Genomic DNA, 72,089 nt, shown 5'->3' on the forward strand with positions numbered 1-72,089 from the left:
GGTCCTGAGTGGCAGTGAGGCAGAGGTAATTGTTCTGAACATCCCAGTGAGGTGCTCTCAGTGTGTGCCAGCCAGTTTATACCAGTGTGTGTGTGTGTGTGTACTTGTACTACTATCTTTGTGAGGACCAATAATTTTTACCCATCAGAATGAGGACATCTTTGCAAATGTGAGGACATTTTGGCCGGTCCTCTCTTCTTTAAGGGTCTGTTTTAGGGTTAGCATTTGGGCTAGGGTTAGAATTAGGATTAGATTAAAGGTCAGGCATGTACTTTTGATGCTTAAAGTTGGGGTTAAGGGCTTGGAAGTGAATGTAGTCAATGAGGGGTCCTCACAAAGACAGAAGTACAAGAATGTGTGTGTGTGTGTGTGTGTGTGTGTGTGTGTGTGCACATTTGCATCTTTGATCATGCACACACAACTATGACTGATGGAAAGATGGTATAAAGCCTTATAAATTAATACTTGGATTTAATATGTATCAGTCAGATTTAACAAGATTACAGTAATAATGCGGCTTTCTTCAGATGAAAATCTCTCTTAGCAGCATGTGCAATGATTTTGGCCTTTGGTAAATGTCTCCAATAAAGACCTCACAGACGTGACTTCTAAAAATATACCAGTGACAGATGATTAAAAACAACACATGCAGAAACACCAGTGGAAAAGTCAGCGGCTCCGTCATTGGTCGTGACAAAGACCATTATTACATTTCAAAACTTTTTCACAACTTATAGTCGCATAATGACAGATAGAATATGTGTAACTTATTAAAGGAGCAGTATAAAAGTGTGTGAGTACTACCTCTTGGGTTCAATTGAAGATTTGCACTATTTTGGCATCACATAATCTAATAATCTATAATTGCAATCTGTGGTAGATAACGCATGATAAATGGCGGGTCAGTAAGTGGGCAAACAAAAGACCTGCTGTGAATAATATGAAGGTTAGGGTGCAGAGTTTGCTGGAGGGTGAGGCAGGGTGAATCCTTGTGCGGGATTATGTTCCCATCATGACTACAGTATGTATGTAAGAGGGATACATCCGCAATGTACACCGGTGAAAAAGCATCACTGTGTTTCCAACAACACACAGGTGTCTTTGCAGACAGCCGCCGAATGAGCAGTCTTCGCTGGGTGTGCGAGGAGACCTGGCAGTTAACCTTTAGATGGCCTAAATTAAAACTGCCCTGCCATTATATAACCCGTGATTAAATAAGACCTGCTCAACGAGGGCAATCGACTTTCAACAGGTTAGCACTCACTCTTTAAATGAGGCCAGAAAACATCCTACATGCAACTGATAAGAGGAGAGAGACTAAAACCCTCGACTGCAGCGTTTGTGCATGGAAAAACTGCAAAATTCACTTTGAGAGTGCGGGGTCAAAGAGCAAGTAGTGCATTATGATACTGATGCCACACCGTTTACTGTAAAACCAGTTTGTTCAAAGCACCAAGGGATAAGATAATGAATGAGCAATACCACGAGTTCCTCTAAAATAGTCAGGTCAAGATAATTAGCTAATCTACAGGTATCCAAATCATGAACGCTATTGTGGTTGCGCCCCCCCCCCTTTTCTCCCCAATTGTACTTGGTCCAATTACCCCACTCTTCTGAGCCATCCTGGTTGCTGCTCCACCCCCTCTGCCAATCCAGGGAGGGCTGCAGACTACCACTTGCTTCCTCCGATACATGTGGAGTTGCCAGCTACTTCTTTTCACCTGACAGGGAGGAGTTTCACCAGGGGGACGTAGCGCGTGAGAGGATCATACTATTCCCCCCAGTTCCCCCTCCCCCAAACAGGTACCCCGACCGACCAGAGGAGGCACTAGTGCAGTGACCAGGACACATACCCACATCCAGCTTCCCACCCGCAGACACGGCCAATTGTGTCTGTACGGACACCCGACCAAGCTGGAGGTAACACAGGGACTCAATCTGGTGATCCCCATGTTGGTAGGCAATGGAATAGACCACCACGCCACCCGGACGCCCCATGGTTGCTTATTTTAATGATAAATGTCAGGTAGGAATTTCCTGGCAAAAAAATGAATAAGGTGCACAAGGTTTAAAATTTTCACCATAGTAGTCAAATGTGCAAGGATAAGGCAGATAGGAGCGACTTTGAAGAGGAGGGAGACAACAGCTAGTAAGAAGACATTATCCCATAAAAGCTTATGAAAGACCTTCATTAACAGATACTACAACATCAATGGCTAAACCCCAGGTTCAACCATGGTCATTTGTTTGGTAGAGAAGTCATTGACATAACAGCACTTTAATACCCTGCTTCATTTGAAACACAACCTTTGCATCCAGAGTAGTCGAACACCAGTGGTGCCAGTAAGTTCAACAAAAACAATTACCTTCAAGCACTGCAGCATTAACTTTCAAAAGATAGCAATAGTATGTGAAATATTTATCTTTTTAACCTTTACCCAGGGTAGTATGCTGAGCACATGGGCTCTTTTCAGCAACGCCCTGCTACACGTTCACACCTGGGAGCTTCCCAGTACAACCACAGTTTTCGCTGGTGCAGTGGTGCAGTGCAGTGCCACTGGAGCAGTTGGTTGGAGGATTAAGTGCCTTGCTCAAGGGCACATCAGCCGTGGGTATTGAGGGAGGGGAGAGAGTCGTTCATTCACCTCCCCACCCACAGTTCCCTGCCAGTCCGGGGATTGAACTGGCAACCTGTCGGTCACAAGCCTGCTTCTCTAACCTTCCAGGGGTGGGCAACGTGATCCAGAAAGGGCCGGTGTGGGTGCAGGTGTTTGTTCCAACCAAGCAGTTACACACCTGATTCTATTAGTCAACCAATAGTCTTTGCTAAGGACCTTAATTTGTAGACTCAGGTGTGTAACTGCTTGGTTGGAACAAAGACCTGCATCCAAGGCTGGATTAATACCCCCAGGGGCCCCTGGGCACTGAAGCTCACCCCCCCCCACACACACACACACACCACGCCCACCCCATGCTCCAGCCATTAAACCCCACCTTAATTATTTTGAGATTCCAGTCAAGCTGGCATGTCAAATGCACCAGACCATAATCACACACCTATTGGTCAAAGGCTGAATAACCAGTCCAGCTGAGCAGGTATGCCTATACAGTTCAATAGACCAAGTACCACCATTTCACTCATAAATCACAAGACAAGGAAACAATGGATTAAATCATCCCAAGGCCCAAGCAGACAGCACACCAGTTATTACTGATACATAATAATGTGACTGACTAGGAATAGGCTTACAACAATGCCATCCTGAGGTAATCATACAGCACAGCTGAATGCAGGTTTCGAAATAACGCTCAGTAAGTGAGCTAGGCAACTTCATACAGAACTGCAAAAACCAACATATGATGACCTTGACAAACTGACTCCAATACGATATAACAGCATCACACCACAGTGATTCAATATACGTTTTGCAAACAGCATATCAAATAAACTCATCCACAAAATATACAGCAACACACAATCACAACAGATAATACTGCTCAGTGAACAGAAAACATAATCAAATGGTTCTTACCTTTAGAAGATCTTCATCCTTGAACTTTTTCTTTGCAAACTCTGCAATCAAGTCCTCAAAATCCAGCTACCTCGCAAATTCAGATTCGATGGCCATCAAAGAGAGTGCTGAAAGCCTTTTCTGACCCATGCCTGTTCTGAGTTCTTTTTTTTCCTGTTTCATTTGTGAAAATGTCCACTCGCACTCGCATTTGGGTACGGGCAGTGTGAGAAAAAGCCTGAGCGCAACAAAAATGTTGGGGAAGGTTGTCTGGGGTCCATTCCTCAGCACAACTTGCCATAGGTTTGCAGGAGTCTTATCTTGCTCGGTGCTCACAAAAGACCTAAACCGGCTCAGCTCATCAGCTAAGGCCTTGTTCAAGTCAGATGGATATGAAGAAGGATATGTCCGTTTCTTCTCCCGTTTCTTCGTCGTTTTCCCTATCTTGTTGTACCCCTAGCGGAGGCAGTGTGTCACTGCTGGTGCTAAAGACTTCCAGGCTAACGTTTCGTTGCTAGATAGCAGAGGCAGTGTGTCGCTGATGGAGCTAAAGGCTCCAGGCTAACGTTTTAGTTGCTAGCTAGCAGAGGCACCGTGTCGGCTGCTGGCGCTAAAGACTTCCAGGCTAACGTTTTCGTTGCTAGGCAGTGTGTCGCTGCTGGAGCTAAAAAAAAACTTCTGGGCTAACGTTTTCGTTGCTAGCTATCTGAGGCAGTGTGTCGCTGCTGGCGCTAAAGACGTCCAGGCTAGCGTTTTCGTTGCTAAGCAGTGTGTCACTGCTGGAGCTAAAGACTTCCGGGCTAACGTTTTCATTGCTAGCTAGCTGAGGCAGTGTGTCGCTGCTGGGGCTAAAAGACTTCCAGGCTAACGTTTTCGTTGCTAGCTAGCTGAGGCGGTGTGTCGTTGCTGGAGCTAAAGACTTCCGGGCTAACGTTTTCGTTGCTAGCTAGCTGAGGCGGTGTGTCGCTGCTGGAGCTAAAGACTTCCAGGCTAACGTTTTCGTTGCTAGCTAGCTGAGGCTGTGCATTGCTGCAAACTATGGTAGACGCTTCCAGGCTATCGTTACTACTTGCTAGCTCGACATCCTCCATCGGAATGCCCTCTTCTTCACATTGTTTAGCTTTTCTTTCTTTTTTTTAAACTACTTATTAGCGGGACATTTTTTATTGTGGCCGCTTCTTTCACATCCTTTTCCTTTCTTTTCTTTCTTTTGCAGCCCCGCTGGGCTTTTTGGTTAACGCCGTCCATTTTCTGCTGCTTGGCAAGTTTTCTCGCGCACTTCTCACTGATACAACCTAACTGATAGTGGGTCGGTTTAAAAATAACTCACCCGTTTTTAACCTTGACTAGGTTTATGAAAAGCTGATCTTGAATCTGTGCAAACTACCTGCTCTCTACGCCCACCCACCTTGACCGTTAGCCAATCTAATAAATGATAATGTAACCGAGCTATTTTCTCGCCCGGTGCGGGATTCGACACGGGGTGTACTGCGCCACAAGGCGACATCACTAACCGCTCGACTTAAAGGGTCACGCCCCCCAGTCAAGCGGTTAGTGATTTCGGCTTGTGGTGCAGTACACCTCGTGTCGAATCCCGCACCGGGCGAGAAAATAGCTCGGTTACAATAATAATAAGTTAAACTTCTATAGCGCTTTTCTAACACTCAAAGTCGCTTTACAATAAACGGGGTGAAACAAGACAACAGATAGACACAACACAAACATACTGTAACGTGCATGGATAAGAAGACACACTGGCCGTTGGCTCGCGGATCTGACTCTTTAGTCGAGCGGTTAACCATGTCTCCTGCGGTGCGGGCGATACGGGTTCGCCTCCCGGCCGCGGCAGTTCCTGTGGTTTCGTTGTCCCCCGAATTCGCTACAATACAGAAGTCGAAAGGAAAAGGGGTAGCTACAAACGACGCCAGCAGTACTCTCCAACTTTAACAGATACAAAAGTGCAAGAAAACCAACAAAAAAAACAACAGCACTGCAGCCGTTGATTTTCTGTAGGGGTTTACTCCCGTAGCCTATTCCTCTCCCGAGGTATCCACTAGGCAGTGGCACTATTTAACCCATAGCTGGGGGTATACATACAGTGATGCTGGGGGTATCTGTGTATTGCCACTTGCTCACCAGTCACCACTTGGCCAGCCATCTCATCAATGTAATAATCAGTCATGAGACTTAATTTTCTTGGAAACAATTTTTATTTCATTCTGATTGGATGATTATCAAGAGAATGGGTCACGCTTTATGTCATATCTGTGGAGCCCGACATAAAAATAATAAAAAAAACCTCATAAATGTTTTATTTCTCCCATCACGGAGGGCCCTTTTACGCTTAGGGGCCCGTTGCCCATGTGGTAGATCCGGCGTAGCCTGCACCCACACCGGCCCTTTCTGGACCATGTTGCCCATCCCTGCTAGGCCAAGGATGCCCAATTTGGTGAAGACTCATACTTTTCTCTTATCTTTCCTTGAAAGGACATAACAAAGTGGCTTTCATCCTCCTTTTTGGCATAGACAGTGCATTTTTAATGTGTTATAGGTAAAACAGTGTAATAGGCTTTACGGAGCCTCAGCGTCAGATGTACACTTTGTACTTTTCTTGTGCAAATAAACAAGTTGTTAGCTCCCATGACAGATGATTAAGTCTATGACAGCTGCCGAAGACTAACAATTAATTGTCTCGACGGATTAGATTTTCATTCTCCTCTGCTACATTTGCAGAGTGCTGCAGTTAAAACAGGTTGACGCGCCGTACATTATCATTTTCATATCAATATCAAGAGGCTAATGAGAAAAACTGGCAGCAGTTACATTAAACAACCTGTAAAGTAGCTCCGAAGAACAAAAACGGATTAAATGTACTTCCTCATTATCGCCTTTTGATGTAAATACAGTGTTTGCCTAGGGAAGGACTCGAGGAGTGAAGTAATTATAGAGGTACTTTCCACTGCAGCGGTTCTTAAGAACAAGAGGGTGCAGTGAAAATGAAGACAAGCACAATCAGAGCTTCTTCGCTGTGAAGCTTCATTTGTTTCTGCATCTCAGAGAGGGAGTGTGTGTAAATGACCCATATAATTTTGTCATAATATTTTTTATTATTATTGATTTGTATGGTTCTCATTATTGATTTGTATTTGGTGCCTAAAGTACAGTCCTGATTGATATTAACAGCGAATTACACTTCCTTTTGTTATGTGACCTTTATTTGAAAAACTCTGGTCTCCCATGATGCTGTGCACTGCTGCGAGAAAACGGCAGAACAAAACTGAAAGTTGGACACGATGGTCATGTTCGCTATGCACAGAACGAATTCACAACTTATAATTCATTGATCATCATCATTTATTTAGCACCTAGCTGGAAGGCGAACAGGTATGAGTGCCGATTGACTGTTTGATTCGAATTTCGTTATGTTTTTATTTACAGTGTGTTCTTTGTGATTTGGAGATCGCTAATGATAAGCTAATGCTAGCTAGTGCTATGCACCCCGTACTGGTGGCTAGCTATGGGGGAAACGTGGTTGCACATATAATTGAATGATTGTTTTATGTATATGCTTTCAGCTCTTACGGTGGTTCTATGGTGTGTCTACGGTGTGACTAGTAAAATGCTGCAATAAATGGTCTGATACTGCACCATGGACCCATCAGTCGTTATTGGAGTGCATCGTCTGAATAAAGTCCGGCTGGAATGCTACAGTAAGAGCTAGCCTCTTCATCAACCCCGCCACCACGCTGCCAGAGGAGGTCTATGAGGACGAGCCACGGAGCTAAGTTGCTACTAGTCTACAAGGGACAATTCATCGGGCGTCTTGGCGCCATTTCCTCGGGCAACTCGGCGCCATTTTACGGGTCTTCTAGACAAAGGAACTCTACTCTCATCAGGCAGCTGGCTTGAAGGTTTGGTGTGACGGTCAGACTCTAAAGGTATGGAACATTTCATTGATTGATAAGGAACAATTCATCTTCACTGGGAACATTGATAAACATATGGTTTGAGAAGAAAAGGTTTAAGAAGAAAAAGACATCAACAACAATGGACATTTATTGAATTTGATGTTTCTCAATGTGAAGCTGATGGGACTTTATAGAACAAATAAGTTCACACAAAGTAACAAGTGAATCAAGTGACTTTGTTTATTGACTGTTATTATTATTATTATCCATTTACTGATCATCCTTCCTGTTGACTGTAAAAAAGGGGAAAATGTTTAATGCATGATTTATACAGTCTGAATGGTAACTGAATGTTGTATTCAGTGGAGAGATTGATATTATAACCTTGCAGTCAGTAATATAACAGTCAGCCTACAGTAATAGGCTCTAGTCCTCTAAGCAGTCTGTAGCTATACCAGGTTCTCTGCTCCTCTCTTCGGGTAGTCTATGGGCTATAGTAAAGGCAAACAATTAATTACATCACATTTATCATGGCAGAATTTAATATGACCGAAACAGACAATCCTGCCCCACAGTCAGAGCTAGAGAATCAGATAAATAGACTACAGCTTAAAATTAGTAAGCTACAAGATGCTCTCAACGAAACGCTAGAGACTACCGAGATAGAACACTTAGAGAAGGAAATTCAAACTAAGGAAGAAACACTAAGTAGCCTCCAAAGTCAACTTGAAGAACAAAATGGGGATAGCCTCCGACGCTCGACTCGAGTGAAGATCTCGACTCCTAAAATGCTTGAACTGCAACAAGAGGAGGTGAGGAAGAAGGAGAGAAAGCTCCTCTCAGCGTACGAAAAATGGAAGAGTCGAGCTCGTGAGTCAAGAGAGCGGCTAAAGAAAGGCCTCAAGGAAACTGAGCTGGCATCTCTGCTTGATACTTTGGAGAAGGATAAAGAGGCTGTGTTGAACACCTATAATGACATACGAGGTCACTTCACACTCTCAGCCGAAATGAGAAGCCGTGTTGATGCATGTGAGGCAGCTACAATAGAGATTAAGAAAATCGCCTACGAGAGGATTGTAGACATCGATTTAGATTTTGATGCAGAACAAGCACAACGACGTCTCAAGGAGCTACTCAGGGCGGCTATGCGCGCTCAATCTATGGATCCACTGTCTCAAGAGTGTCAAAGTCAGTCCACAGCCACGAAGGCAGCACTTTAACAGTCAAACGTGTGGACGCGGCAGCAGAGATTGCAGCAAAGGAAGCGGAGTTAGAAGGGTTGCTTGAAAAAGATAAGCAAAGGGAGAAGATACAACGTTTGGAGGAGCAACAAAGGACACTAGAGGAGCAACGAAGGACGCTAGAGGAGCAACAAAGGTGGCAGCTTGAAGTTGAAAAACGCGCTCTTGAACGTCTACAGGCAGAAAAGGACTTAAGGGCTGCACGGGCCAGACTTCAAGTCTATAACCAGGGAACATCACAGGGCGGCAGTGTCCACTCTAATGAGCCTGAAAGAAATCTTCACGGCTCCCCAGCTACCAGCAACCAAACCCTCAATATAACGGCATCGTCACCTGACGTAAACGTGTCGTCCCTCGCCCGGGCCCTCCAAGATAGTATAGCCCTGAATAGACTTCCAGTGCCCCGAGCCATCGGTATTTAATGGCGACCCCATTCAGTTCACTGAGTGGAGAACTTCATTCATGTCACTCATTGACTCAAAGGCCATCTCCTCAGCAGACAAGCTTTACTACTTGAGGAAATATGTAGGCGGCCCAGCTCATAAGACACTGGAAGGGACCTTCTACAGAAACGACGGCGAGTCTTACAAGGACGCATGAAGCAAACTGAATCACCGATACGGACAGGCCTTCGTCATACAGAGAGCCTTCAGAGACAAAATCCAACCAAGGGATGCAGAGGGACTTAGAGACTTTTCCGACTTCTTGAACGCCTGCCAAGACGCAATGTCTCATGTGAAGAGCCTCGAAATATTGAACGACTGTGAAGAGAACATGAAGCTGGTCCACAAACTGCCAGACTGGGCAGCATCTCGATGGAACAGGAAGGCTACGGAAGCCTTGGACAGGAATCAAGAATTCCCCAGCTTCAAGGACTTCACCACCTTCATGGCAAAGGAGGCAGCGATCGCATGCAATCCGATCACCTCACCTTATGCCTTACGCAACTCCGAGTCTAGCACAGCGAAACCGAATAACAGGGACCCTAAGAGGAACAAGGCGAGTGTTCTGAGTACGCAAACTGAAACGGACAGTGACAAGCAAAAGCCAGCCAGCGGAAAGAAAAAAAACCCCCTGTGCGTTCTGCCAAGACAGTCAACACGGGCTACATGCATGTCCCAAGTTCATCGCCAAGACTCTGGAGGAGAGAAGAGAATTCGTGAAAGAGAACAAGCTCTGCTATGGCTGCACCAAACCCGGCCATAGCGCGAAGGACTGTCGACATAGACATACCTGCAACACCTGCAAAGGCAAACACCCCACCTGTCTTCACAATGACAACCACGTGAAAAGGGAACCGTCTGCAGCTCGGGAAAACACTCCCCCAAGCAACGCTAATGAATCAGAAGCTGCCGCGACTGCAATGTCACATGCCGTCACGATTGGACAGTCTACCAACACATCGATGATTGTGCCCGTATGGGTGTCGTCCAAGAACAACTCAGGAACAGAAAAACTTGTCTACGCCCTGCTGGATACACAGAGTGACACCACATTCGTCGACCAGGAAGTGAGCAGCGCTCTAAAGGCAGAGTCCTGTCCAGTGAAACTGAAGTTAACGACAATGATAGGACGTGACACCATCGTGAAAAGCCAACGAGTCTCGGGGCTTCATGTGCGCGGTTACAGATCTTCCCTCCACATCGACCTTCCTCCTGCCTACGCTAAGGACTGTATACCGGTGAACCGCGCCTATATTCCTACAAGTGAAACAGCCAGACAATGGAATCATCTCTCCGCAGTCATAGACGAGATTCCACCGCTGCAAGATTGTGATATCGGTCTTTTAATAGGATACAACTGTGCGAGGGCAATGGCACCAAGAGACGTAATAGCAGGAGGAAATGAAGAGCCTTACGCAATCCGAACCGACCTTGGATGGAGCATCGTGGGTTGCTCTTCACCGTGCCTTGACACTCCAAGCGTGGCGAGACAGTGTTTCCGGGTAGCTGTGAAGGAGCTCCCGCCAGTCACCCCTGCAGATGCTATTCGCATTCTGGAGTCCGACTTCAAAGATGCCAAGGAGGATGAAAAGACGGTGTCCCAGGAAGATATCTTGTTCCTGGACAAACTCAAAAACGGCATCCAGAAGAACAGTCAAGGTCACTACGAAATGCCCTTACCTTTTAAGGAGACACCCAACCTACCTGACAACAAACAGCTTGCCATCGTTCTTCTCAGCCATCTGAAGAGGAAGCTGTCAAAGGATGAAAGATACAAAGTACATCAAGTTCATGGAGGATGTCATAGAAAAGGGTGACGCAGAGGAAGTACATGATGATGGGAAGGAAGGAGGAAAATGGTACATACCTCATCATGGTGTCTACCACGCCAAGAAGCCAGACAAACTGCGCGTGGTATTCGACTGCTCTGCCAAATACAAGGGAACCAGTCTAAACGATCATCTGCTCCCCGGACCCGACTTGATGAACAATCTCAATGGTGTTCTCCTTCGCTTCCGACTGCATTCTACTGCGTTGATGTGCGACATAGAAAAGATGTTTCACCAATTCCACGTGAGCGAGACGGATCAGGATTACCTGCGCTTCCTGTGGTGGAAGAAAGGAGATCTCAGCACGCAACCTCAAGAGTACCGAATGAGGGTGCATATCTTCGGTGCTGCCTCATCGCCTGGTTGCGCAAACTACGGCTTGAAGTACCTGGCTACTGAGAACAGAGACCTATACCCCCTAGGTTCACAGTTCATTCTGAGAGACTTTTATGTCGATGACGGTGTCGCAAGTATGGACAGTACAGAGAAGGCTATTCTTCTCGCTCGAGAAGCCAGAGAACTTTGTGCCCTGGGTGGCCTTAGACTCCACAAATTTGTGTCCAACGACAGAGCTGTAATAGAAAGCATACCGTCATCTGAACGTGCATCAGAAATCAAAGATCTTAACCTTACCTTGGATGACCTGCCTTCAGAAAAAGCGTTGGGGATCCAATGGCACATCGAGTCAGACTGCTTGAAGTTCAACGTCAATCTCAAGGATCAACCTGCAACACGCCGAGGTATACTGTCTACGGTTGCCTCCTTGTATGAACCCCTAGGGTTTGTCGCCCCATTCTTGCTCATCGGAAAGGGAGTACTGCAGGAAATGTGCAGACATGGAACGGGTTGGGATGATCCTCTGACTGATGAACTTCGCCCAAGGTGGGAGAGATGGAAAAATGACCTTACCAACATGGAAAAGATAGACATTCCCCGGAGCTATGCACCTGCAAACTTTGGGAGGGTCACCAGAAAGGAGTTACACCACTTCTCCGATGCAAGCACGACTGGCTACGGACAGTGTTCATATCTGAGACTCAGAAATGAAGAAGGAGACGTTCACTGCGCCCTAGTCATGGCAAAATCACGAGTTGCTCCCACGAAGGTCACCACAATCCCAAGACTAGAGCTAACAGCTGCAGTCGTCTCAGTGAAAACCAGCAATGTGCTGAAAGAAGAACTTGGATACGCTGATGCCGAGGAGTACTTCTGGACCGATTCTAAAGTCGTTCTAGGATACATTAACAACGAGGCTCGACGACACACGTTTGTGGCCAACCGCATCCAGAAGATACACCTCAGCACAACTCCCCAGCAATGGAGATACGTCCGCACTCACCAGAATCCGGCGGATCACGCCTCCAGAGGCCTAACTATCGGTGAACTGATACCATCGGACTGGTTCAAAGGACCTGTGTTTTTATGGGAAAAGGAAATTGGCCTCTCGGAAGAGGTGATCCCAGAACTGCAATTAGGAGACCCGGAAGTGAAAGGAGCTCAGACACTGAGCACAGAAACTACAGAACAAGACTCCCTGGCAGCGGCTGTCAGGGCTCTCATCCTGGTCTCGAGCAGTTCGAGCAGTGGCGCGTATCCTTCGACGAATCGGCAATGATAAATCCAATGGACTCTCCACAGTGATGATGAAAGAAGATGATCTGCCTAGAAATGAATGGAGGTTGGGTAGAGTTTTAGAGACTGCAGTAGATAGAGATGGACTGGTTAGGAGGGTGAAGATCTGTCTAGGGGATAGAAACCTAGGCAAAAAAGGTGAACAGCTCACCAAGCACACAGTGCTTGAATGGCCAGTTCAAAAACTGGTCTTGTTACTAGATAGTGACTAGTTAGTTACTAACTAACACATGCCTTGCATCTCTTGAGATGCGTTTTTTATTTTGTTTTAAAATACTTGACACTCCTTTCCCACGATACTTATGGTTTATGGTCATTTTGAGTTGAGAAATCATTTGTTTTTGCTTATGCTTGATTATCTATATTCGAAACATTAATGATTTGGTGGGAGTGTAAATGACCCATATAATTTTGTCATAATATTTTTTATTATTACTGATTTGTATGGTGCTCATTATTGATTTGTATTTGGTGCCTAAAGTACAGTCCTGATTGATATTAACAGCGAATTACACTTCCTTTTGTTATGTGACCTTTATATGAAAAACTCTGGTCTCCCATGATGCTGTACGCTGCTGCGAGAAAACGGCAGAACAAAACTGAAAGTTGGACACGATGGTCATGTTCGCTATGCACAGAACGAATTCACAACTTATAATTCATTGATCATCATCATTTATTTAGCACCTAGCTGGAAGGCGAACAGGTATGAGTGCCGATTGACTGTTTGATTCGAATTTCGTTATGTTTTTATTTACAATGTGTTCTTTGTGATTTGGAGATCGCTAATGATGAGCTAATGCTAGCTAGTGCTATGCACCCCGTACTGGTGGCTAGCTATGGGGGAAACGTGGTTGCACATATAATTGAATGATTGTTTTATGTATATGCTTTCAGCTCTTACGGTGGTTCTATGGTGTGTCTACGGGGCTAGTATAATGCTGCAATAAATGATCTGATACCGCACCATGGACCCATCAGTCGTTATTGGAGTGCATCGTCTGAATAAAGTCCGGCTAGAATGCTACAGTGTGTGTCTTCCAGAGTGGATTAATACTGGAAGCTACTGCTCAATTGAACTGTTAGGCAAACGCATCGATCTAACCTCGCACAATGTGCCTTCGGAGCTAACCGTCAGTGGGAGAAAAATTGAAAACTGCTCAAAATGAGCACGTTTGTCGCAGATCTGGAACCGATCCTCCTTATTCCTCGGGGCCCAGTCTAAAAACCTAAACATGCCACTCTGCAAACTGTCTCAAAATGGTGTCGTGTGTGCGCGCGTGTGTCAGCCTGCTCAGTATTCACAGTGGATTTGGTTTTTTACGCAACCTTGCACCCCAACGTGGTGCCAATGCATGCAGATTTCTTATGTTCCCATTGTCTCCAAAATAATCAATTCTGGCTATAATTTCTGTGTTATGCTGGCTGCCTTTTATTTGAGGCAGCAGTGCGGCATGCTGGAAGCCACAGTGTTTCTGCTCATGAATGATAATGATTAAATCATTCCTCACACTCAGGCTTGCTTAATGTCAGCCAATACATTGGACCATGTTCATAAACCACATCCATCGCCTATTACCCTCCTATGCACATAGAGAGCCATCTTCCACGAGACAGAGCTCTATTTGACGTTAAGACGTTCAATCCACAGTTGAGAAGATACATAAGTTTACACCCCTGATGTAAATGTATTTGTTACGTAATGGAAATAATGTCGGGGGGGTTTTTACGCCAGTTTTGCAACGCTGTTATCAGGATTAGACTTGATTTTGTGACACCAAACCTGTTACCTAACTAATACTTACTTATATAAAGGATCATACGGGTGTCGAAGTATAACTAACGCAAACTTTCGCTCCGCGCATGCGCACTTCGCCTCTTATCCCCGCACACCCTGCACATGCAGTTCCCCTGCAAACAAAAAGACAAAGGAAACTTGGGAGTAGCTCCGCTGTGTTTACTCTGAAGGAAAAAAAGCAGATACGTGCAGGAGGACATTATGAACCATGCCTCAGTAACGGGAGCGCTCCGTCTCTCCTTCTCGGCGGTCATCTCCACTGACATTTAGCGCCACATGTGACATTCTCGGCATCTGTCCTCCCCTCCGCCAAGAGAGGATCGGGGCCAATTTTTACAAGCAGCAGTGAAAGCCACTTTGTTTTTCCTACCGAGGTACTTCTTTGCGCCGACAGCCTCCGTATGTTTGCAAGCCGGCGACTTGGTGTGCGAGGGAATTTTACAACATGGATACCACTCACACTTCTGATCACACTATGTTGTCATTTTTGTTTTATATTTTTCTGTCTTTCCACCCTGGACAGGCCGTTAGTCCATCACAGCCTGCCGCCCAATGACTGCTGGGATAGGGTCCAGAATCCCCGCGACCCTGAGCAGGATAAGCGGTTTGGATAATGGGCGGATTTTCTGTCTTTCCGTGCAGCTTCAATTGCGCTACCATTCTGTCATACTAAGTTCTACTGAGGCCACACACAGATTGCTCAGAGTTACTGTAATACTTGGTCTTCTCCTGGATCTCCACCTTGCCGTGGTGGAGAAGCTTGCATGTACCAACGATCCCAAGAGCTATGCTATCCGGAGCTTGACTACTGGTACGGTCGCCCAAGGCGGACAGGTCAAGGGGGGAGGTTCCAGACGAAGCGCGATCCAACAAAGACCTCAACGGCGGAACTGGTGGAAGATGTCTCCAGGTCACAACGGCAGTGAAGGTGGACGAAGGCTGCAACAGAGGTTGGTCCCCAATCGTCTTGGTTCTCCATGCCATTGGACTCTGGCCACCCCCTGCCAAGAACCGTGTGGTGGCTGCAGGTGCATCAGCCACTCCACGTAAAAAGCTGTCACGTGTAGGCATCCCCCCATATGTGGCTCCAGGATCGGCCTCTACACCCACCTGAAGACCCAAAGGGACCCAGAGGGAGGACGGTCATACTCGACCCTGAGTGACTGCCGATGATGATGATGATGATGATGATGATGATGATGATGACTACTTGGTATCACAGCTTGTAGAAATGAAATAACTGAAGAATATTGTGGAATTGGAGATCGTCTCCACACATGTCAACATGACATGAGGTGTAATAGCACTCCAGTGTATAATCATTACCACAGAGCAAAGTACTTATGGTAGAACGACTGAACTGATGACTCATACTGAATAAATGACCACTAAATAACATGACTCATGGGGAGATTTTTATAGTTTTTTGTGTCAAAAGACGAACAGTTCTTCGCATTGTTGTTTGTGTGCGACTAAAAAGCTTAATAAAAGAGGCATTAGCTCAGTACGGGGGGGGGGGCAGAACGCAATTGAGTTAACAAGTTAAGCAACAATTCTGGAGATTTGTCCATTTTGATACTTTATTTAATTCGCGCATATCCAGATAATGAGCACTTTGTGCAGTTTTTTCCCCTTTTGTTCAACAGTTAATGTATCTCAGTGCTGCACTGGAGAAAATGGTATGGCATAATGACAGTCTCGTAGTATCCAAACGCAGCAGTTTGAAGATGCAACGTGGTTTCAAGAGTTTGTAGGAGACTTTCATACACCGATAATACAACACGAATAGCTGAAACTCCGCTTCAGCCATGTTTTTTTTGCCGACTGTCCTCCACCAAACAAACGACCCCATAGGTCGTTTGTACAAGCAGCTTATTACGACCTAGAGCTACGTTTTAAAGTTAAGCGTACTCTAGCGGTCGTGCTTGTAGTTGGACTTTTAGTTCCTGTTGTGGCAGCGCCTTCCTCACACCAAAAAAAGTGTGACGGCGAGGAAGGTGCCGCCACAACAGGACCGGGATTCGGGGCTGGTCACACACAAATTCAGTTACCACCTATAGTGAATTCGGGAGGGGGGGGCAACCACAGGAACTGCCGCGGCGCGGGAGACATCGCTAACCGCTCGCGACTAAAGGCTCTGACCCGTCAGCCATCGGCCAACGTGTCTCCTGATCCATGCACGTTACACGTATCACCATACGCGTCATGGAAATCTAAAATTCAAGTGCTCTTCTGGAAACATACAGTGTATACAACTGGGCCGTGCTGGAGGAGCACCTTGGACTTCTTTTATTTTCCTTAGACAGATTCATTATGACCGAGGGGGGCCAATTTCACGCTCATGTGACGAGGGGGGCGCATCCTCCAGAGGGGTTACCGGCAGCGCCACGTAGTCTCGGAGACAACTTCTTGTGAATTCTCCTCACTTGTGTCACATCAGGTTGGGAATGAAGCCCCACGGGGAACAGACCTCTGTGGGGGCTAATTGTCCCCGCTCATCCCCATTTGCGCGACACGGTTTATCAGGCGGCTTTGTCGCATTTACCGTCGTCCAATAATGGGGATATTATAGCGCTCGGCAACAGGCAGGCGTGATGCTTGGCATGCCCCCCCGGTACCGAAACAGAGATACATGCAACCTTCACGTGGGCTTTGGTATGGACATCAATGTCATAAGTAGCTTGTGAATTTGCCCTTGTGTTTAAGTCGTCTGCTGCGGGTGATTTACTGGCCGTCTAACCGCAGTGACCAGACAGTGAAAATACATTTCCTTTTGAGGGAACATGAAGAATCCATCTCTCTATCTACCTGAATCTGTCTGTCTGTCTGTCTGTCTTTCTCCATCTGTCTGTCTGTCTGTCTGTCTACAGGCATTAGGCCTAATCTATTGACATTCGTTGCCTTATACAACTCCCGTTGTTCTTACGAGATCCGCTGCTTGCTCTACATGAGCGATCAAACCGACCCGTTGCGTAATGCGGATAGGTCTGACGGGGGCTAATAAGTGTAACACTACACTTCCATTCCACAGGTGGAGGGGGGAAAGTTGTTGAGTCGCGGGTACGGCGGCGTGCAGAGCAGCCTCGTCCACGGCTCAGTCACACGCGCTCCTATTGGACAGAGCCGGTCGCCTCCTGCGCTCGGCGCGCCGTCAATCTGCCACTCGGCGCTGCGCAAACGGACATGGACGCGGAGACGCCGCGTCTCTCCGGTGTCTGGCGCGGATGGGCTGCTCCCTGCGCCGCCTAAAGCCGTCCAAATGAACCGCCGCCCCGCAGGCTCCTCTGACGCGCAATGGCTTAACCGGAGAGCCATGAGCGCCCGGACGGAGGACAGCGTCAGCCTGTGCCAGAGGGCTCTGCAGATCATCACGGAGCTCTGCGTGACGGGCCACGTAGACCGGGAGAAATGCTCGGACATCTTCCCGCTGGAAAGCAACATACCAGGTAAAGGACGCGCAGGTAAATGGGGCAAAACCTTTTTCTTTTTTCTTTCTTTTTCCTTACTACTGAAATGACTGCACTTTTCGTTCCCTCCGCAGACTTTTTTTGCTGCAAGACCTGTGCGTAATAAGTTAGTCATGGAAAGGCAGCTCAACTTTTTCTTTTGTTTTGTTGCTTATCGCGCTTAATTCAACTTGATATGGGAACCGGCTTTTCTCTAATCGACGCGAAGTCGTTAACATGCGATGTGATCGGGAACACTTAAAGAGCTGCTCCTGACTGACGAAAGAGCAACAGGTGGAGCACAGCCACAGCCTGTATTTGCTGCGATCTCTTGCATGTTCCCGAGATGGATTCTCTCAGCGTTTTACTTTTTAAAATAAAAACTCGTTCAACGCAACATTCCCGGTTAACACGGGTATTTATCGGAATTCCCTTTGCAGGGAATAACGCCAATCGATTCCTTCACCTAACTATTGCATACAATACCTACACCCCAGTGAGCTCAGGGAATGTCTGATGCCGTAGAAATACATATAGATATGAGCACAAAGCGATTTTATCTGTCTTGATTTTGTCTTTCAACATGTGATTCTCTTGATACTGTGTGGTGTACTGAATGAGGCTGTGTGACTTCAGACTGCCTTGCCTTAAGATGCATATGCTGCCTCCTCTTCTCACAGCTTGCCTTCTCTCCTCTTTTTCTCTTCCTGTCTTGCATGTTTGTCCATCACACTGTCCCTCGCTCGCATGATGTCTCTCTCTGCCTGTTTTTGTGGTGTCTCCTCTCCCTGTCTTTTGCTATGATTCTCCTCCCGGTTACTCATAGATATCTCTATTAGTCTCCTTGCTGTGGTCGTGGGTTTCTGTGGCCTCGCCCTGTTGGTAGTCTCTCTCTTTGTCTTTTGGAAGCTGTGCTGGCCCATTTGGAGGAGAAAGGCTCTCTCAACCCACACTGAAAATGGCCTCCACATCGGTCTCCCCGAGGCACCGCCGGCCAATCCTCCACCCGAGGCCAAAGTGGTGGAGAAGAAACCACCGCCAGAGGTGAAGGTGAATGTACAGAGCTCTGTGAAGCTGCTGGAGGCGGCCATGAAGATCAGCCAGACGTCTCCAGACATCCCGGCCGAGGTCCAGATGACCCTGAGGGAGAAGCTCAGCCAGCAGGCCAAGATCCAGAGGCAGACCACCGAGCCGACTTCATCTTCTAGGTAGCCCCACCTGAGTACCTGCCGCCATTCTCCTCAGCAATGGTTGGCTTAGACCAACTAAACAACCCCCCCCCCATAGGGCCTATATATTTTTACGATATGTATTGCAGTATTAAAGAATAAAAAGGGGTTACGTAATTTTACCAGATATATACAGCTTTTAACTTTTTAAGCTCCATTTGCAAAGAATGTACCACTCTAGCAATGATAAGGGTGATCTTAGGTGGGAAACAAGGCCGTTGTCCAAGAAGTCGTTCGATCAGAATTAATTATATCCTTTTCAGATGCGCTAGAATACTTTTCTTTAAGAGTACTCGTAAAACAGTGGACCTAGCTAGATTTCGTTTTCTATCAAGCAGTAAAAGTTTTAACGTGATCGATGAGCTCACACTGCACCAGTTGCAATGTGACTGCTGCACATGTGTCAGCCCTGCCAAAGAAACAGCTTTTATAAGCCCACTGAATAAGTAACTCATACTTGGGTTTGGTTTTCATCTAACACAACTAGGCTATTTCCATAAAAATTTTCCTTGAGTAACACAGGAACTGTCATGGCAGTTAGTGACAATAAGTGGTCACTGGTCCAAAGGCAGTTTGGCACGTCATGTAAAGCATTAGGGGCTGGAAAATGACCTTGAAATGGCACGGAAAATGTCACACTATTGTGTGGAATGTCAGGGATGGCCTCGCTCCAACTGACCTGAAGGATCTCCTCCTGAAGGACCGCCGGCCATGGCAATGCCATTTCTCTGCACTCCATTTTAAGAGCTGTAATCACTCAGGGCCTAGCTTTGCGTTGGGTGTGCATGTGTGTCAAGCTCCTATGGTAACGCTGGGAAAGAACCCCGCAATTAAACCATAAGGTCTAGCTCTTCTTTGTTTTTCCCAGACTGCGTTTGAATGAGAGCATCCATAATTAGCCCTGCTTCGGGGCGGGATCTGTCAAGACTGAAGGTTCACTCCAGCCAGACACACTTAGCAGCTGTGCTCGGTTTTGCCGAGGATGCCTTTATTGACACTCGCATTAGCTTGTCATTAGACGCATTGATGCAATCACACTGAGTGAACGTTCATCACGATGTGGTACCCAGACCACGGGCATATTGCTACACCTACCCTCTCCATCACCCCAGTTATTCTTAAGCCACTGGCTGTTGATTTTCCTTTGACTTTGTCATTTACAACTGACAAAAGACAATATGAAAGGAAGGTTTAGAGTATCCACGAATTGCAATGAAGTTAAATCTCAAACAGGACTGATTACAATATCAGTTGGGGGCAAACCTTTCAGTTTAGTTTATTTAATCAACATGACTTAAAAGGCCACAGCTGTTTGTCTGATCATGAGTTCAATGTGTACCAATACCCATATTATGGGTGTGCTGATATCAGTTTTATGGAAATTGCAATGATGTTTTTTAATTAAAAATGTTTTTTTAATATCCACAATTATGAACTTGCAGGCATTATAAGAACAACAAAGAACATAAATGCCAGGGGGGTGAAAACTAGATACAATAAAATAAGTAAAGAACAGAAAAATAACCAAAAGAATATACCCAGCGAGGGTATCAATTCTGTTCCCAGAACAAAAAAGTCATTAAATAAAGTCATTGTTTTTACAGCCTTCTTATTGTAACTTAAAGATATTGTGTCCATGTAATGTTCGGAGTCCTTTTAGAAAACACCGTAAAGAGGAGTCCTTTTAGAAAACTTGCATTGATGAATGTGAAATTTGCCAGCAAGAGATTGAGGTTAATCACAAAAGCACCCCCCCCAAATTCTTATCCTGAGTATGAAAACCAAACAAAATATATGTATAAAATAACTCAAAGTTGTCCAATAGCTTCTCTCTAGTAAACATTGTCTGGCCAAGTTTTTCGTATGGGTTAGTCTCATATTACGTCACATATCACGTGACGGCAACACATCCGCCATGTTGGAGGACAACGGCTCCAAAGTGTTGCTCTCACTGCGCGATGCTAAACGTTTTCTAAACAGTCCGAGTGAAGAGAATTTGTTTCAAGGTTTGATTCACACAGAACAGCTGTCGTGGTTCCATATTTTACAATGGTTAATTTCTGCACTAAGAACGAGAACTTCAGCGTAAACAGTTGTTGCTAAGGTCTAGCTGTCCTCCAACATGGCGGAGCTGTTCGTTGGCAATAAAAAAAGTCACGTGATTGAGAACAACCCATACCGGCAGGTGTGGAAATTGTAACGATCATTTTTGTGACGCAATACTTCCGTTGCGCGGGAGTTCCGGTTTTATTTTTTGGTAATGGGTAGACGCTCGTGTGAACCGTCGTCACCAAGTTTTGTATTAAGCCCCTTTTCGGTGCTGAAACCATGACCTGTATCACAACAACGTCTGTCCTCAATAAAACCACAGCTGGGGTAGCAAAATGTTTTATCTGGTGTTCATCCATTCCACCCTCATGACTCCGCGGAGATCACTCTGATCTCTACAAAATGTAACAAAACTTACATATTTGCGATTTTGGTTTTGGGGTTAAACGTCATGAGAAGCAGGGGCGTGGCCACGTGGGGGCCAGGGGGGCCACGGCCCCCATTGGTCAGAGCACGGCCCCCTCGCCCCCCTTCCCGAGTGGGTAAAAAAAAATGCCTGCACAGAAACAGGAAGCTAAATTCATGCATTATTATCATTAGCCTATTATTATTAAGTCTTGTCCTTTGTCACTAAAGTTATGAGCCCAATGGGCTCATATTCGTGTAAATCCAAGTGTAAAAGCAAGAGTGTGTAAGTGCAGCATGGCAAGTCCAAGTGATGTAGTTTATTTAGTTGTGTGTGTTCAGGGGATGGAAATGTTGGCTTCATTGTGTACATTTTCCCTTCATGCAATTGAAATTGCAATTGAAATACTAAATGACATTTTTGTCTTTGGTCTTTACGCTTTACAACACTTAAACCATACCCATTGCATTAACACCATTGTATGGGACATGTACATTAGATGAATGATACCATTCCATACCCTTTGGCTATACACAATCCATGGCATTGTTAAAAGGGCTAACATAATCTTCGAAAGTAGTTTTAAAATGGTAGTTTTGACAAGTGCCACCCTAATTAAATGGCTGGCCCCAGCTGCCCCCCCCCCCAGTAAAAACGTCCTGGCTACGCCCCTGATGAGAAGGAGTAACAAGGACAGGTGATGTCATAGATGTGGAAAAACTGCTGTGTGACTTTGTTGTGAACAGAACGATACAGGATCATCGTCTTAAGTATAGGCTAGTGTTGACTGCACGTTTTTCAACCGATTAGCTAACGTTACACATTATTTATATTGTATCCTGGATGGTTGCTTAACATGGACATTGTAAAATAGAAGCTTTTGCAGCGGTTCAGCAGAGCTAAAGTTAGCTCGTCTGGATCATGTGTTATAGCTAACTCAACCCAGAAAAGCAAGCTGACACATCAGAAACACTTTAAAACTTTTATCGAAAGATTCATTTGTGTGAAAATGTTAAAGGTGACAGATCACGTCTTGCTTACATCTCTTTCGATGGCGTTTCTGTGAAATCCTACCTCGAATGAAACCACATGGGTGATACCAAGTGACAGAATAAGAGGGAGCGACTAAGACAGAATAGTAGTGGACGGGGCGGGGGGGGGCAGAAAAAATGTTTTTTGCCAATTTTCTCCTCAATGAGGGTTATGTCGATAAAAAAACATCTTACCAAAGCAGTTTTCAGTTGTATTCACAAACACATTTGGAGGCGTTGCAACCCCCTATTCTAAACAGGTAGTGCAGCTAAATGTCAGATTAAACATCACTTTGTGAGTTAGAAGCCAGGTTCATGTGGTGCTTTTCATCTGAAAAAAATTAAATGAAAGGAAATTTGCAAATGAAGTTACATGGCCTTCAAAATTAAGTCCATTACTGATGCATGCTTGAACACAGACTACTACTACTACCACTACTACTACTACTACTACTGCTACTACTACTTTCGGCTGCTCCCGTTAGGGGGCGCCACAGCGGATCATCCGTTTCCATCTCTTCCTGTCCTCTGCATCTTCCTCTGTCACACCAGCCACCTGCATGTCCTCCATCACCACATCCATAAACTTCCTCTTTGGCCTTCCTCTGTTCCTCTTCCCTGGCAGCTCCATATTCAGCATCCTTCTCCCAGTATACCCAACATAAAACTGAAGGTGGACACCAGTGAAGTAATCATTTTATCTTTGGTTTTGTTTTTTTGTTTTTGGACTCAGAAGAGCTTTTGGTGGCCTGAGCTTGCACTGCGGTTTGTGTTCAACATTCGACAAGACTAATAACACCTCCCTTACCCCCTCCATTCCCCTGAGCAAATTAACAACCCTTTCACACCTCTTTAGCTGCTGAAGGATCGTGAAAAGGGGTGAAAAGACTGAAGTAGAATATTAGTATTCAAATCAGAACCAGAAATTAATGTTGCATGTCAATCAGTGTTATATATTTAAAACAGGGGATGCAAAAACAAGAAGATTGTAAGACTGCCTTAATTTCAGTTTCATTTCGTATTCCTCTTTCATACTCCACTCTCTCAAATTACCTATGACAATAATCACATTTGCCACAACAGTTTCAGTACAAGCTGAACTCTGCAGTTAAATTTTATGAAGGTAGTAGTTCGGACACTGTTTCCTCAACAATACAATTCCCCTTTTAGCTATATTCTTTCCCCTAGTGCACTACATACATCTGTATGCTGTGTTTGATTGAGCTTCTTTTGCTTCTTTTTCCACATGACTTGTGCCATGTTTCAGATTGCTACAACTGTCTTGTCAGAAATAAGGAGTGCCAGTTGCTAGGTGACAACATGGTTGGACAAAGAACAGCCACGGTTTTCCTCAAAAGATGAAACTCCAAAGGGTGTCCGGGTATCATAGCGGTCTATTCCGTTGCCTACCTACACGGGGATCGCTGGTTTGAATCCCCATGTTACCACCGGCTTGGTCGGGCATCCCTACAGACACAATTGGCCGTGTCTGCGGGTAGGAAGCCGGATGTGGGTACGTATCCTAGTCGCTGCACTAACGCCTCCTCTGGTCAGTCGGGGAGCCTGTTCAGGGGGGAGGGGGAACTGGGGGGAATAGCGTGATCCTCCCACGCGCTATGTCCCCTGGTGAAACTCCTCACTGTCAGGTGAAAAGAAGCAGCTGGCGACTCCACATGTATTGGAGGAGGCATGTGGTCTGCAGCCCTCCCCAGATTGGCAGAGGGTGTGGAGCAGCGACCGGGACGGCTCGGAAGAGTGGGGTAATTGGCCAAGTACAATTGGGGGGGGCAGGTGAAACTCCAGCACTGAATCTAACTTGGCACCGGAAGTTCTAGAGAAAATTTAATTCCCGAGAAATTAAGGCCTACATTCAGATTATTTTTGGCAGGACTTCTGTTATGGAGGGTGAAGAGGTTTTCTTCCATTTAAAGCCAAGGTGCAGGTTTTCAAATACTTCAAATGCAAAACTTGCAGTCAGCTTTCCATTATGAACACTTTCAATCCATAAATCCATACCCACAGGCTTAATTCTACTATGCATACTGCAGATAAAACGAGAAGTGGTGTTAAATATAACCATTGTGTTGGGTTTTCTTTTAACTTATTTTAATATGAGTTACAGAGAATGAATGAGAATGAAACACGACATTCGCACAGTGTAAAACAACAGTAAAGCTGCTACGAGAAGTATGTCACTGATTATTCATCCATCTAATTTAATTTTGACGTCTCTATATGGGTGACATAAGCAAATGAGACCTTCAGCGAGAAGATTAGATAGATTAGAAGACTGCTAGAAAATAATTTCAACTGCTCGTCTCCGGGTCAGTTTCCCCCACAAGATGTGACAAAACGATTTATGGCACACCGACAGGTACACACCGACAGGATACATAGCCACACAGAGATACAGCACCTCATCACTGTATATTTTGCAAACAGCTTTTTTTTCCAGAACACCACTACTACTCCCACTCTTCTCTTGAAAACAAATGCTGAAGCAACAACGAAGTTGTTCTTCTGAGAAACCCTACCATTTTTGTCCACAGTGTTGCACAAAGTCAACAAAACTCACAAACTCCTCATTGCAGCTTTAAAATATCCAGTTTAGTGCTGTGCCAAACATATAAATGCTGGCACTGTGGCGTGTCACTGACACGGGGGACATTTATCGGTTTCCCCCTCTACCCTTTTCCACAGGCACAATTCATTCCGGCGCCACCTGCCCCGTCAGATGAACGTCACCAGCGTTGACTTCAGCATGGACTCGCTGCCTATCCGCCAGTCTTCTGCGGTGAACATCGGAAGAATTAAACCGGAACTTTACAAACAGAAGTCCGTAGACTCAGAGGACGGGGCCAAAGAGCCTGTGGAGACGTGCGGGAAGCTCAGCTTTGCCTTGCGCTACGACTACGAGGAGCAGGCCTTGGTGGTGAAGATCCTCAAGGCCTTAGACCTGCCCGCCAAGGACTTAACAGGCACCTCTGACCCGTATGTGAAGATCTACCTGCTACCGGAGAGGAAGAAGAAATTCCAGACACGTGTCCACTGCAAGAATTTAAATCCCACATTCGATGAGACCTTCTGTTTCCCCGTCACATACGATGAGCTGTGCAATCGCAAGTTACACTTCAGTGTGTACGACTTTGACCGCTTCACCAGCCACGACATGATAGGGGAGGTGGTGGTGGACAACCTCTTCGAGCTCTCTGACCTTTCCAGGGAGGCAGTGGTGTGGAAGGACATTCACGCAGCAATGACGGTGAGTAGGCTCTGACATAGACACACTGCTGGATGTATCATATCTCATGTACTGTCTCGCATTTGTGTCAGGTTAGACCATGGGGCGTACACGTAGCATAGTGGTCTATTCCATTGTCTACCAACACGGGGATCACCGCTTCAAGTCCCCATGTTACCTCCGGCTTGATCGGGCGTCCGTACAGACACAATTGGCTGTGTCTGCAGGTGGGAAGCCAGATGTGGGTGTGTGTCCTGGTTGCCGTACTAGCGCCTCCTCTGAGTGGTCGGGGCGCCTGTTCGGGGGGGGAGGGGGAATAGCGTTTTCCTCCCATGTGCTAAATCCCCCTGGTGAAACTCCTCACTGTCAGCTGAAAAGACGCAGATGGTGACTCCACATGTGTCGGAGGAGGCATGTGGTAGTCTGCAGCCCTCCCCGGATCAGCAGAGGGGGTGGAGCAGCGACCGGGATGGCTCTGAAGATAGGATAATTGGCCGAGTACTATTGGGGAGGAAAAAAAGGTGGGCGGGGTGTTAGACTGTAGTTATACATGGTCACTGATAAACAAAACGTCTTGAACATGTCCTTGAGTTTACCTGCACTGTTCTCCTCAGAAAGAGCCTTTTCATGAAATGTTCTCCTGAACCAATTTTTTTAAGGCTCGAAATCATCAACCGTCCTCGACAAAGAGTGGTAGGTGAAATACAGGCCTATTGCATAATACCAAACAATGGGAAGTGTAGTTCATCAGCCCACACAGTTTCCAAAAACTGGTATTGCATACTACAGATCTAAATATAGCCCATCCATCGATCCACAGAGTCAGTTGAGATTATTAAATTCTCAATTTCATCAATGCTTAACACATCAGCAGCGGAGGTGTGTGAAACACCATAGCAAAAATGTTCCCGCAAAATCAAGACAGGCAGGCAGAGCTACACAATTAGACGTTAGCTCCTTACACATGACCTATTTTGTTTCCACAAAAAGGTGGTAAGTGATGTTTGAATTTATTTAACTTATATATCAGTTCTGCTTATCAGGGTTTGCACAACAGGCCGAGGTTTGTTTATTAATGCTTCTGCTGTGAGTAGCACCGTCGTCATTACTGTTCAGAGCTGCAGCTTAGCTTTTCTGGCCTCTTGTCAGTTTCCAGGAAAGAAGTGTGTAATCATCATCAAAAAGAGTACAACCAACACTCCTTAACCTCAACATCCTTCATCTTCAATGACCCTTTAAGGCATTGGCCGGCTTTCTTCTCTCACCCAGAGAAACAAATCTATCATGGTGGACTCTCTCCCAAAGTTACTTGACAGAGGCATAATGAAATGAATTGAAACGAGGTTGGTGACTGCAGGTGCACTGTTGGTGGACGTCCATTCTTTGCCCTGTGATGGCCTGGCGGCCTGTCCAGGGTGTCTCCCTGCCTGCCGCCCAATGACTGCTGGGATAAGCTCCAGCATCCCCGTGACCCTGACAGCAGGATAAGCAGTTTGGATAATGGATGGACGGATGGATAGTTTGGATGATTCTTCATGTCTTAATGCTGGATGAACGTGACAAATCATTTTGCAAGGATAGGTTTCAGTTTCAGTTCAGTGTCTTACAAGAATAAGGCTAGTGTTAATGGGATATTGAGATGGTCCGAAAATAGAAGAGAGGTGCCGCTTTGTTCCCATGTTTTTAAACCATAGCCACAATAGGTTGCTGTCCATCAGCCCGAGTCACACGCTGTCGTATTTGAATTTCTATCTTTTCATTCCCAGTTGCCTTACAATTGAGAGCGAATGAGATATACCGCGCATCTGTGACCTTAGACGCAGGTTGTTTTTGGTTTTGCGCTCGGCATAATGCAGTGCATATATGACTTATCAGGTAAAATAAAGGCCTTAACATAGGCTCTACTGATGTTTCAAACTCCGTTGTAGAGATGAAAAATCATTTTCCACCTAAAAATGTCATGTTTTGTTGCTTAGCTGATGGTGGGGGAAACACCCCAGGATGTCCCATAAGTATGCCACCACTCTCATTAATTAGTAACACTAAAAAGCTTCATAAATGATTCAACATGGGATGAAAGCTATCATTCAGAATGACAGTCAGCCTGCTTATTTTGACATTAACCCCACTGAATTAACTATCCTCGCCTGTTTCCAAAACGCCGTGTCTCACATTTTCTCTGCTCTTTACTTTGTTTTAGGAGTCAGATGTATTATTGAGAGTGCTGTGCCAAAGCATTTCAAATGAATGACGTGTTCTCGGTCCTCTTTTTCTCTCCTGTTTTTCTCCAGGAGAGTGTGGACCTAGGAGAAATCATGTACTCGCTGTGCTACCTGCCCACAGCGGGGAGAATGACCCTAACAGTCATCAAATGCAGGAACCTCAAAGCCATGGACATCACAGGCTCTTCAGGTACGTAACCTGACAGCAAGTAAGGAGGCTCACATGGAAACCACGTCTGTGGGAGACCAGGCAACGTGTGGTCACTTAAAAAAAGCCATTTCATGCTCATTCTAGTTTTATTCTGGGGCTCCACTAGAGTAGTTTTGCATGATTCACATTTCAAAAATAATCCTTATCTATCTTATACTGGCCCTTTTTGCAGCCCCTCAGTTCATCCTGTGTCTCTGAAACGAGCGGTTTTAGCTTGTTGTAGCTGTCTCTTTAAGAGCCCCCTACCTAAAAGCCCACTGCTTTCTTCTGATTGGTCAGATTCCAGAGGCCTGCCGAGGAGAAGCACTCAGTCCATGTGAGCACCGTTTGATCCTCTTGCCGGTGTTGAGATGTTGAGGGCGGCCCAAACTAGCTGCTAGGCAGGGATTATGAAAATGTGTTACTTATTGACATAGACAAGTAACAGGAGAAGATGCTGGACTACAAACGAGGCGTTTCAGGCAGTGTTTTCAGTCAGAGATAATAACTCCCTTTGGCGTGGACTTTGGGCTTTGCAACTCCGCAGACATATTACATGCACCTCCCAGCTATATAACACCCTAAAGGAAAAGGAAAAAAAAACCCAAAAAGCATGACGGTACCTCTTTAAGAGTTGTATTTAAAGGAAGGGCACGAGGGAAGTTGGCAAGAAGTAATCGATGAAAGCTTCTGTCAGAATGAGATGACTATTACCTTGAATGTCCGCGTGTTTGGGATGGCAACTGTACTTGATTTTAGCAAAAATGTCACTGGTATTTTAGAATTTACATTTTTGCTAAAACTTGGGAGAGGTATACAAACAACTGTTCTGGTATGAATAACACTGAACTTGTATCTGACAGACCCCTATGTGAAGGTTTCTCTGATATGTGACGGACGGAGGTTAAAGAAGCGAAAAACAACCACCAAGAAAAGCACCCTCAACCCAGTGTACAATGAGGCCATCATCTTTGACATTCCTCCGGAGAATGTGGAGCAAGTCAGTCTTTCCATCATGGTGATGGACTATGACCGGTGGGTTAAGCAATTATGCATAATTCATACTGACGTGTTTTATAAAACAGCCACACTTAACCTTTTATTTAAATATCACGGGCACTGGTCACAAACGAGACCAATTACAACTTTTTAGGCTGCTCTTCGAGGCAGTTTTGTGGCTTAGAAGTATTTAGCCAAAAACACATTTAGCTTCTGGTTTCTTTTCAAGATATTTTACCATGTAGCCTCAGTAACATTGCAAAGGGAGTTATGTAACTGGGAGGTACACTCACCTGGTGGTCCCATGTGGCTCAGTTGATGGATCTCCTGGTGGTATGGGAGTCTATGCCTTGACTCTGAGCATTGTACTAATGCTGTCAGGATTAAGGGTGCGATTCCTACTGGGGAATTGCGGTCATTCATTTATCTTCACTTCCCTGTATCTACACAGCATCTTTATATACCAAGATCACGACTTTACACCAAAATGTGTACAAGATGCTTTTATCCAAAGTGACAAGAGAATCAGTAATAGCTGCATGCAGGTATTACTAACAGGCTTCAGAACGCAATCGTATCATAGCCGAGAATCCGTGTTATAACAACTGCATTTAGTGTAAGTGTTCCTGAGATCATCAAGAGGTGGTGAATAGGAGAATCGAGTTGCAAAGTAGATGGACAATGCCACATATCAGAATAACAGACATCTCATGGCCTCAAGTGCATATGATGTCAAGTTTAGCCTGCCAAGGACTTCACAGTCCTTAGAAGGTCACAGTAATAGACACCAGTAATACTGGTGGTTAAGAAAGTAGTGGCACAAGAGTGAGAGTAACTTTTAAACTAGACAGTTTAAGAGTCATATATAGCGACCAATATGGATTGGTTAAGGTAGGTCTTGAAAAGGAAAGTTTTTAGGTCTTTCTGGAAGAAGATAAGTGGGTCTGTAGCTCTGATGGAGACCAGCAGTTTGCTCCACTATGGTCGGGCCAGGTGTGAGAAAAGTCTGAACACAGACCTTGTAGTTTTTCGAGAGGGCATAAACATGGGCATAAGAGAGATAGAACAAAGTGGGGTGTACATTTTATCATGAGTTTGCAGGTAAGCCAGTACAGTTGCTTTAACTGCCAGGAGTGCCAACAGCAAGGGGCCAGTGCAACAACAAAGACGGGGAGACATGGGCATCAAGGCTGGTTGAAAACCAAGTGCACGGCATCATGTTTCTAAAAATCCTACTGGTCTCAGCAAACAATTTTTTTTGGGGGGGGGGGGCGTTTTCTCCCCAATTGTATCTGGCCAATTACACCATTCTTCTGAGCCATCCCAGTCGCTACACCATTCTCAGCTTGTTGTATAATTTCCTTGCATAGTTAAGCTTACGGTTTGCTGAGATGATTCATGAGTAGACGGTTTTGAAGCAGAATGGTGAGGCGTCCCTTTAGCCTCATGACTGCTGGTACAATTTGGTCTTTGGACTGCTGAGTGGGCTGTTGTATCTGTGACGAATCAGCCATCCCTTTATTTATTTTTAGCACAACTGAATTCAACAAGCTGAATTAAGTCTATTGTGTGCTGTCTGGGTAGCGTGGCGATGTATTCCGTTGCCTACCAACACGGGGCTCGCCGGATCGATTCCCCATGTTACCTCCGGCTTGGTCGGGAGTCCCTACAGACACAATTGGCCGTGTCTGCAGGTGGGAAGCTGGATGTGGGTATGTGTCCTGGTCACTGCACTAGCACCCCCTCTGGCCGGTCAGGGCGCCTGTTTAGGAGGAAGGGGGGACTGGGGGGAATAGCATGATTCTCTCACGCACTACGTCCCCCTGGCGAAACTCCTCACTGTCAAGTGAAAAGCGGCTGGTGACTCCACATGTATAGGAGGAGACATGTGGTAGTCAGCAGCCCGCCCCAGATCGGCAGAGGGGGTGGAGCAGTGACCGGGATGGCTCGGAAGAGTGGGGCAGTTGGCCAAGTACAATTGGGCAGAAAAAGAAGGAAAAACCCAAAAATAAATAAATAATAATAATAATTCATTAAGTTTTGTTCATGAGAGTAGTGACCTTATCCGACCAAGGTAAATTTCAACAGGCTATCTCTCAGTTCTTTGAGGTCAAGTCAATTTTATTTGTGTTGCCCATTATCACGAATTACGAATTTGCCTCAGGGAGCTTTACAGAAATACAACATCCTGTCCTTAGTCCCTCACATTAGATGAGGAACAACTCCCTAAATAAAAACCTTTAAAAGGGAGAAAAAATAGGAAGAAACCTCAGGGAGAGCAACAGAGGAGGGATCTCTCTCCCAAGACGGACAACGTGCAATGGATGTTGAGTTTACACAATTTACACAATACAACACTGAAACAGGATAACAGAATTACAATGGAATTATAAGATATATGAAGAATATGATGAGGAGGATACCAAGCAGTGTCCAGATGCCACCAGAACAGCCCAGGTCCTGAGCCACGTGACCACCATCACCATGTAGACCTGACAGGACAGACTACACATGCACACAGGGGAGACTCAAATCACACCATTCACATACACGGGAGAAGAGACAAGAAAAAACATTAGTCACACAGCTTACTGAGAGAAGGATATAACACTGAAACAGGATAATAAATGTATATGGATTTATAAAATATATAAAAAATGTGACGACGAGGATGCTAAGCAGTGTCCAGGTGGCGACCACCGTCACCATGGAGACCTGGGAGGAGGACAGACTGCACATCAAACATCACACCATTCACACACACACACACGGGAGAAGAGAAAGGAGAAGACATCATTCAGAGAGAGAGAAAAGATGCGAGAGAAGAGAACAGCTGCAGTAACTGAAAAAAAGAATGTATCCCCAATGCTGCAAGTCTGACTCTTGTTTATGACTTCACATTTAGTGACGCGTGTCAATATTTTCTGTTAGTAAGCAGTTAGACCATGTCAACCCTTAATTCTGAGTAACACAATACCAAATACCAAAAATAATACACTACGTAATTTTCCTCAAAGGATTACAATGTTTGCACCCACTGACAAATTACAACCATAATTATGTTCCCCCTTTATCTACAATGTTACACAAACAATATTGTATAAAATCATTTTTTTTCCATGTACAGTTAGAGAAAATATGCTTCACCTTCGGGAAAGGTGGTTAAATTCATCCTGCAGAACGCCACACGGGCTAATGCTAGCTACTAGGTCACAACATGCTGACATACTCTTGGTTTATCAGAGTCAAATAGGCTGATGTGTTGGACCCCTGTGTGATAAGATGCTGTTTTCTACATGCTAAATGGTCAACAGACCTGGGGCCTCATGTATCAGTCGTTACGATGAGCAAATTTGTTCTAACACACCCACGCAATTTTTTAGCCCTCAAGATGGTCTGACAGTCAGTTGCAAAGCCTGATGGTTATCTGTAATTCCTTCCTCCTAACATCTATTGTCTACCTCTTGCAATGAGCAATCACCCAGGCCTGCAAAGACATCAGTGTTAGCCAACTGGTGTCTAAATTCAGGGGTTAGCTAGGTTCTACATGGTCTGTCAGACAAACCTCAGGGCTAAAAAATCCCAGGGGTGTGTAGGAACAAATTTGCCCATAGTAACAATTGATACATGAGGCCCCTGGTGAGTGCCCACTTTTTCCCATATTTCGTTGGGTTCCAAGACTCAAGAGGAGGGCGAACCATTTTGATGAACATAAGAGCTGGTGCATTTTCTATTCTGAGTTGTTGTGCACAGTGGTGTGACAACGTTATTCATTTCTGAAAAAACCTCTTCCAGTCTCTGCACTGCTAACAACAACCGTTTCCACTGCATGTTTGAGTTTCTTCAGGGCTCCGTGTACTGACATATTTGGATTTTCCTTGAAATCCCTGTAGCTCTGTTTGACTCCAGAGAACCCTATCTTTAACTGACTGCAGAGATCTCTAACTTCCTCTTCACCATACAGTAATGGTAGTGGAATGGCCATGTGCTTTTTGATCCAACACATTCACTTTGTGGAAAAGGGCGTCTTCCTCATTTGTGACCATCCTACTTGTCATGCTTGTGCACAGTGCATCATAAAACTTGCCAGGATCAATTAACTTTGGTCAGTTGTCCTTCTGCAATGACACACCATTAAAGGAACCTGTCTGGATGGCCTAACATGAAGCTTTGTAGCATGGACCACTATCTCATGGCAGGCAGAGAATACATCTATCTGCCTTTTTTGTGGATTTTCCCCCCTTTTTCTCTCCAATTATACCTGGCCAATCACCCCACTCCCTGAGCCGTCCTGGTCGCTGCTCCACCCTCTGCTGAGCCGGGGAGGGCTGCAGACTACCACATGCCTCCTCCGATACATGTGGAGTCGCCAGCTGCTTCTTTTCACCTGACAGTGAGGAGTTTCACCAGGGGGATGTAGCGCGTGGGAGGATAACGCTATTCCCCCCAGTTCACCCCCCCCCCCCGAACAGGTGCCCCAACCAATCAGAGGAGGCACTAGTGCAGCGACCAGGACACATACCCACATCTGACTTCCCACCCACAGACATGGTCAATTGTGCCTGTAGGGACGCCCGACCAAGCCAGAGGTAACACGGGGATTCGAACCAGTGATGCTGGCGTTGGTAGGTAACGGAATAGACCACCATGCTGCCCGGACGCCCTTTCTAGCGGCCTTTTTATCAAATTGATTGACTGAGGCTCATCCATCTTAAGAGTCGAGTTTTTCACAAAAAGCCACTCTGCTCAACTTTGCTGCTAGACCTTCATACATGCATCTCTCACTTGAATTTCTTTCGCCATCTTCATTTGCAGCAGTGACGTGCTTGTACAGTGCACAATACATCATCCAAGCAGCATTCACTGTTCTATAGGATGAAGCAACCCGCCTAATCCCCAAGACACATCCAATCTGTCTCAAGTGGACACCTACTTCAGAGGCTGCAGCATCAAGCTCCCCCATATTTTTTGGTGACCGATAGTACAGACAATATAATTTGTCTGAAAAACTAGTAAAGTGGTTGGTCTCTGTGCAGCACTTCACTGGATCCCCAACAGAAAGCTCCAACCTGTGGTTAAGAAAATGCCTGTCTATGAGATTTGGAAATTTACTTTTCAGCTTCGAGTACACCCCCACCTTTATGGCTAACATTACAGAGGCACCATCTGAACAGACTCCAACCAGACGTTTTTTTAAGAGAGACATAATCAAGGCCTTATCTCAACAGACAGTTCAGCAGTCCGTCAGTAATTCCTACTGTGGTGGTATTCTTGAGCGCAATAAGATCTAAGAAAAAAGTCAATGGTTTTGGGCCTTTAACTGATGTTCTGGAGTACACAATTAGGCAAGATGTTTTACCGAGAGAGGTGACTTCATCCACAATAACAGTGACCTTAGGTCCAGTAGCTCTAATACTTGCCAATAATGCCTACCTTATTTCTGCAGACATGAAATGTGCGATTTCTGTACATGAGACATTTGTATGAAGTACTCGACCCACATTTACACCATTTGACCTCTGTAGTTCTATTAGTCCAGGTCCAGAATGATCAGTATGTGGTCTATTACTTTTAGCGGTGTAATATGCTGTTGTGAAGACATGCTGAGTTGAGGCTAGAAGCTCTTCTTGTGTTTTATGAAAGCTTGATTCCAAAGCTTTTTCGTCCTGTTTTTGGACTATTTCTTCTGCTAGTTTGTGAGACGCTGTGTTCTTGTATTTTATTCCTCAACAATTTCTTTGCTTCTCCCTGCTGTTGCCATGTGGGCCAAGTCTACAATTCTGCCACTCACTAGAGAATGAATATCTTAGTTTTGCTGTTCTGTGTACCCCAAGTTACACGGCATCTTTCCATGACTTACATCCAAGTTATTTTTATGAAGAGATTAAGATGTACTTTATTAATCCCCGTGGGGAAATTCAGTCTCTGCATTTAACGTACCCTAATTGTGTAGCTAGGAGCAGTAGGCAACCACAGTGCAGTGCCTGGGGACCAACTCCAGTTCTTCTTTTCATTACCTTGCTCAGGGGCACAGGCAGGAGTAATAACCCTAACACGCATGTCTTTTTGATGGTGGGAGGAAACCCACGCAGACACGGGGAGAACGTGCAAACTCCACAGAGAAAGGACCTGGGACGGCCTGCAGTCAAACCCAGGACCTTCTTGCTGTGAGGCAACAGCGCTAACCACTGGGCCACCGTGCTGCCCATTTTGTCATTAACTACAATAAATGGCAAGGTTTTTCTGAAATATTCAAATTGAGCATCACTCCAACAGTCTGCTATAGGCCCAGTGAACTGCTCTGTGGTGCTACTCTGTCCTTCTCCGTTCTGCCCTGACTGACCTTGTACTGCTCTGCCCTGCCCTGCTGCACTGTGTTCCTGGAGGATTCCCCTCTGCTGTCTGTGCTGCTCCACCTGCTTCTGCTGAACTGTGCGGCTCATTCAGTTTTCCCCACCATCAAAAAGACATGCATGTTAGGGTTAATACTCCTGTCTCAGGCCCTGACCGAGGCATGGCAAGACGAACTGGAGTTGGTCCCTGGGTGCTGCACGGTGGCTGCCCACTGCTCCTAGCTACACAGCTAGGATGGATTAAAATGCAGAACAGAATTTCCCTACAGGGATCAATAAAGTATATATTAAAAAAAAATTCTGTGCTGTTCTGCTCTGTCCTGCTGCACTCTTAGTTTCTCATTGTCATTATGACTCGCTACCGCTTGGTTGGATGACTCAATCCCATAAAATATAAAACTATAAATTTTACGGCAACAACAGCTTATGGAGGAGTGCCGAGGGAGCTCAAGCAAAGGAATATGTTGAACTGAAGTTGGAGCGCTACAGAGCTGGGGATGTGGCAGACATGAGACTGAACACGCTGAACTAAATAGGCTCAACCATGGTAGAGTGAACCCTGGTCAAATGATCTTGGGTCGCAGTCACCATAACAAGATAATTTCCCCTTTCCTTTCAAAGAAATCAGTTAATTTTGACCACGAGAGAAGGAGAAGAAAAAATAATTGTCTATATTGACTGAGTGGGATGCCACATACATACTGGCCTCCAGCCTAGCTTGGTTAACGGGACAGTTCATATCGATTTACAGTCACAAAATTAAGCCTAGCAAAATAGGCCTGACTGCAAATAGTAGAAGAGCAACCAAGCCAGTATGTTGATATTACTGCCATACATTGTCTCAGGTATGACTTTTTTGCTGTTACAGTCTTTCAAAGGAAAAAATATCAACTGTAAAACTATCGGCTTTACATCAACTCGGCTCAGCCGTCACTTTATTATGGCGTGTTGAAGTATGACAGTATGATACAAGTCAATATTTCAGGCCTACAGCCTACATGTCCTTCAGGTTTTAGATCATTTTTCAGACGGGTCATTACCTGTAGCCTACAGCCACGGTCACCTGCGCCCACTAGCGTTGGACACCTGTGCGGCCACCACGTCTGGACAAGTTTATCCAGCAATCTTTACAGTGACTTGTGAAATTCTTCCTTCTTTTTAGATTTTTTCCCCCTTTTCTCAGCACCCAACTCATGTTTACAGAGTCGGTCACGGTCTTGTGCAGCCGACAGTTTCCCCTCCTCCTCCTCCTCCTCCTTCGCAGTGGGCGGCAAGACAAGAGCACGCACTACGTAACAATGCAATATCTAAAATTTTAAAAAAATTGTTAAATTTTCTTCATGTGACCTTGGCTGTGCATAATGGAATCGACACACAGGAATTTCATTTTAGAAGTATGTTGGGTCAAGAAGTCATAAAAAATTATATATTTAAAAAAAGAGAGAACACTGCCGATTTGAAGGCCAAGCGCGAGGCCCTAGAGGCTCAAGGCCCATGCAATCTCACACTTTGCACAGTCCATGCGACAGTTCTGATTACTGCAATAATGGTATTAACTATAAACACCTTTTCATGGAATAGTTTGTTGCAGCTGTAAACCTTGCTGGGTTTTATACCTGATTTAATCAAGCAACTACAGTCGCAGTGGGCTAAGGAAGAGACACACTGGATACTGAAGTTTGATGAATCCCAGTCCTCTTCGACCCACTGGCGATGGGAGGACTAGCTTAGGGAGACACAACTATACATATGATCATGCATCAACAATAGCATGTGTTTACAATGCAAGATTGGTGGTGGCGGTGCGATGGTGTGGGGTGCATTTATTGAGACTCGTGCCTCCTGATAAAAGTGGAATTATGTTTAAATATCACAGGACATGTGAGCATCATTGCCCATCAGATGCATCCTTTCACAATAGCAACATTCATTCATCTGCAAATGGATTTACTCAACGGGATAATGGTCCAGGCAACAAGGCTGGGGTTGGTCAGGGAGGGATCTGCCAGCGTGACCCTGAATTTATCTCAATGCCGTGGCATCGACCCAACTGTACATCTGTGGGATGAGATGAAAGAGGGTAACTGAGGTCACCAGCCAACTTGAAAAAAAAGCACTAGGCCAGCAGCCACGTAGAACCTCGCCAACACCTCATTGACTCCCCAATAAATTCTGGATGCTCTGAGGGCTGAAATAAGTTTCAGCATTATTGAGATTGTGTTTTGTACACTTGGTGTAGGTTGCACCAACAGTAAACATAATCCCAATTGCCCTCATATTTCAAACTCCTTTGGTATCGAACCTTTTCCTGAGCACATTCTCATCCAGTGTTAACGGTGTTGCTGAAAAAATTTGGCACATATTTCCAGTACCTTCTAGCAAAGTATGTTTACATTATCACCTTATCAGACATTTAAACGTTTTGTCCATTTAAAAATGACTGTAAAAGATGGGCGTCCGGATAGCGTAGAGGTCTATTCCATTGTCTACCAACATATGGATCTCCGGTTCGAATCCCTGTGTTACCTTCGGCTCGGTAAGGTGTCCCTACAGACACAATTGACTGTGTCTGTGGGTGGGAAGCCAGATGTGGGTATGTGTCATGATTGCTGCACTAGCACCTCCTCTGGTCGGTCGGGGCACCTGTTCAGGGGGGAGGGGGAACTGGGGGGAATAACGTGATCCTCCCACGCACTACATCCCCCTGGCAAAACTCCTCACTGTCAGGTGAAAAGAAGCAGCTGGCGACTCCACATGTATTGGAGGAGGCATATGGTAGTCTGCAGCCCTCCCCAGATCGGCAGAGGGGGTGAAGTAGCGACCGGCACAGCTCGGAAGAGTGGGGTAATTGGCCGGATACAATTGGGGAGAAAAGGGGAAAAAATCCACACAAAAAAAAGATTGTAAACTATACACAAATGGAACTTTACATCTGTGTATGTGTGTGTGTGTGTGTGTGTGTGTGTGTGTGTGTGTGTGTGTGTGTGCGCGTGTGTGTGTGTGTACACAACCTTGTTGGTGTTTTAATGACAGCGTTGGACACAACGAGGTGATTGGCGTATGTCGCAGTGGGCCAGATGCCGAGGGTCTTGGACGAGATCACTGGAACGAAATGTTGGCTTACCCACGCAAGCCCATCACACACTGGCACGTTCTGGGAGAGGTAAAGACCGTTCATCTAAACTGTAGCTACGGCACACTTGTGCAGATTTCTGAGTTGAATCTGTCAAGTCTGAGTGGCAACAACACAATATTGCAACTGTTGAAGAACAGCTTCATAAAATATTCAAAATACTGTTTTTTTGCGAGCAGGGATGCTAGGTAATGATATGTAGAGACGATGAGGAGACATGCCATATATGTGAGATGCAAAAGTTGTGTGACTTTGTTGTGAACACAACAATACAGAATCATTATCCTAAGTTTGTAATTGGAAGTAGTTCTGGTATTGACTGCATGATTTCAAATGAGTAGGCAACTTTGCATAATTATATAACATCCAAATTGGATGCTTAACACTGACACTGTAAACTGTTTGCAGTGGGCCAACAGAGCTAAAGTTAGCTCGTCTGCATCATGTTTTTAGCACACCAATGACGCAGAGAAGTGAGCTGACGCATCAGGAACACTTTAAAATCTTTCCCTAAAGATCGATTTGTTTGAGCAGGTTAAAGGTGATGGATCACATCATGCGTCTCGGTTGACGGTGTTTCTGTGAAATCCTACCTCAGATGAAACCACATGGACAATACGAGGGGCGTAATGGCGGGGATGCTGAAACAATATATATGTTTTCTTACCAACTCCGATCATACTTTCATTATAATTGTCATTATAAGTCTGTTAGAATCATCGTTATTTTTCCTTTATTTTATTTGCGACAACAAAGACGGGAGTAAATTCAGATAGGGAGGTAGGAATGGACACAACATGTAGAATACAGATTAACAGTGGTTGTGCATGGAGATGATGTGTGGTAAGTGATTGCAGGGAAGCAGCTGTGTGGAGCGAGTTTACCCATAAACGCATTTGAATCATTAGTGATATTTGTAGCAGCAGTAATAGTAGAAAAAAACAAATGGACGGCTGGTAGAAAATTAAATGGAAAAAAATTAATGTATAAATCAGTGAATAAATGAAAATAAGGGAATTAATGAATGAATAAATAAAAATAAGGGGAGAAAAATGTTCAATAAATCATCATACAACAACAATAATGATGGCAGAAGCAAAAAAAAAAGTTTCAAACTTGTCTGAGTGTATTTCCACTTGTATGTCTGCCTCTTAAGAGTGTACATGTGTTTGCAAGAGTATGCGCGTGCATGATCCTATGTGTGTTTGCATATGTGAATGTGTTGTTTGTGTTTGTTGTGGCACTAGCTCACCGGCTACTCAAGAGATTTAAGAAGTTTTGAGTACTTTTCACTGAATTGTTCAGACTGGGGTTTTTTTTTTTGTAAGGCTGAGTTTTGTTCCAGCGTTACCTGTTCTGTTTAGATTTAAACACTGTGAGATGGTGAGTTGTTTTCTGTTTTTTAGGGCTACCGACAGAGGTGTTGTGATTTGTTTCTATGATGTGTCAAGTAAACCCAGGTCTGCTAGGATGCACAGTGACGGGGATTGGGGGGATGCTGCAGCCAAAGCACAGTGATAGTTTACTGGTCATTTCTTCCCAGTAGTGTTGTACTGCTGGACAGAGTGCATGGAAGTAGTGGTCAGTTGTGTTAAGGGTACAGTGTGTGCATATGTCTGATCCGGTAAGTCCCATACATGTGCATCTTGTGTTGTGTAATATGTATTCTGTGAATAACTCTGTATTGAATTAGTCTTGTGTTAGTGTTCTTGGACGAGTTGAAGGTGTTTTTGCATATTCGAGCCCAGAAGTCATTATTGGTGCTGATGTTGGAGTCTTTTCCCAATTTATTTATTGGAAGAGGTATGGCCAAGTCAGCAGAAGATAAAGGTTTGTAGAATTTAACAGTGTCTTTATGCATGTTCAATAATCCAGGTAAGAAAATCAAAGAGCTGAATCAGTTCATCTGGACACAACATTTACTGAAGAATCGTTTCATCACTCATCGAAGTGACCTCTTCAGTCTCAACTGACTGCAGGTATCCCCACCCTTATAAACAATACAGTGGCATAACGACCCAAACCAACGATCGGTTTCACATTAAATTACCATAACCATTAACTAGAGTTTCAATGGCCATGTGTACTATTCACAGAGGATTGGGGAATAGTTGTAATCACAAAACTGTAAGATGGTGACAGATGTACTCTTAGGACCCCCCTCGGTTCAGGGATTCATTCCCTCTTAACATAGATGGCCTCTTTGACTCCCCGTTCAAACCAGCACTCCTCCCTATCAAGGATGTGCACATCCTCATCCTTGAAGGAGTGGCTGCTGACCTGTAGATGGGTGTAGACTGCGGAGTCCTGGCCTGACATGTTAGTTCTCCTGTGTTGTACCATCCTCTTGGGCAGCATCTGTTTGGTTTCCCCAATGAAGAATCAGGAACACTTTATTTGTCATTTCATTTCATGTACCTGCGTACATGAAGTAAAATGAAATATCATTTCCTCTAGCCCACAGCAGTGCAACACAAAGCCAAAAACACATATCTAAAAATTACAAGAATGCATATATCAAACTACAAAAAAAATCGCTGTCCAAGAGAACAAACGCCAGGATGACTGTCGCAACTGCCGGTCCGCATGGGCTAGCAGTTAGCTTAGCCAGCCCTGCTTCCGTGTCCTGTCAGACCGCCCCCTGCATTTCCTCCTCACTCACAGCTGCAGGCTGGGCCGTGGTCCCTGGGCCCACCGGACGCAGCAGGCCAGGCTCCCCCAACAGATCCACAACAGCTCTCCCAGCCAGACACCTTTGACACACCTCCCCGCACGCCACACGACGACACCAAAAACACAGTCAACGCTAGGCGAGGCCGCCGCCAAACCACCCTCGGTGTTATCGGAACTGCCAGTCTGCATGGGCTAGCAGTTAGCTTAGCCTACCCCGCTTCCGTGTCCTGTCAGACCGCCCTCGGTGATGTACAAGTCATGGCAATCCTCCTGGCACTTAACAGCATACACTATATTAAATTATTTGTGCCGGGGGACCTGATCCTTGGGGTGGACTAATTTCTGGTGCAGCGTGTTTTGGGGTTTGGAAGCAACTGAGACACAGTGTTTGGAAAATATATATTGTGGCAGGAATGAGGAAAAACACAGGAGACCAAGGCGAGTTTGATGTTTATTCCTCAACTCCAAAAACCAACTGCAGCAGGAACAACCCTGCACCGGCGAGCCCGGGAACGTAAACCACGCCCCCAGCTCACAGTCCTGCTGGGTGAGAGGCATAGCCCCTAGTGTCTGCCACACAGCCCCCCCCCAAACACCCAGAAGGGACTCCTGGAAAAAAAATTAGTGTCTCACTGGAGGCTTAAGCAGCCTGCCATAACGGCTGCGCCGTCCCTCAGCCAAAACAGTAGGTGAAACACTGTCTAAAGCCGGCTGAGAAGCAGAACGCTGAACCCATGAAGACACTGCCGGGGTCCTGGAAGGAGGACGACCCCGACGGGGAACCTGGGCCGGAAACACAACTTCGCCTGCCACCCTGTGCGCCGGTTTAAGCCTATCACGCGTGACACGCTCCCTACGCCCACCCATATCTAGCACAAAACCCTTAGGACCCGTCTCAATAACCCGAAATGGGCCATCGTATGGGGGTTGGAGGGGCGAGCGGTGAGCATCATGCCATAATAAAACAAAACGAGCCGACATGAGCTCCGCAGGCACGAATGACCGCGGAAAACAGTGGTGAACGGGGCCTGGAACCCGAGTGCCGTTGGACAAAAAAGGATAAACGGCCGGACGGGGTCGAGGAGCGGAACTCCCAGGCAAAAATTCCCCAGGGACGCGGAGCGGCTGACCAAGCACCAGCTCAGCGGGTGACGCGTCGAGGTCCTCCTTAGGAGCCGAACGCAACCCGAGCATAACCCAAGGTAAACGATCCACCCAGTTACCATCTGAGAGCGCAGCGCTGCCTTGAACGACCGGTGAAAACGATCACACAACCTGTTAGCCTGAGGGTGGTACGCGGTAGTGCGGTGTACCTGCACACCCAAGGATCGCGCAAGTGCCGACCAGAGCTCTGACACGAACTGGGGGCCCCTGTCTGAGGTGATATCTGATGGAGTGCCGAAACGGGCGACCCAGGAGGAAAGAAAAGCGCGTGCAACATCCGAGGATGTTGTGGAGGATAGAGGGACAGCCTCTGGCCACCTGGTGGTCCGATCTACCATTGTGAGCAGGTGTGTAAAACCCTGTGAAGAAGGTAGAGGGCCCACCAGGTCCACATGCACGTGGTCGAAACGTCTGGCCGGGATCGGAAACGGTTTGAGGGGCGATTTAGTGTGCTGGTGGACCTTAGCGCGCTGGCACGCTACACACGCAGCTGCCTACCCCTTGACGTCCTTGCGGAGGCCAGGCCAGACGAACTTGGAACCGACCAACTTCACCGACGCCCGAACTCCAGGGTGCGAGAGGGAGTGAATCGAATCGAAAACTCGACGGCGCCAGGCCACTGGAACAACGGGGCGGGGACGGCCGGTGGAGACATCGCAGAGGAGGGCAGGACTGCCTTCCTGCATCACAGCGTCCTCTAGCTTGAGACCGGTACGCGTTGACCTAAGGGCAAGGATGTCTGGGTCGCTAGGCTGGTCGGCAGCCATAGCGGAGAAATCCACACCGAGGTGCACAGGACACACAAGCACACGCGACAGACAATCAGCAACAGGGTTGGACTTCCCGGCCACATGCTGAATGTCCGTTGTGAACTCGGAGATCGCCGCTAGGTGGCGCTGTTGACGAGCAGACCATGGCTCAGTCACCTTGGACATGGCAAAAGTCAGCGGCTTATGATCCACATAAGCCGTGAATGGGCGACCCTCCAGCAGGAAGCGGAAATGCCGGGTTACAAGGTGCAGTGCCAGCAACTCCCGGTCAAAAACGCTGTACTTGCGCTCGCTATCTCGCAGTTTGCGGCTAAAAAATGCGAGTGGCTGCCACGCATTCGCCACACGCTGTTCAACCACAGCCCCCACGGCTATGTCAGACGCATCAGTTGTTAAAGCTATGGACGCCGTGGGTGTGGGATGGGCGAGGAGGGCAGCGTTAGCCAGGGCGCACTTAGCTCCGTCAAAGGCCTGGACCTGTTCGGGAGTCCAGTCGACAGGGTCGTTAGCCTTCTTAAGCCGCAGGGCTTCGTAAAGTTGCTGAAGGAGGTGGGCAGCGCGAGGGAGGAAACGGTTATAGAAATTCACCATGCCCAAGAATTCCTGCAATGCCTTAACAGAGACTGGGCGGGGAAATTCCGCTACCGCTTGCACCTTAGAAGGCAACGGGACCGAAATGCGGTGACCCAAGAAGTCAATCACCGGCAGTCCAAACTGACACTTGGCCGGGTTGACTATCAGGCCGTGTTCGTCCAGACGACGGAAAACCTGTTTCAGGTGCGCCAGGTGCTCTTCAGCTGACGGACTGGCCACTAATATGTCGTCGAGATAAACGAACACGAAAGCAAGGTCACGCAACACCGAGTCCATCAGCCTCTGAAAGGTTTGCGCTGCCCCCTTCAAGCCAAAAGGCATGCGCATGAACTCAAAAAGCGCAAATGGGGTGATCGCTGCGGTCTTGGGCACGTCCTCTGCGCGCACGGGAACCTGATGATAGCCGCGCACCAGGTCCACCTTAGAGAAAATAGTGGTACCTGCCAGGCGTATGGAAAAGTCCTGTATGTGTGGGATGGGATAGCGGTCATTGGCGGTGACGTTGTTCAGGCGGCGAAAATCGCCGCAAGGCCGCCACGACCCATCCGCCTTGGGCACCATGTGAAGTGGCGAGGCCCACGGGCTGTTGGAACGCCTCACTATACCCAGACGCTCCATGATGACGAACTCCTCCTTGGCTATAGCCAATTTTACTGCGTTGAGGCGCCGCGCGCACGCAAAAACTGGCGGTCTCAGAGTGGGAATGAAATGTTCTACCCCGTGTTTAATAACCGCGGTGGAAAAGGCAGGCGTAGTCACCGATGTAAAATCCGCCAGCAAACGCTGAAAAACATCCCCTAATGCTAAAAAGTTAGCGTGTGTTAACGGCCCGGCTCCCCCTGTCTCGCACGGAACAGTGGCGAAAGACACAGCATCAATTAAACGACGGTTTGCAACATCAACCAGCAGACCATTAGCACACAGAAAATCTGCGCCGATAATAGGAACAGTAATGGCGGCGACTACAAAGTCCCACTCAAAATGGCGCCCGTGGAAGCAAACAGTCACCAACCTTGTGCCAAACGTCGCAATGGACGAACCGTTAGCTGCACTTAACTGTGGGCCGCCGCCTTCGGCCGACCTGTCTGTCTTAGCAGGAGGGAGTAGGCTCTTTTGCGAGCCTGAGTCCACCAGAAACCGTCTTCCTGACATCGTGTCCTTAATGAAGAGCAGCTCACTACGTCCGCCAGCGCCCACAGCTGCTACTGAGCGCTGGCCCTGGAGTTTCCCGGCGCCTCAAACGTGCACGGAGGGATGCAGCGCCTCGCTTTGCCACCAAACCGCCGCTGGAAGAAACAGAGGCCTCTCCCGCGCCGTCTCCGGGCAGTCACTTCAGCCACCACTGCCGGGTCCGCGTCCTCCGACGTCGGCTGCAGAGGCTCCGATGCCACACTCTGCACAGAGAACCGTCTGGTAGCCAGCAGGACCCGATCGGCCTCCTCAGCCAAACCTCGGCAGTCACCAGCGGCCAGACACGGGGAGTTAGCCAAAGCCGCGCGCACAGAAGACGGGAGCTGGCGCAGGAAAACGTGCAGGAAAAGTGTGGGGTACTTGGGATTTAGTAGCCCCCCATCTATTTTTCATTTTATATACTTACCTTCTATTTCATATACTTACCTTCATTGACCACTCACTACTAGTAAAGAGGAGAATTGTCTGCTGTGTTGTTGTGATAGCCGGTTCTCGCCACAGGAGGGCACTGCAGGTTAATTGCTTCTAGCCTGTGTGACGTAGTGCTGGCTCTCGCGGTGCACTCTGGGGCATTCGGGTAGAATCGTCAGATGAGTGTTGCCGTTCGTATAGTGAGCCATGCTCTGAAAACGTGTCCTCTGTAATGTCTATTTGACAGATGGAGTAAAACAACAAAAACACCAGCCCTTGTAAGTGTCATTCTTATCAAGTGTGCTACAAATATTGGTGCCGAAACCCGGGATCAGCGCCATTGCCACCATTGTCAGGAGAAAAAGTGGGAAGCAGAGTGAGAACACGTGACCAACAATGGAACTGGAGCTTGAGCAACTGCAAGACAGGCTGAGTGAGACCCTCCTGCAGTTAGGGCGGGACCAGTTAAAAGAGGTGTGTGTTATTGCTAAAGTCCCCACTGAAAACCAGACAACGAGGCATGCGCTGATCAGACTTATTAGTGAAACTGTGGATGAAGCAATTGAGAAGGAGGATGAAGAGGTAGCACGTCAGTTTCTGTCCAGACTAGTGGACCTCTCTAGTGAAATGAAGCAGAGAGGGGCGGAGTCACATACTGGTGCAGGTGCAGACAGTACTAGCAAGGATGCTGCCGAATTGGCAAGCTTACATGAACAATATCAGGCCTTACAGTCCAGCTTTACTGCATCCACAAAAGTGCTTGAGGAAGAGATATCACGCCTCAGGGACAAACTAAGTCTTAAAGAACCCACTAGACCTAGTCAACCTTCAAACCCAACCCCGTCAGTAATCCAACCCCCTGAAGTGACCATACGCAGAGACTTTAAGATAAATGGCCAAATAGGAGAACAGGGGCAGAAAGACAAGTTGTCTTATACAAATCTTACGCATCAGATTGATATGGGGGTGAGAAAAGGCCACAGCGAGTTGGAGATAATAGAGGCTGAAATCCGAGCCATCAGCCCTGGGCTGACTCTCCGTGACTTGTTAGAGATCAAAACTGAACTCACTCTCCCTCAGCTGAGGACCATTCTGAAAGGCCATTTCAAAGAGGATAGCTCTGTGGACCTATATCACCGACTAATCAACATCACACAGGACAGTCAGGAGTCACCACAGAACTTCCTGTTCCGAGCCATAGCACTTAAAGAGAGACTCTTAGCAGCAAAAAGAGAGCCTGGCTCTGATGAACAATACAGCCCTGAACTGATACAGAAGAAGTTCCTAAGAGCTGTGGGAACTGGGCTAGTGAGTGACCAGGTAAAATATCAGCTCAAGAGCTATCTCGATGATCAAGCAACTACTGATGATGTTCTCATTGTTAAGATGATAGAAGCCGCAAGTTTCGAGTCAGAGAGACAGCGGAAATTCAAGAAGAGCTCCCACAGTAAGGAAACCAGAGTGCAGGAAGTGCGAGCTGAGGCACATCAGTATCTAGGAGCGGAAGCTGCAGTGGTCGGGGGTCAGGAGTCGTCGCCATCAACATCCACGAGTGTGAAAGCCCTTAAGACACAGGCAGGGAACCAAAAGGAGTCTGCGTTCTACGAGATAATCCGACAGCTGAAAGGAGAAATGGAACAGATGAGAAAAGCCATGAACCACTCTGGCCAAAGACCCTCTCGTCAGCAGCAGCCTGTGAGGAAGCGCGGATGCAAAGCCTGTCAAGACAGTGAAAGGGGCGACCAGTGCAACCACTGTTTCAAATGCGGACAGAGTGGCCATCTTTCAAGAGGGTGTAGAGCTCAGAGGCCTGAAAAATCGGAGCAGGTAGACACATCTAGCTGTACTGTCACCAGCAAGCTCATCGACGACAGTATTCAGCTACTAGAAGCCAGAGTGTCTGCCCGACAGCGAGACGAGGCAGGGCGGGAACAGCAAGCACCCACAGTGAGTCATATCTCCTCAAAACGCCAGTCACAGCTGCTGAACCTAATTGGAAAGAAATACATGGTAAACTGTTACATTGATGGTGTAGCCACACAGGCATTGTGGGATACCGGGTCGCAGGTCTGCCTAATCAGTGAAGAATGGAGGAGACAACATCTCCCACACACCAAGGTGAGAAGCACAGAAGAGATCCTTGGCCCTGGCACCCTGACTGGTAAAGCAGCAAACCAGACAACCATTCCTTTCTCTGGATGGGTGGAAGTGACTGTCCAGTTAGCACCGAATAGCACCACTCAGACCCCACCAATGGAACTCACTGTGCCAATACTAGTAACCACACACCAGGGCACAGCAGAAGAACCGATCATCGGTTACAATGTAATTGAACACCTGTTAGAGTCTGGAGCTGGACAGCCATCAAGTGTAATCACAAAGGCACTAAGCATTGCGTTCGCGGTTGACTACAAGAAGGCTGAAGTCCTCGTGAAGCTTATAAAGAGCCGAGATGATATGGAAGGTGAGGGGATGGTTAAAGTGGGCCGAGAAAGCATGACTATTCCGGCGGGCCAGACAAAGACTGTTAAGTGTGGTGTTAGAGCAGGGCCCCTCCAAGCAGACCAGAACGTCCTCTTTGAGCCTAATGTGAACCCAAAGTGGCCAGAGGGCCTGAAGGTGGATGAAAACATTGTATGTTTACAGAAGGGAACCTGGTCATGCATCGCTGTCCCAGTGACTAACGTCACAGCTCATGACATCACACTGCCGCCACGGACTCCCCTGGGGCAGACCCAAAGAACTAGAGCCATCTACCCTGCCGCCGTGAAGCCGTTGGATGTGGATGGGACTAGTACAGTGAACCCAGTCATCCCAGGGACCTCCACAACAGGTACAGAACGAAGACCTGTGATTAGAGACACAACAAAGCTGAAAGGGCCAGGTGATGTCAAGACGGAACACCAGGAGGAAGATCTATGGGACCCGCCTGTCCCTCTGAACCACCTGACACCTGAACAACAACTGCAGGTGAGAGAGCTACTGCGGGAGGAGAGTAGTGTGTTTGCACGCGATGACCATGATGTGGGGACTATTCCATCACTCCAGCTCAAGATCCGCCTGAGTGACACCACACCGGTGAAGCGGACATACACATCAGTCCCAAAGCCTCTTCATAAAGAAGTGAAGGAATACCTCGAGGATTTACTGAACAGAAGCTGGATAACTAAGTCAAAATCACCCTACTCAAGCCCAATCGTGTGTGTGCGGAAAAAGGATGGGAGCCTCCGCCTCTGCTGTGACTACCGTGAGTTGAACAAGAGGTCCATCCCAGACCGCCATCCAATACCACGCATCCAGGATATGCTCGACAGCCTGGAGGGAGTGCCGGGTTTTCTGTCTTGGATCAGGGGAAGGCATATCACCAGGGGTTTCTTGAGGAGTCCAGCCGCCCACTGACTGCATTCATCACCCCGTGGGGATTATATGAATGGGTGAGAATTCCCTTCGGACTGTCCTCAGCACCAGCAGAGTTCCAGAGGTCCATGGAGGAATGTTTGATTGGGCTGAGGGACGACATTTGTCAGCCGTATTTAGATGACAACCTGGTCCACTCAACCACATTCGACGAACACCTCCAGCACCTGAGAAGAGTACTGCACCGCTACAGAAGCCATGGAATCAAGCTGACGGCAAGAAAATGTGAACTCTTCAAAAACCAAGTAAGGTTCCTGGGAAGGCTTGTGACCAAGGATGGATACACAATGGACCCCGCTGATGTGGCCCCGGTCCCACTGAAGGAGAGAGAACCTACGACCATCGGAGAGCTCAGGAAGATGCTGGGATTCATCTCGTATTACCGGCCCTACATACCTAACTTCTCCCGAATCGCAAGGCCTCTCTATGACCTCCTCACCCCAGAGAAGACAGCAGCGGGGAAGCTCAAACAAAAGAGAAAGGACAAGGGGAGGAAGGGCTCCCAAGACCATCTGCCCTCCTCTCACCCAGTTAAGTGGACAGCTGAACACCAACAGGTCCTCTGTCAGTTGATTGAATTCCTCATCCAGCCACCAGTGTTGGGCTACCCAGACTTTGAACAGCCCTTTATCCTTCACTGCGACGCATCACGAGAGGGCCTCGGGGCAGTATTGTATCAAAGACAGTCACAGGGTGGGCTGGCAGTCATCGCGTACGGGTCGAGGACACTGACAACTCCTGAGAAGAACTACCATCTCCACTCAGGGAAGTTGGAGTTCCTCGCGATGAAATGGGCCATATGTGAGAGATTTAGAGATTACCTCTACCACGCTCCATCATTCACTGTCTACACAGACAATAATCCCCTCACCTATGTGCTCATGACAGCCAAACTGAATGCGACCACCCACAGGTGGGTAGCAGAGCTAGCCGATTTCCAGTTCTCTATCAAGTACCAGCCTGGACGAGCCAATGGGGACGCAGATGGCCTCTCACGCATGCCGATGGAGCAGTACATGCAGACCTGTTCACAAGAAGTACACCCCGAGGCCATGAACAGTGTGACCCAGGCGCTGTCAGTACAGCTGGAGAGAGCTGAGCCTTGGATGTGTCCGGTAACCATAGCCACAGCACTAGCCGAGTTTGAGAAGGAACATACATCACCTGTGGCAGAGATACCCAGTCAGACGGTGAGAGACGCCCAGAGGGAGGATGCTGTCATTGGTGAGGTGCTGAAGTACATAACCTCCAATCAGTGGCCTCGGGGAAAAACACAGTGTGCGAGCAGGGGTGTTGCGACACTCGTGAGAGAGAAGCATCGGCTGTGCCTTGATGATGATGGCATCCTGCGCCGGAAAACAGCTACCCGAACTCAGCTAGTCCTGCCGAAAAAGTTCCATGAGCTGGTGTATAAAGAACTGCCCAGAGACCTGGGCCATCTAGGCGTGGAGAGGGTTTTGCACCTGTTGAGGGACCGTTTCTATTGGCCTCACATGCAGAAAGATGTGGAACATTACATCACACAGGTGTGTAGCTGCCTGAAGACCAAGCGCCCCAACAAACCAACCAGAGCCCCTCTCACCAACATCGTGACCACACACCCATTTGAGATGGTCTCCATTGACTTCTTACACTTAGAGAAGTGTAAGGGAGGGTACGAGTATATACTGGTGGTTATGGACCACTTTACCCGTTTCGTTCAAGCCTATGCATGCAGAAACAAAGCTGCCAAAACCGCCGCAGAGAAGGTATTCGGGGACTTTGTGCTGAGATTTTGTTTCCCGGCGACGCTGCACCATGACCAAGGGAAGGAGTTTGACAATAAGCTCTTCGCCAAGCTGCAGGAGTACAGTGGAGTCAGGGGTTCTCACACAACACCGTATCACCCGCAAGGAAATGGTCAGGTCGAGCGTTTCAACAGAACGGTTCTGGCGATGCTGAGAAACCTGCCAGTGGTTGCGAAAACGGATTGGAAAGCGTCACTCCCAAAGGTGATACATGCATACAACTGCACCCGAAATGAAGCAACCGGATTTGCACCTTACTATCTGTTGTTCGGCAGAAATCCAAGACTTCCCATAGACCTGATGTTTGGCCTTAGAGCAAAGGACCAGGCACTATCCCATCAAGAATATGCAGAGAAGTGGAAGGCCCGCATGAATGACGCCTATCGCCTAGCATCAGAGACAGCACGGAAGGAGGGGGCCAGAAACAAAACACTATACGACAAAAAGGCCCACGGGACAGAGCTGTATCCCGGATGCAGGGTTCTCATCCGCAACCTGAACGAGAAAGGAGGACCGGGGAAATTAAGACCATTCTGGGAGGACCAGGTGCATGTAGTAACACAGAGGAAGCACGCCGACAGCCCTGTGTATGAGCTGAAGCCGGAGAATGGAAAAGGACGAACCAGAATCATGCATAGGAACCTTCTTCTGCCATGCGACTTCCTGCCGGTGGAACCAAGAGAAGAGGACTTACCTGTGAAACAGAGACAGAGACCTGTGGACCCAAGAGGAGAGAACTTACCTGTGAAACCTAGACGGGAGAGAAAGAAGACAGACAGACAAATGCAGTGGAACCAGGAACAGGACAGTGACTCAGATGATGAGGATAACTGGAGATGCATCGTGGGACGACCAACAGTCAGAGCCAGTGAGCAGATCCAGAGTCAGCTGAGCCCAGACGCCTTGGAGTTCTATCCGGAGGAAAGAGACGGTCAAGATGAAGAGGATTTTGCGGAGCAGCCTGCAACAATAGAGGACAATGGGACAGTGTCAGAGAATGGCGAGACATCTGGAGCTGAAGAAGAGGATGAGCCCGATGACGACAAGAGCCCAGAAGATGCCTTGCAGCCTCCACCAGGAGATGCCTTGCAGCCTCCTCCAGGGGAAGCTGTGCAGCCTGCCAGAGAAAAAGCATATCCTTTGAGAAATAGAAAACCTACACCTATGTTTACTTATCACAGACTAGGGCAGCCTAGTGTGTCTGGTAGATAAGCAAATCAGACAAGTCAGTATAAATAAATAAATGTAATTTTTTTTTTTTAAAAAACACCAAAAAAAAAAAAACTTTTGACATGTTACAATTGTTATAGCTATTGTGATTTTAGTTGTCCTGTGATCACCAGACATAGAGTTACTGTAGCATTAGTGTTTTAGAACACACCTGTTACCACCAGGGATATTACTATTACAAAGTTATTTGCTTTTAGTCGGATACTATAGCTCCCCGGCCTCAAGACGGAAGAAGCAGTGGATTCAAGTGCACATTATTTACTGAAAACATATACCATTAATAGGAGATGTGTGTTATATGTTATGACTGATTACAGTACAGTATCCAGATTGACTCCTGCTTAGTAATAACCTATCTTTTCAATGAATGTCGGGACGCCATTATCTTTTTGAGGGGAGAGTGTGGGGTACTTGGGATTTAGTAGCCCCCCATCTATTTTTCATTTTATATACTTACCTTCTATTTCATATACTTACCTTCATTGACCACTCACTACTAGTAAAGAGGAGAATTGTCTGCTGTGTTGTTGTGATAGCCGGTTCTCGCCACAGGAGGACACTGCAGGTTAATTGCTTCTAGCCTGTGTGACGTAGTGCTGGCTCTCGCGGTGCACTCTGGGGCATTCGGGTAGAATCGTCAGATGAGTGTTGCCGTTCGTATAGTGAGCCATGCTCTGAAAACGTGTCCTCTGTAATGTCTATTTGACAGATGGAGTAAAACAACAAAAACACCAGCCCTTGTAAGTGTCATTCTTATCAAGTGTGCTACAAAAGGAACCCACCTTCGTCTGAGCCTAGCAGCGACAGCATATTGTCCATGAGATCCACAGCCGTCCCGTCGCCCAAACCGGATAGGGAAAGGATTCTATCTGCCCTCTCTGCGGTAGATAGGCTGTACCTCCGGAGCAGAAGATGTTTGAGGGCGACGTATTTATCGTGTTGCGGAGGGGCGCGCAACAGCTGCATGGCCCGGCATGTGGACTGCTGGTCCAGCGCAGCGATGACCAAATAGTATCTGGAGTCGTCCGCGGAGATTCCACGCAGGTGGAACAGCGCCTCGACATGCTGGAACCACGAGGCCGGGTCGCTCTGCCAGAACTCTGGGAGTTTCACAGCCGCGGCGAGAACGGCCGGCTGTGAGAGTTGGGGCGGCGTGGCCGAAGTGGATTCACACTCCTCTTCTGCTCCAAACATGTTCAATTCGGGGTCACCAATGTGGCAGGAATGAGGAAAAACACAGGAGACCAAGGCGAGTTTGATGTTTATTCCTCAACTCCAAAAACCAACTGCAGCAGGAACAACCCTGCACCGGCGAGCCCGGGAACGTAAACCACGCCCCCAGCTCACAGTCCTGCTGGGTGAGAGGCATAGCCCCTAGTGTCCGCCACAATATCTCAATTGTTCCAACACTCCCACCACATACAGAATCAGCACTGGTGTATGCTTAGGCAGCTGTTGTCCTTCTCCTCTCTTCGATCGGCTGGTGCACTGTTTGGGCGTCTTCCTGGCAAAAAACCACCAGATGAACTGATTCAACTTTCTGTCATTTTAACAGAGGTTGATTTGTATTAGCAATTTTATTGACGTTGTCTAATAGGGGTGGTGGTTGAAGGTTGTTATTGGATGTGCTGCTTTTTGTCTTGATTGCAGGCTTTAATTGTGTATATGCTAAGTATTGCCCCTTCCAAGGACCATACTTTTGCATGGATTGTTGGAATTTAACGAAAGTATTACTGTCGAAGATGTGGTGTAGATGTGTTGTGCCTTTTTCCTTCCATTTGGGTGATTTGTTAATGAGAAAATCTGGATTGTTCCAAATGGGTGTGTGTGTGAACTAGGTGGCATTGTGAAGTTTTGCCATTTTACTGACTTTCCAGAATCATCATTATGATGATGGTTATCATTAATCTTCATATAATTGTGACAATCATCATAATTATGGCCCATGCGCAAACAATTGTATGCAGATGATGCAGCTAAATGCGAGCCTAAATGTCAGTTTGTGAGTGAGTTTGAAGCCAGGTTCATGAGGTGCTCTGCATCTACAACAAAATGCCATTGTCAACATAAAAACTTGTCTCAGCATTTAGAACTTTTGCCTCCAACCATGTGACATTGAGAGCCACGTGTAAACCCACTTCAACTTTACCAAACTCTGCAGAGGCTGGCTTCATAACTAGTCCAGGCCTATCTTGTTGGAAGTGCTGTAATTAGAAAATGTTTTGGGTGTATTGCTTGTTTGCATTCTTTTTATCTTATTAGGGGTAATAATGCGATGGAACGTCATGTTTTAGATGTTACAAGTATTCCAAGTCACAAAAACAGACAAACAGCGACCTCTTCATGCAACCATATTAACAATATTTCCCTCTCATTCTCCTCTCACATCCACACAGCCTTCTTGCTCACACACACACACACACACACACACACACACACACACACACACACACACACACACACACACACAATTTTAATCCAAGTCTTTGCAAGTGAAATAATTAAATGCAGGCACATTCTACTGATAAACAAAGTCTGGGGTTTTGTGTTGTGTTTACTTGCAGTGGCCCGGAAGAGCGGCGAGTTTTGAGAGTCAAGGGTCCTGTCCTTCACCCAAACCCCCGCAGACTCCCTGAGAACCTCACACGGAGCGCCAGCATACACCCCTGAAAGAAATGTCAAGAGGTTCGTTTGGATTTGATCAGAAGTTGAGCTGCTAGACGGCCTCTCAGAAACACATCATGTGAAAGTGGACGTCATTGTATCATGTATTTCCTAATCAACTCATGAGATCAAGCTGTTTTTTCGAAACAGGAGTTCATTTCCTTTTTTTCCCCCTCTTGTTACTTGAGATTTCTCACAGGCTCGGCAGAGCTGGCTATGCACAGCACTTATTGTCAGTGTGTATGAATCCAGGTCATTCTAAACTCATTTTAATCTAGTCTTCTCTAATCACACAGTCATGTTTGTTTTAATACATCGTACTGTGAAATTACATCCCAAATCCATATTAGACAAATGTTACTGGTGAATGTGACATACTAGTATATCCTGTATTTGCCAAACTTTTATACAGGCCTCATGAAGTGGAGGACTCAATGCCGGGTTGCCCTTTGTGATACGCTTTTCAATAACAAATAATTCAACTTTACTGATATTTAGAATTACACTTTCTGGCCCAGTGCAGCCCCCTTTGTCAGCCACCATTTTCATTTTGGCATAGCACAATGATGAAGGGCTAAGATGCTCAACACCAAGACAACATTCGCTTTAGAGCATTAGATAGACAAATAGATAATTCAGTGAGTTTGAAATTATTTTTTTTTGCCGTAGAAAAAAACAAACAAAATTGAATGCCTCAAAGGGCTGGGTACACGCCTTAGAAAAATGACCAATCACAGCAGACACATATTATATGTATACCAGAAGCCATGGTTACCTGCAGTCACTCCAGTCCTTCGCAGGATGCTCAGATAAACAGCAAACACAGCCAACACATGTAGCAAGACACCATGCTGGACAGGCAGCTGTCAGTCAACACAGAGAACCACGAGCATCAGCAGTTCTGAATTTGGTTTTTCTGAAACCAAAAAAAAAAAAAGAATCCAAGAAGAACAACAAAAGAAATGAGCGAACAAATAAGAACGTAATGATGCTAACAAAGCTATTATAGGGAATAATTTCATGATTACCTTTCTAAACTCAGTGGCCTAAATCTTGCAAATGAACAAATAAACAGGACCGACGTCTAATGTGCAACAGCTCACCAGTCCAAATTCAGGGAATCGGATTTGATAAGAAAAACAAAAAACGCTCTGAGAAGACACTTTTATGGGATATCAGAGTCCTAAACATGTCCACTCCTACTCAACGTCAACAGACCCGTTTACAGCTGGTAAACAATGATCACAGGGTCCGCGGTGGTGTAGTGGTCTAAGCATCGGCTTTGTGTCGACGCAGTTGCCCACTGGGGACCGGGGTTAGAGCCTCGGTCTCGTCAGATCCGACTATGGCCGGACACGATGAAGCAGCAATAATTGGCAACGCTGCCTTCGGGAGGGGGGCGGAGTCGGCTTGTGTTCGTCACATGAATGCGTCTCTGTTAGCCCTTTTCCACCAACAGGGAACGGGTTCGGTGTCGGTTCGCAAACCCCTTTTTTTTAACGGTTCAGAGCATTTCGACCAAAAATAAATTGGTTGCGAACCCGAACATTTAGTTCCGAACCGGCACCCAAAAAAATAGCAGGTTTTTCAGCGCGAACCGTGACGACATAAATGGGCGTGTGACATTACAGAGGGGGAAGAGAGGAGATAGCCTGACGGTGGATAATGGCGGAATCGGCAGATAAGAAGGGTGCGCAGTGGTCAGCTGAGGAAACTCGGTGTTTGGTTGTTATCTGGGCATCTCCCGAGTTTCAGGAAAAACTAGAGTAGAATGACAAAGAGTAAGCTGTATGGCGAATCAGTAGAAGAGATGGCCAAGAATGGGTTCACTCGAACGCAAGAACAAATTATCAACAAGTTTAAAAAAAACTTAAGAACTACCGAGACGATAAAAAAAGTTGTCCAAAAGTGGAGCTGGACGACGTAATAATATGATGCCATATTGCTAGCTAGTGGGTTTCAGTGGGATGTAGCTAATGTTTACATCCGGTGTGCAACGCACAAAGTCCCCCGCTGATGACGTCCAACGGTTCCGCTTAAAAACTGGTCGAAACGCGGACCCGTTCGCCACACTAACACCAGGGTTCTCAGAATCCTGAACGGAACGTGTGCCTGAACCAGCTCTACTTTGGTCGGAAAGGGCTCTTGTGTGTGTCGGAATAAGCAGTGGTTCGGCCTGGATTCGCCTTGTCCCGGAAGTGGCGAGGCGTCTCCTTCGAGACTGCCGGCCGGAGAGATGCAGCTGGCGAACGCACGCAGTACGAGTTGAATTAGAATAGGGAGCGATTGGCCACTAAATTGGGAGAAAAGGGGAAAAATCAGAAATACATTTTAGGGGGAGGGAAATACAAACAGTGATCACGTGATTTTGCTGCCAAAATGCGCGCGCATACTATGCGTGACGTGGGTCATAAAAGGGTCTATAAACCCCATGATTTGCACCACGCTCAGATCTCAAATCTTTACCGGCCATTTTATATATAGTATATTTTTACATTGCATAAAGACACACGACATTACATTAAATGCATCTCAGAATACATCGAGTAATCTTCTGTTTACATGTGAGTAATAAAATAGCTAATAAGAAATTAACATAGCAAATACATGAAGGCTATGAACTGTTAAACTAACTTGCACACGAGAAGGACGACGCTGTCCCCCTGCGCTGCCGCCGATGTTGAAAACGTGACTATTTTTACTTGGAGCATGCCTGTCACGAGCCTGAAGTATTAACCGGAAGAGGGAGACTGTAAGTCATAAATATAAAGAAATCATAAGTTTCTAACTTTGTGTCTATATTTATACACATACTTGTCCATTGGCAATGTTTGTATATATTTAAAAGTGAAGTAAAAAAAAGTCGTCGTAAACTTCTGGAGACGTCAAGATATTGCTGAGTAAACATATTGTTTGGTGGCGAGTTGCACAGCTCAGGCTTTGTATTCAAGTGCATTTATACACGTTCTGTGACGGTTGTGAAGATTTTCGTCCTATTGAAACCCTATTCAGTCCGACGCTAAGGTATTCCATGTGTACAAGTGTAGTGCTTCAGCTGGGGTCGTCTGCATATTGGTTTAATTCTATAAAGTGAGCAAAATCAGCAACTGCTAACTACTGTCATGACATGTACAGTTTGTGATAACTTTTGTAAGAATTAACAGTCAAGATGTAAGATATGATTTATGGTATCTGTTTCTTATGTATTTTAACTAAATAAAGAAATTATAGACGCAAATCTGTCCGTTTTGTATCCTTTATATTGGCTTCATTCTGCAGCGTTCAACGCCGTAAAGATCAGACTCACCCAACGTCATCTTTATTCTCGGCTGTTGTCGGCCACAGCCACGCCCCCAAACTAAAAAAAAACGGAACCAATCAGTAACCAGCAGGCCAGCACCGCCCCCCCCTCTCCACCAACCACAGGCACGCACACTGACCGACTTAACATGCATTCCCGTGATTGGCAGAGAGAAGGACGATAGACTGACTCCGCTAATCAGAACTCCCAGCAGTAGAGGGTCGCTAGTACTGCAGCAACAAAGACTAGCCGTGGCTTTCTGATAGCGTGATAAATTGTTTTCTTGAAGGCTTACGCCGGTAATGAATCCATATTCTTAATATGGACCTGCAGATCGTGCTCTTTCAGGCAAGAAATAGTTTCATTTTTTGTGGATTTTTCTCCCCAATTGTATCTGGTCAATTCCCACTCTTTCCGAGCCGTCCCGATCGCTGCTCCAGCCCCTCTGCCGATCCGGGGAGCGCTACAGACTACCACATGCCTCCTCCGATACATGTGGAGTCAGTCGCCAGCCGCTTCTTTTCACCTGACAGTGAGGAGTTTCACAAGGGGGACGTAGTGTGTGGGAGGATCACGATATCCCCCCCCAGCCCCCCCCGCCCTGAACAGGCGCCCGATATGCTAAGTGGTCAACAGACCTGGTAAGTACCCACTTTTTCCACATATTTTGTTGGGTTCCAAGACTCAAGAGGAGGGCGAACAATTTTGACGAATATAAGAGCTGATGTATTTCTTATTCTGAGTTGTTGTGCACAGTGGTGTGACAACGTTATTAATTTCTGAAAAACCTCTTCCAGTCTCTGCACTGCTAACAACAACCGTTTCCACTGCATGTTTGAGTTTCTTCAGGGCTCCGTGTACTGACATATTTGGATTTTCCTTGAAATCCCTGTAGCTCTGTTTGACTCCAGAGAACCCTATCTTTAACTGACTGCAGAGATCTCTAACTTCCTCTTCACCATACAGTAATGGTAGTGGGATGGCCATGTGCTTTTTGATCCAACACATTCACTTTGTGTAAGAGGGAGTCTTCCTCATTTGTGACCATCCTACTTGTCATGCTTGTGCACAGTGCATCATAAAACTTGCCAGGATCAATTAACTTTGGTCAGTTGTCCTTCTGCAATGACACACCATTAAAGGAACCTGTCTGGATGGCCTAACATGAGGCTTTGTAGCATGGATCACTATCTCATGGCAGGCAGAGAATACATCTGCCCTCCCCCCCCCCTTTCTCCCCCAATTATACCTGGCCAATCACCCCACTCTCTGAGCCATCCCGGTCGCTGCTCCACCCCCCTCTGCCAATCCGGGGAGGGCTGCAGACTACCACATGCCTCCCCCGATACATGTGGAGTCGCCAGCTGCTTCTTTTCCCCTGACAGTGAGGAGTTTCACCAGGGGGACGTAGCGCGTGGGAGTATCACACTATTCCCCCCAGTCCCCCCCCCCCGAACAGGCGCCCCGAGCAACCAGAGGAGGCACTGGTGCAGTGACCAGGACACATATCCCCACCTGGCTTCCCACCCGCAGACACGGCCAATTGTGTCGGGCAAGAAACAGACAAGAAATAAATTATCAGTTTAATCCTAATAGTATTAGATTAATAAAACATCATACCATGGTGTTAGTGTATTTCTAGTAGGGGTTCAGGGTGGGTGCAACAACCTCTTTGTCAAGCATTTTTCCATGTGCAATACACAGTAGCTACATGGGTACATCAGAGTCACGAGCTGAAATAGGACTCGTATAATTGTTTCTCTCTTTTGTAGTCTTTTGTGTAGAACAGTTATAAAGGACAGGGTGGGTTTAAACTGCAGGAGACGGTCTTTTACAATCCAGAAAAACACTATTGGGTTTTGTATTGGGGCAACAATGAAGGAAATTAATAGATCAGAATTTCATTTGTCACCATTTTGACCTATTCAGAGATGTTTAGGCTGGCTAAGGTGCAAACCTAGAATAATTATTAATTAATTAAGTTTCCTTTATCAATCCCCTTGGGGGAATTCAGTTGCTGCAAATTAACCCATCGTATAGTATACTTTAAAGACAGACATTATTGTAAAATTGTAAATATGTGCGTTAATGTGATCCCTGGCAATAATAAAATGTATGTTATTTGAAATGCTATTCTGCCACACTTTTAAAGGATGCTCTCATAAAGCAGTACTAACACTTCCTGGCGGGGGGGGGGGGTCTGAAGTTCTTCATATTTGGAAGGCATTGTGGCACCTCTTTTTCTCAACCTGTGTTTCACAACAGGGTTATTATCGTGTCTCTTTGGCTAACAAGACATAAAGACAACAGAAACGGTGGAGGAGATTATTTTTCTCACTTCTGTACAGGTCCATAATGCAGCGGTGTGAAAGGCACAGTGCAGTGGAGGGCCTGACTCAGAGTTGAACATTTATACATGTACAGGGGACTGAATACCGCCATCGACATTATTTCAAACAGCTATTCAGTTCAATTCAGTTTTTCAATTCAAAACTTTACTTCAGACTCAGGGTCCATAACAGACAAAGGCAAACAGGTAAAAGACAAGCTCTGGGCAATACATAAAGTAAACACAATAAAATAACATAAAAGGAACAAATTGGTGTCTTATAAGAAGGCAGTTATACCAGTGGGCCCACTGCTGGGGTTGGTAGTGTGTGGCACTGAATCTTATATTAGTTAAACTGTTGATGCTTACATTATCAGAGTCATTGAGCCGGCAAATAAATTTATACATGAGATTTCTTAGAAGATCCTGAAAGGTACTGACTCCTGCAGCCATAAGCATTTCACTTGCACTCTAGGTCTTTTTAGTAGTATTCTAATAGCATCATTATAAGCTACTCAAAGCCTCTGTAAGCTTGCTTTTTTGTAGTTTGACCACAGGTGTGCAGTATAAAGTGGGGTACAATATGTAGTTTGACCACAGGTGTGCAGTATAAAGTGGGGTACAATATGTAGTTTCACCACAGGTGTGCAGTATAAAGTTGGGTACAATATGTAGTTTGACCACCGGTGTGCAGTATAAAGTGGGGTACAATATGTAGTTTGACCACAGGTGTGCAGTATAAAGTGGGGTACAATATGTAGTTTGACCACCGGTGTGCAGTATAAAGTGGGGTACAATATGTAGTTTGACCACAGGTGTGCAGCATAAAGTGGAGTACAATATGTAGTTTGACCACCGGTGTGCAGTATAAAGTGGGGTACAATATGTAGTTTGACCAGTCCGACCCGTTAGCCCAGGGCTAGCGAGTCTAGTCATCCATGATCGTTACAATACTATATACATTTTGTCTCATCAACAAAATGTTAAGTTCAATGGGGAAAACAGGATGTCTGGTTAATTTATGTGTCATTACATTTTGGTATGTTTTTAAATGTGGTGGCTTAAATGTTAGTATAATTATTTCAGGTCGATTTTTGAAAGGGATGACGTACTCTCAACAAGAGTACAACAGAGACTGGTGTTTATAATCGGTTTTTGAGGGTGACCTTTTAACCAATAATGGACGGCTGTTGACACTGTTGCAAGGACTTACAATAAAACGAAAGAAGAAAACTATCTGAAATGAAATACCCACCACGGTGCAAGGGACCAGCCCTACTGACCCTGAGGCCCTGAGATGCTTTCCACTCTGTTCAAGTAAAAAAGGGAGAAGGGGAAAAAAAGCTGGTGAGAGAGCTTACTCGTCTCCGCCTCCGTTTGATGAGCCTATCCAAAGAGAATACTTTGAGCTCTTGTCGTATGTACAAAAAACAACTCAACTCTTTTGATCCACAGTATGGGTAGCAAGGGACAAAAGGGGGCTGTTGCATTAGTTTCCTTGGTAATGAAAGCCACCCACTCCCTGAGTACCAAACCCATATTTAGCCTCTAGTTGTATCTTTATTCGGTGCAGGCTAATAGCGCCATGTGCTGATGCATGCAATTAAAGCTTTGTCATTTCCTGCTTTGAGGACCTAGGAAGATACTGGACTGGCACCATGGCTTACATCAACACTGCACCTGCAAGGATTGAAGGGATAATTCTATCCCACCGACTGAAGCTCAACAAAATGTGCTTTGTGACTGTAAACTTGGAAAACAGATGAAACATGAAGGCTGTGAAATGATCAGCTTAATGGTGCTATGCACGACATTCAGACCCAGCATCTCAGACCAAACCAAAACAAACCTCCCCTCTCCCTTCACGTTCTTAGCTATTTGGCTATTTACCACGCTTGGCTATTGTTTCGTTGATTGGACCCAGATAGCAAAATTGCTGTGGCCCGGACCCATCTCACACCAACACTTTCATCCGGTTCACATACTGCATGGAATGATGGCACTTGGGCAGTCCGCTCCTGTTTGCCAGATCTGGACCAGAATCAAGCCATAGCAATGCCGTATGTAATGTCCGTAGACGCCTTGTCTTACTGACATAAGAACAATTCAAGAACGAGCCGACTTCGTAGGTTCTTAACTGTGTAGCTTTTACTAGCGTTCATCCGACATACAACCTTCATAACATGCGCTTCTCACTTCCTGTATACGTCACACGCACTGCACGTACACCCGTGAGTAGGTCAAGTTAAACACGTGACCTTTCATTCATTACATCTCCCCCTCTAAGATGATTTTCTAACCTGTATATCACCCCCCTTTTCACAAAAAAAATAAAAAATCCCCCACAGTACACAAGTCCATACGCCTCACAAATCCAGCCGGATTGCAGGCTTGCTCACCCTGCCAGAGCGAGTAACATATGGTGTGGAAGTTGGCATTTCTGCTGCTCGGGACTCATCCATGTTTCCACTCTCCCCTGGAGTGACATGGTCAGGATCCCTGCTGACAAAGGTGAGTGTTTTGGGTGTGGCCAACAGGTGGCGCCTGTTCCTTCTGTAATGTTCACCTTGAGCTGTCTCCACTATGTAGGATCTGGGAGTGGAGCTCTGACTGTGAACAACTGCTGGCATTGTCCATGTTTTCTGTCCATCAAGTTTGGTGAGTACTGCGTCACCCGAGTTCAGTGGGCGCAGTGTCCGCACGCCGTTCCTGCGGTTGTAGTAGAAAGCCTGCCTCGATTTGGCTGCGGCGTCAGCGGTTTTGATCAGTTCCTCTTTAGGCCAGGCCGGTTTCAGGTTATGCTGCAATGTGGGTAAGGTGGTTCTGAGTCTCCTACCCATGAGCAATTCCGCTGGACTGGCTCCAGTGGAAGAAGAGGGTGTAGCTCTGTATGTCAACAGGGCGAGGAGAGGGTCTTCCTGCCTTAATATGCTTTTGGCTATCTGAACAGCCCTCTCTGCCTGTCCATTACTCTGGGGGTAGTGTGGGCTTGAAGTCACATGGATGAAATCATAATCCTCACTGAACCTCCTCATCTCTTCTGAAACTAGCTGTGGCCCATTATCACTAACTACAATTTCAGGGATACCAAAACGTGCAAATGTAGCCTTCAGCCTAGCTACAACCTGACTGCTAGTAGTTGTTGGTAGATTTAGAATCTCCAAAAACCTGGAATAATAGTCAGACACTATCAAGTAGTTTTGCTTTTTGTACTCACACAGGTCTATGCCAACTTTCTGCCATGGTCTGGATGGGAGCTCACTTGACATTAAAGGCTCTTTTCTCTGTGTGTTCTTGTGTTCTCTGCAGAATTGACATTGCTGTATCTTTGTTGTAATGTGCTCTGTCATTTTGGGCCACCACACTGACTGGCTAGCTCTCTCTCTGCACTTAACTATCCCCTGGTGCCCGTCGTGTATTCTGTCTAAGATCACCTCCCTCATCTCTGTGGGAATGACGATACGACTGCCTCTGATGACTAAACCATCTACCTCAGATAACTCCCCTCTCACCTGATAAAAGTCTCTGACTGTCTCCGGCACTTTATCGACATACTCAGGCCAGCCGTGTCTGATGAAGCCCAACACTGTCTGGAGCTGCAGATCCCCATCCGTGCTCTGTTTTATCTCCTGCATCCTTTGAGGTGTGGCAGGCACCTGGCACACGATGGCATCAATGTGCGCTGCAACATCATCATGAGAAGCACCATCTCCGTAGCGCTGCTCTGGGCCTCTGGAGAGTGCATCAGCCACAGCTAAAGTTTTGCCTGGTGCGTATTCAGCCACTGCATTGAAACGCATCAGCCTCATTAACAGTCTCTGGCACCTAATGGGCACATTATCCAAGTCTTTGCTGTTCATGAGAGGCACTAGTGGTTTATGATCGGTGACAAGTCTGAAATTGTCGAGCCCAAACAAGTACTTCTCGAACCTTTCACATGCCCAGACGCTGGCTAAGCACTCTTTCTCGATCTGTGCGTACCTTGTCTCTGCGTCACTCAGCCGTCGGGAGCAGTAGGCCACGGGCTTCCAGTGTTCCCCGTGCTGCTGGAGCAGAACGCCTCCCAGCCCGTAGCTGCTGGCATCTGATGACACCACCGTAGCCTTAGTGACGTCGTAAAAGGTGAGTACCGGGGCGGTGGCGAGTGCTGCTTTAAGGTCTTGGAATGCTGTGTTCTGTGCAGGTCCCCACAGCCACTCTGTCGTTGCTTTAAGCAGTCCATAAAGCGGCTGACCTACAGTGGACAGCTCTGGGACGTATTTTGCCAAATAGTTCACCATCCCGAGGAACCTCTTGAGCTCCGTCACGTTCTGGGGCTGAGGAAAGTTCTCTATTCCGGCCACTTTGTCCGGGTCAGGTCTGATGCCTGCCTCGTTGATGATATGACCAAGGAAGCGGACTTGTTTCTGTTTGAACTTGCATTTCGCTTGGTTCAGTTTGAGACCTGCTGTTTCAATGACCCCCAGCGCCTCTGCTAGGCGCCGGTCATGGATTTCCTCAGTCTCTCCATGTATAAGGATGTCATCCATGTACACCTCTGTGCCCTCTAGCCCGGTCAGAGTTTCCGCCATCTTTCTCTGGAAAATCTCTGGAGCACTCGTTATACCAAATGGAAGGCGGCAGAAAGCATACCTCCCAAATGGCGTGATGAAAGTGGTGAGCCCCCTGCTGTCTTCATGCAAGGGGATCTGGTAAAACCCACTTGCTGCATCCAACGTTGTGAAGAACTTTGACCCTGCGAGCCTTGGCATTATTTCCTCCATAGTGGGCAGCACGTATTTCTCACGTTTCACCGCTCGATTCAGCCTCCTGAGGTCAGCGCAGCAGCGAACCTCTTTCTTGTTCGGTTTCAGCACCGGCACCATAGCGGCGCACCATTCTGTGGGCTGAGTCACTTTTTCAATAATGCCCTCATTTTCCATGCGCTGCAGTTCTTTCTTAACCAGTGGTACAAGTGGCAGCGGTATCCGTCTGGCTGTATGCACCGCGTATGGCTGGGCACCCTCCACCAGAGCTATTTTCACTGGGTCTGTTTTCAGCAGTCCACTTGAACCGAAAACTCCACTGACCTCATTCATCCGCTTCACTAGACCCATCTCCACTGCCTCTGGACGACTCAGCAGACAGCTGCCTCTCCCCTTGATCACATACACTGGAAAGGAGTATTGTTTCTCCTTGTAGTTGGTTGTGGCTTGAAACTGTCCTATGCAGCTGATGTTTCCACCTGGGCTTATGAAGCATGTGTCAGGAGGTCCCAGTTTTATGTTTGGCTTCAGCTTTTTAAATGTCCCTTGGTTGATAACAGTAGCGTCAGCCCCCGTGTCAATTTTAAAGGTTATTGGTACATCACTTATTGTTAAACTAACAGTCCAATCTTCCTGACTGCTCTCTTTGCCAACTTCTCCCAGAAAGTACAGCTGTTTAACCTCTTCAGTGACTTCTCTCACCGCTTTAGAGTGACATACACGCTCCCAATGTCCCTTTTTATGACACTTGTTGCACTTACTCTTCGTTGCAGGACACTTCCGCTCATCGGTGTGCTGCGTCTTGCCGCACCTCCCGCATTCCTCTACTTTGTTGGTTGCCGGACTGCTGCCACCATGACGCTGTCCGCCCTTTTTGTTTTGGCGTCCGTCCCGCCGTCGGACAACATTGACGTTAGCCAGCTGGGCCTCTGGTTGGTTAGCTTGGAGGCTGAGCTGCTTTGTTATTGCCTCCGCCTGGCGCACTTGTTCAATGACGTTCACCAGAGTAAGGTCCGCTGTGAGCTGGAACTGACGGGAGAGCACCTTATCTTTTGTGCCCACTACCAGACGATCTCTGATATGTTCATCCCTCTTGTCCCCAAAATCACAGTGTTCAGACAGCTCATACAATGTCCGGATGTACATCTCCGCTGTCTCTCCTGGCTGCTGGCTACGTTGATAGAAGCACGCCCTCTCATGTATGATGTTACGGCGGGGAATAAAGTAGTCGTCGAACCTTTTCAGTACGATATCATAGTCCACTTTATCATCCTCCGCCGCGAAGTCAAACGAGCTGAATATCTTTTCAGCCTCGCTTCCCATTGCATAAATCAGCGAACTCACTTGAATCTCCTCGTCGTCTTTATCCAGCTTTGTCGCGAGCCTGAAGTGCGAAAACCGTTGTCTCCACTCCGGCCATTCAACGGGGCAGTCAAACTTGAATTCACTCGGCGGATTAAACTTCGGCATGACCGCTCGTGTTCCGATACACAGACTATTCTGACACCATGTAATGTCCGTAGACGCCTTGTCTTACTGACATAAGAACAATTCAAGAACGAGCCGACTTCGTAGGTTCTTAACTGTGTAGCTTTTACTAGCGTTCATCCGACATACAACCTTCATAACATGCGCTTCTCACTTCCTGTATACGTCACACGCACTGCACGTACACCCGTGAGTAGGTCAAGTTAAACACGTGACCTTTCATTCATTACACCGTATGTGCCACATATTTGCCAAAGGTGGTCCATATTTGTTTTGTGATATTTGGGTCATATTCTCCATTTACCACACGGCCACTTTAGGGTCACATCCAGATGATATGTTGCCGAGAGCGCCGCATCTTTGCCAAAAAAGGCCCAAATTTGATTTGGCATATTTGGGCCATATTTGCTATTATACACATGGGCCACTTCAAGCTCACATCCATTTTGTCAGGGCCAGAAGAAGACCATCAGTGCCGCATCATTACCTGAAGTGGCCCACATCCGGGTGCTATCTGGGGAATGTTGATTTCTACAGAATAGTTATCTTATTAACCTTCATCTTGGTAAGGAGCTATTTCTTCGATGTGCCAAGTGACCTAAATCATTGTGACGTAATTATTAGCTTGCTCACTATCCTGCTAACGCTAGCTAGCTCACAAGCACAAACGTGCGCGTGGCCAGACCGGCTTCCAAAAACAAAGAACAGAGAAACTCAGATTTTTTCCCTCCCTTTTTTTCCCCAGTTGTGTCCGGCCAATTACCCCACTCTTCCGAGCCGTCCCGGTCGCTGCTCCACCCCCTCTGCTGATCCGGGGAGGGCTGCCGACTACCACGTGCCTCATCCGATACGTGTGGAGTCGCCAGTCGCTTCTTTTCACCTGACAGTGAGGAGTTTCACCAGGGGGACATAGCGCGTGGGAGGATCACGCTATTCCCCCCAGTTCCCCCTCCCCCCTGAACAGGCTTCCCGACTGACCAGAGGAGGCGTTAGTGCAGCGACCAGGATACGTACCCACATCCGGCTTCCTACCCGCAGACATGGCCAATTGTGTCTGTAGGGATGCCCAACCAAGCTGGTGGTAACATGGGGATTCAAACCAGCGATCCCCGTGTTGGTAGGCAACGAAATAGACCGCTACGATACCCGGGCACCCTTTGGAGTTTCATCTTTTGAGGAAAACCATGGCTGTTCTTTGTCCAACCATGTTGTCACCTAGCAACTGGCACTCCTTATTTCTGACAAGACAATTGTAGCAATCTGACAACATGGCACAAGTCATGTGGAAAGAAAAGCACATGATTTTTTTTTTTTAAGAGAAACTCAGATTATAACACACTCAGATGGATTGTGACGTAATTCTCTGTTCAGGACGCCATTTGCTGCTATAATGTTATGTTGTTACTGTGCTAAATATCATGTACGTATAGCACCTTTAAACATATTAAAACAGCGATAATCTTATCATATGTGATGGACAACCATGCGTATGCAGAATTTCATCCAATCTAACAACACACCAGCTGATTTCACTTATTGGTCCTCCTGTCTGGTGTGTGAAAGAGTAAAATCGGCTGGTGTAATAACATACTGGGGGGGAAACCACTAGGCCGGGAGCCCGGTCCAGCCCTCAGGATGTGTTCTGCTACCTGTTTTCACTATTATTTCCTGTTAGCCTGTACCCTGGGCCATCACAAGCTGATAACGAGCACCCCCAACTCGGAGCCGTTATGTCTCACGAGGCCCCAAACCCCTTCCATCACAAGTTGATAACGAGCTCCCCCAACTCGGGGCCGTTAGGTCTCATGGGGCCCCAAACCCCTTCCATCACAAGTTGATAACGAGGACCCCCAACTCGGGGCCGTTAGGTCTCAGCAGGCCCCAAACCCCTTTTCTGGGACATATTTCTGGCGAAATGACGTAAATGCAAATATTAAGGTACTACAATTGCATAAATAGTCATATAAGTATGAAATTTAAGTATGAAGTTTAGTATGTTTAGTAAGTTTAGTATTTAGTATGAAGTATCCTGAAACAAAGGGGGAAGTAGAAAAATGAGATTCTGGGGCTTGCTGCCATTATTTTAATATATCACCCACAGCATCCCCGAAAGTGAAAAAAGGTAGCAGAACCCATCCTGAGGGCTGGACCTGGCTCCCGGCCTACACCTGCATACACATGGCCCTCCAAGGAACATGACTGAGTATCACTGTATTTTATTTTATTTATTTATTCATTTATTATTAATGCTGTCTCTGAGAAAGATCTTCACTCGGCCTTCAGTGGCTTATTCAAGAAAATTAAACTCATAAAGATCCTAATGGAATAACAACATATTTGGACAACGTGAAACCATCAGGGCAGTGTCTTCACCCACTCCAAAGACTGCAGTAGTATATCCACAATGTAAAGCCCGTTGCCATGACAACAGACACCGTGCGTATTGACTTGGGAAGGTCCTCTTATGGAAGGCCTTCGTCCGGTAATAATCGTCTCGCTTACTGGACACTGCAGCGACAGATGCTTCACAGCAGAAATGCCGTCCATGTCTTTTGTAACGGATCATCAACACCGTTATGATCACACAGAAGAAAGGGGGGGGCACCAGGTTCAACAGCTCATATCACATCACAGGATGCAAACCCATTTTCGATGAAATCCCCCTGAGAGATGAGACTTTCAGTCGAACTTCAGCTTTATAGTTCAAACGTGGTGCCAGTGACTCCGCGGAGAACGATTTGTGGGTCCCACGTGACGCTGTGGCCGCTGACTGATGTCTCTGTTGGACAGACTTTTAAAAAAAAAACAACTGCATTTCAGCCAGAAACACGGAGTATTGATTCTCCATTAACATCACTCCCAAGCCTCGGGAGTCGGACAATGACCCGCTGGTTTAAACCAGAACGACCAAGACGTCATTATCAGTATGGCCCTTTAGGATTTTCAAAGTTTCATAACTTTGTGAAAAAAGATACAGACCTGCCGCTCCCCGAATGCTCCTAAAATTGCATATATTTTCATTTAAAATTCATTTTAGATCAATTGCACAAACACAAAAAAGTTATGATAAGATCTATGACCACGAGTGGTCAGAATGACTGCTTTGTAATTTGCGCGTGATCGTGCGCGTCGTGTCACTATTTATGTGTGTTGGTCGCATCATTTGCTTCGCGAAGTTCGTTGCTCTGTCCTAGAAACACACCAGCGCCCTCCAGTGCAGAGAAATAGTCTAAAATTGATTTTTGATTATTGCCAACATGTCTGGTTACAGACGCCGTTACAGACGCACCATGACCACCACCGACGCGTTGCATTATTTACATACGTTGGACAGCGACCATTTTAAATTATTTGAAAATTTGTATTAAAAGTTTTTAAAATGTTAATTTTGGTGTCAGTTAGTTTCATAACAGGCATACTAACATATTGTAACGATCACGGATGAATAGGCTCGGTAGCCCTTGGCTAATGTGTCGGACCCTTTAGTCGACTGGTTAACGTCGCCCGCGGTGCGGGAGATACGGGTTCACGTCCCGGCTGTGACAGTCCGGCTGAGCTGCCCTCCGAATTCGTTACAATATGTAATGTATTAACATCTCAATTGGGTATTTATCTTGACAGACTATAGTTTAAAAACTGTAGTGGTCAAAATGACCACTTACGGTCGTTCCAGCAGTTCTGAAGTTCCGGTCGTTGAATATTTATTTTCAGTTTTTTTTGTTGTTTTTTACATTCACGTTTTATAGGCCTTGTTACGTTTGTTAGATTAGCAATATGTGTTTTCCGTTTTGTTTTTCAGGTAATATTTTCACTTTTTCAATTTTGCTATTGAAGTTCGACCACGTCTCTCTGAAGTTTAAGTTGTTTAAAAATAGTATTATAGTTGTTAAAATGTTAATTTTGGTGTCAGTTGTTTCCTAACAGACATACTAACATATGCAATGCATTAATATCTCAACTGGGTATTTATCCTGACAGAATATAGAGTTTAAAAACCGGCCGTAATTTTGACCGCCCGTGGTCGTTTTAGGGAGGAGTGAAACACGCAGTTAGAATTGGTTGGTAAGGTGTCGCCTGGAGGAGACGAGAGTAAAAAGGGACCCAAAACAAAGGCCGTTAGTAGTTCACATGCAGCCACCACTAAGCGTATCAGAACATTTGACAGGGTCTCAGTTTTAGTTAAGTATTTCAAGGTTGTGAAATGTCACGGTGTGCTAGATCAGCGTTTCTCAAACTGTATGCCGCGGCACCCTGGTATGCCGTCTGACAGCGTCAGGGGTGCCGTGAAAAAATTTGCAAATCTAACATTTTTCATATCAATTATCAAAAATTAAAATACTAATTTATTTTACAAAATGTTACTGAATAAATGAATGGGTGAATAAATAAATGGATAAATAAATTCATTTCAGATAAATAAATAGCCTACATACTCATGAGAAACTGTCTCGCGTGCCCATTTCCCCTCCCACGTTACATACGGGTCAGTGCAGTGCGCGGTCACGTAAGGTCAGGGCATCGTTGTTATCATTTTACACGTCCTGACATTTTGATGCCGCTAAAACCCAAAACCAAGCCATGGATCGTTTCCTAAAAAGAAAAGTCCCACCAGAAGCTCCAACAGATGGGGATACTTCAACAGACACTGACAGTGAACCGGAGCCTTCTTCTAGCAACAACCAGCTTTTATCCTCCAGTTCGGAGTCGTCTGCACCCGTCGTACCACCGGGAGATGCTAATGTTAGTAAGGGCAAGGCTACTAGCAAGGGCAAGGCTAAAAAGACAAAGACAAAGATTTTGCGATACCACGACAGCTACATTGCACTTGGCTTCATTAGTACCGATGATGCATGCCCTCTCCCGCTCTGCCTCATATGTGGAAAGACACTGGCAAACCGAACTATGGTTCCCAACAAACTCAAACGACATCTGAAGCAAAAACACCCACACCTTAAAAACAAGGGGAAGGAGTACTTTGTTCGCCTTAAAACCCAGCAATCGCGGCAAGAGAAAGTCATGTGTAAAGCTGCCAAAGTATCCGAGAAGGCTCTGGAGGCCAGCTACCTCGTAGCAGAAATAGTAGCGAAAGCCAAGAAGCCCCACGCAATCGCAGAGTCCGTCATAATACCTGCTTGCACGGCAATCGTTACCAAAATGCTTGGCCCACAAGCTGCCAAAGAAGTAGCCAAGGTCCCGCTGTCAGACTGCACAATAGCGAGGCGAATCAATAGCATGTCTGCCGATATTGAAGATGTCGTTTTGGATAAAATCAAGGCCAGTGGACATTTCTCCTTACAACTCGACGAGTCAACTGATGTGAGCGGGCACGCTCAGCTTTTAGCAAATGTTCGCTTTGTTGATGGGGGCCGTATTAGAGAGAACTTTTTATTTTGCAAACTGCTCCCCAACAACACTACAGGAGAAGAAATCTTCCGTGTGACAACTGAGTATCTTGACAAGGGTGGTTTGAGCTGGAAGAACTGTATCAGTATTTGCACCGACGGCGCGGCTGCAATGACGGGCAGCGCCAAAGGTTTCATTACCAGGGCCAAAGCGCAAAACCCTGATATACGAACAACCCACTGCTTCCTTCACCGAGAGGCACTTGTTGCTAAGACGCTACCAAAAGAACTTTCCGACGTACTGAACAAAGCAGTGGACAT

The 72,089-nt window shown here is 46.5% G+C and overlaps 1 protein-coding gene across 3 annotated transcripts; it reads left to right on the forward strand.

The window, feature by feature from the left end:
• Positions 1-17,622: 17,622 nt before the first annotated feature.
• Positions 17,623-54,535, forward strand: syt10 (synaptotagmin X). 3 transcript variants are annotated; one of them, XM_056277133.1, is made up of 7 exons: positions 17,623-17,824; positions 18,636-19,017; positions 25,225-25,786; positions 28,057-28,177; positions 29,041-29,212; positions 38,563-38,701; positions 54,434-54,535. In XM_056277133.1, exons 1-7 carry the CDS (start codon positions 17,623-17,625, stop codon positions 54,533-54,535), a joined length of 1,680 nt encoding a protein of 559 aa, XP_056133108.1. The 3 variants fall into 3 exon arrangements, with proteins under 3 accessions (XP_056133108.1, XP_056133109.1, XP_056133110.1); XM_056277134.1 differs by having other exon boundaries at positions 38,563-38,692; positions 54,464-54,535; XM_056277135.1 differs by having other exon boundaries at positions 17,623-17,809; positions 38,563-38,692; positions 54,464-54,535.
• The last annotated feature ends 17,554 nt before the right edge of the window (positions 54,536-72,089 follow it).

This window comes from Lampris incognitus, chromosome 3 (assembly GCF_029633865.1).
Source record: "Lampris incognitus isolate fLamInc1 chromosome 3, fLamInc1.hap2, whole genome shotgun sequence".
In the NCBI taxonomy this organism is placed as follows: Eukaryota; Metazoa; Chordata; class Actinopteri; order Lampriformes; family Lampridae; genus Lampris; species Lampris incognitus.

Bases quoted from the DNA above. Each gene is read 5' to 3' on its own strand.
- syt10 (XM_056277133.1), top strand. From the start codon at position 17,623: ATGAACCGCCGCCCCGCAGGCTCCTCTGACGCGCAATGGCTTAACCGG. The intron at 19,018-25,224 runs GTAGCCCCACCT...CCTTTTCCACAG, and splicing joins GAGCCGACTTCATCTTCTAG to GCACAATTCATTCCGGCGCC. The intron at 25,787-28,056 runs GTGAGTAGGCTC...GTTTTTCTCCAG, and splicing joins ACATTCACGCAGCAATGACG to GAGAGTGTGGACCTAGGAGA.